Source organism: Salvia splendens, chromosome 2 (genome assembly GCF_004379255.2).
Source record: "Salvia splendens isolate huo1 chromosome 2, SspV2, whole genome shotgun sequence".
Taxonomy (NCBI): domain Eukaryota; kingdom Viridiplantae; phylum Streptophyta; class Magnoliopsida; order Lamiales; family Lamiaceae; genus Salvia; species Salvia splendens.
Window position 1 is genome coordinate 30,237,868 of NC_056033.1, and position 72,089 is coordinate 30,309,956.

At 42.1% G+C, this 72,089-nt stretch overlaps 3 protein-coding genes and 1 pseudogene across 4 annotated transcripts in view; 1 reads left to right on the forward strand and 3 right to left on the reverse strand.

Moving 5' to 3' along the window:
* Positions 1-12,567: 12,567 nt before the first annotated feature.
* Positions 12,568-25,495, forward strand: LOC121778102 (annotated as a pseudogene).
* Positions 25,496-26,389: 894 nt separating this feature from the next.
* On the reverse strand, positions 26,390-27,668 carry LOC121792155 (syntaxin-121-like). Its single transcript, XM_042189987.1, has one exon. The coding sequence runs from the start codon at positions 27,450-27,452 to the stop codon at positions 26,565-26,567; it is 888 nt and encodes a 295-aa protein (XP_042045921.1). The 5' UTR covers positions 27,453-27,668; the 3' UTR covers positions 26,390-26,564.
* A 4,049-nt stretch (positions 27,669-31,717) lies between these two features.
* Positions 31,718-33,555, reverse strand: LOC121764264 (33 kDa ribonucleoprotein, chloroplastic-like). The gene is made up of 4 exons (XM_042160316.1): positions 33,097-33,555; positions 32,843-32,944; positions 32,084-32,392; positions 31,718-31,992 (listed from the first exon to the last, which is right to left on the reverse strand). Exons 1-4 carry the CDS (start codon positions 33,496-33,498, stop codon positions 31,873-31,875), a joined length of 933 nt encoding a protein of 310 aa, XP_042016250.1. The 5' UTR covers positions 33,499-33,555; the 3' UTR covers positions 31,718-31,872.
* A 37,355-nt stretch (positions 33,556-70,910) lies between these two features.
* LOC121764270 (putative HVA22-like protein g) overlaps positions 70,911-72,089 on the reverse strand; it is a 1,925-nt gene continuing 746 nt past the window's right edge. For both annotated transcript variants that reach the window (XM_042160319.1, XM_042160323.1), the window contains 4 exons: positions 71,857-71,913; positions 71,693-71,756; positions 71,416-71,607; positions 70,911-71,337 (listed from right to left, as the gene is read on the reverse strand). In XM_042160319.1, the coding sequence (XP_042016253.1) occupies positions 71,125-71,337; positions 71,416-71,607; positions 71,693-71,756; positions 71,857-71,913 (526 nt within the window). In that variant the 3' untranslated portion in view covers positions 70,911-71,124. The remainder of the gene's footprint in view (positions 71,338-71,415; positions 71,608-71,692; positions 71,757-71,856; positions 71,914-72,089) is intronic.

Below are 72,089 nucleotides of genomic sequence, written 5' to 3' on the forward strand. Positions count from 1 at the left end.
ACATCCGGCTTTGTACACAATTCCGAGGATGGTTGAAGACGGCCTGCACATATCTGGGGAACCTGAGATGATGGACTACCGTCCTTCCCAGCGGTCTGAGCTGGACATTGACATTCCCGTGAGGCAAAAAGGTAAGCGGCGTGGTAAGAAGAAAGCGGGTGAAAAGTCGTCATCCGCAAGGATGGTAGTGGATTCCGATGACGATTTTATGCCTCCACCTCCACCAAGCTCCGTCGTTCGAGGACGGCATTCAGTTAGCCACACTGGTGGAACCGGTGAAGATATCGGTCTCAGTGATGTCCCCCAATCTCCACCTCGTTCTTCTGTGTGAGACGACTTCTTTGGGTTGATTTAGAGAACATGGTTGTGCAAGATACTTCTCCGTCTCGTCTCCCTACCTCCAGAATCGGGAAGGGAATCCGTGGTCTGTTTATGCGGAAAAGGCGAGACGATTGAACATTTAACAAGTATTTAGTTGAATTGATCATTATAGCGTTTTAACAATTTTTGTGTTCATTTCTCCAGTTGAACACTGTTATGTTTTATTAAAAACCCCACTCTCCCTGGCGTTTGAACTCTTTATATTAGTAATTTGATACATCATCTTATATTGGTGTTTTTTCATTGATTTGAACTCTTTATATTAGTAATTTGATACATCCTCTTTATAAAACATGTAACTTGTTTTGGATAAATGAAATTAGTACTCCATTGGCGTGTTTCATAACACGCCAACAATGTTGGCGTTTTTCTGAAAAACGCCACTCTCACTGGCGTCTCTAAGATGGAGAAATTTTGGCCAATTTTTTCCACGAAGGAATCAGACATTCTGTAAAAACTCGTCAGCCCCATTGGCGTGTTTCATAACACGCCAACAACGTTGGCGTTTTTCTGAAAAACGCCACTCTCATTGGCGTCTCTAAGATGGAGAAATTTTGGCCAATTTTTTCCGCGAAGGAATCGGACATTCGGTAAAAACTCGCCAGCCCCATTGGCTTGTTTTATCAAAAAAGCCAATCCAGTTGGCATTTTTAATGAAAAAACGACAATCAAGTTGTCGTTTCATAGAAAAAAACATCAGCCATAAATACAGAAGTCCAAATATTACACAATGCATAAGTCCAAACAAAAAAAATTGTTAAAACGTTACAATATTCAACTCAATAAATAACTAGGATTATAAACAAAACAATGTTCAATTCAACTAAATAGTTGTTAAACGTTCAATTGTCTCTCCTTTTCCACGTAAAAAAGCTACGGATACCCTTCCCGATTCTGGCGGTTGAGAGTCTAGACGGAGGAGTATCTTGCACAACGACATTCTCTAAATCAAAACTGAAAAAATCGTCTCGCACAGAAGACCGAGGTGGAGAATGTGGGACATCACTGAGACCGATGTCTTCGTCTGTACCACCAGTGTGGCTGACAGAATGACGACCTTGAACTGCAGATCTTGGTGGAGGTGGAGGCATAAAATCGTGATCGGCATCATCAGAGTGGCTGACAGAATGACGACCTCGAAATGCAGATCTTGCTGGAGGTGGAGGCATAAAATCGTCAGCGGCATCATCTACCAACTGAGTATCCATCCTTGAAAGAGCATTTGGGCAGTTGCGCCTGTCGTGACCTGGTTGACGGCAATGTTTACATCAGCGTCGGGCTCGTGGCTGGTCAGCTTCACGGACATCCATCTGATTAGGAATCCTAGTAGTACGGTATCGACCGCGACTTTTAGGCATTAACTGAGCTCGTGAACATTGCAAAGTCCATTCAGGCACGGCCCAATAATCATGGTGTCTGAGTGGATTAAACACCGTAGAATATTGGTGTACCCAAACACTTGTGCGGTATACGGGATCAACAAGCGACATCATGTTGTCGTTTCTAAACCGCACAACTGTCGCTGCATGTGAACATGAAAGTCTCCACATCTGCCACTTTTGACATTTGCACTTCGACTCCAAGTACTTTACCTTCCACTTGTTATCACCCTTTCCACCAAGTCGATGTTTTGTTCGAACCACATAAATCCCTGCAATTGCGTTTGATGCTCTGACATTATGTAACTGACCTTTTACATCATATTTGCACACTTTCTCATGCGCCCACGGGGTAAGTGGCGTGACACACTGTGTTGCTGCAATTGACCGCTCATTGAACCATTCTATAGTCCTCCAAAATATCATGTCAATGCAAGCTTTGATTGGGAGTTGTCTTGCACCTCTCAACACATTGTTGTAAGATTCCACAATATTAGTGGACATCTCACCCCATCTTTTGTGTTTGTCGTACGCCAAATTCCATTTTTCTAACTCCACGGCATCAAGGTGCTGCAAAGCCTCGTTGTCGATGTCTAGAAGTAAACGACGTCTTTTCTTAAACTTGCGCTTTTTGGTAGCTATACCAATTTTCCAAACAAGTCTTTTAACTATGATACCTTTGTGACTCTGCATAACATTCTTTCTAACATGTACCAAGCAAAACCTGTGATGACCTAAAGGTTCTTCTTTCCATATGGAAGAATTCATTGCATCTATGATTCCCACATGCCTATCAAATATGAAAAACATATTTCATGCTTTGCTACATTAAGTCTAATGCGTTCCATAAATCATTTCCAACTTTCTTTGGTTTCCTCATCAACAATGACATATGCAACAGACAAACATTTCTTATTAGCATCAAATCCAACGGCAATAAGAATTTTACCTCGACATCGTCCACGTAGATAAGTTCCATCAACCGTTAAAACTGGTTTGCATAGTTGAAAAGCCTCCACAGCTGGTCCAAAAGCCCAAAATACGTACTTGAATACCTTGTTCATACCATTGCTTAATATGTCATCGTGCAACCATTCCACAATTGTGCCAGGATTTTGTCTTTGCATTTCATTCAAATAAGCTGGTAAAACTTTGAACGACCACTCCCATCCACCGTATACAAGCTCAATCGATGTCCTCCGAGCATACCATGCTTTCTTGTAACTAACTTTGACATGAAATCTATTTTCAATATCCGCCACAATTGCTTTTACCTTGTAGCAAGGATCGTTTTCTATCTGATGTCGAACACTCAACGCTATCATACCCGACGAAAGATTAGCGTGCCCATTATAGTTACGATCCCCCATGCAATTATGAGCAGTGCTAAACACTCTAATTTTCCAGTGTTCATCATGCTTTCTCAGTGTTGCTTGGCACTCCCACAAACATTTCGGTAATGAGGTATCCTTCGGATTTCCTTGTGGCCACTTACAAACTGTATGCCATCTCTTTCCTTTACTGTCAGCAACTGTATATTGTCGGATTTTTTCCAAATGCCAATGAGTCACAGCTGCCTTCAATTCCAACTTCGTTCTAAATTTAGTATGCAAACCGACATTGCTAGGATCTTTTTCACTCCAATAATGCACATTGGGATCATCACGCTCAAAGTTTTTGGGATCAAAACTATCATATGGACCTGGTAAGGTGCGAAAATAGTTGATTCCACGCTGTGGGAACTGTGGAACTACTCTTCCTCCAACTGCCCTTCCACCAACTGATGTTTCTCCAACTGCTGTTTCTCCAAGTGAAATGAATGGTTTTGAAGCAACAAATTATTCATCATCCGACGGATCACCATCTGAGTCTGTACTAACCAGGTCGGAATCTTCAGAATAATAAGGTGATTGTGGATCAAGAAAGTCGGCTTTATCAGGACCTATTATGTCCTCAACCACATCACAATTGTCACTTTTCCCTAAATGCACGCCTCCAGCTTCAAAATCTTGTGTTGCAGCAAAAGATGGTTCTTGGGCTCTCGTAGACGTACCAACATCATAACTTATGACATGATGACTATGATGTTGAGTAATTGCCGAATACTCAACATATAATTCAATTAGACCTCCAATAACCATACTCTCACTAAACATTAGTTGCATGCATACTTCTTCTAGTAGAACACCTATAAACGTGACTCCGGATCCAAAGCACATAGTACATTTCCATATTATTTGAATTTTGTTTTCATATATGCTTATCCCCATCCTTTCACAAATTTTTTCCACAAGCTCATCGTACGAAATTGTTTCATCCAACATAATGAATCCTTTAGCAAAAGGAGGATCATATGAAATAACTGCTCCGGGAATTATCTTTCCACCCCAATATAAATTGACACACCACGTCATACTGTCTGCAATAATGTAAAACACAAATAAATATGTATTATTTTTACATTCATCATTATGTAGAGTGAGCCAAAAATTTGACAAAATATTTCTATTAAATACACTACAATATATATTATCATAACAATCCATTAAATATTGGTAACAAAATTAGATATACTATAACATATAATAGCATAACAATTGGTCAAAATATTTCTATTAAAATATATACTATCATAATAATCCATCAAAATATTAGTGTGCTCATAACAATTGGTCAAAATATTATATTAATTACACTACAATATATATTATCACAACAATCCATCAAATATTGGCAGACTAATGTTTGGAAGAATGAGTCTAAAATTTGATATACTAACCGATTAGAAGGACTAATGTTTGGAAGAATGAGCCAAAATCGAAATCTACACGTTCAAATCCACCACCGGGTCGACCCGAGCAAGGGTTTCCTTAAGGTTTTTCCGCCTTGGGAAGGGTTTTCGCGTTTTGGGGAGGGAAAGTGTTTAGGGTTCGCGATGTTGGGGGAGATCTGATTGGTATATGGTTCAACAGAAATACGCCGACCAGGGTGACGTGTTTATGTTAAAAACGCCGACCTCATTAGCGTTTTTTAATTGAACACGCCAACTACATTGGCGTTTTTAAAATTGAACACGCTAACACAGTTGGCGTTTTTTCTTGTAACACGCCAATTAAGTTGGCGTTTTTTAACGTAGCTGTATTTGGAGAAAATACAGCTAAAATACGACGAAATTATAAAACGCCAATGTTGTTGGTGTCATTACTTATAGAAACGCCAATGCGGTTGGCGTTTTCCCCATATATGGAAGAGATAATAAAATGGGTATATTTACGTTATTTTAAACGTAAAGTACCCTAGAAACCAGATTTTCCCCATGAAGCTCGGTAGGATGCTGTTGGACGAGATCAGCCCGGCTGTGATGGTGCTCCGTACGCCGCTCGTAGAAGAGTCCTGCCGAACAAATGATTTATCCCTCATTCAAATGTTGGCTCCCTTCAGCACTTTCAGTAACATCGACGGTGCAATCTGTATAGCCTGGGCCACAAATTGGTCGTGCTGGATTATTCATACTTTGGTTGTTCATAGGCGTTTTGGTTTATTCAATTCAATTTTCAGTGCCAGTCAGGACGGCTAGTGATCAACCCTACAGATTGAGGAAATTCAAATTGTGACTCTTTTATAATTCGGATATTCGGCAGCGGAGTACTGAGGTACGTGCAACATGAGTATTTCAGCTCTGAACTGAATCCTGCTTCGTGTCTGTGTTTATTTTACATGTATACTTGAATTTGCTCATAGCTATATATACAATTCTTAGTATAAATTAGAACGATTGATGCTAGAAGATATTTAGCAACTAGCAAGGCTTCAGATTTATCAGCAATTTTGAGATGGTGATGCTAAGTAGGGAATATGATTCTGATTTCACTACTACCTTTATTTCATAGTCTTACATTATAGCCGAGTTGTTGGGCTAATTTTAATGTTTCATATTGGAAACGTGTGACATTTGAAAGGTTTCAAACCTTTCACTTTCATTTCCTTTGGTGTTTCATGTTCTTGTGTTAATTTTGTGGTTTATGGTGGTTAATTCCATGACCTTCCATGTCCACATTTGATGCCTATAAAAGGCACGGAGTTGTAGAGAGACGAACACAAACAACAAACATCATCATCTTTTCTCTCTAAGGTCTCTACATCATAGTGTGCATCTTAGGAGCATTGTCTAGCTCGATTCTCGGAACTCCATCAAGTTCGCCGGTGCCTAGCGGGTTTGAGGTGCTTCTACACGCTAGGAGGAAGTCGTTTTATCTTTGGGGGCAATACGCCATTCCGTGAGCACTAGCCGGTGCGTAATTTGTCTTGCGGAAAGAGGGCTTTCCTCGACTCGACTTATAAATTTGGTTTGCTTTATTTTCGTTGTAATTTTTCATTCCTCTATTTGCTGCAAGTTTCCTTTCAATTGTAATAGTTAGAGTACCGCCTGTACACAGCTTGGGAATTTCTTCCCATTATTTCTAACATTCGCAAGACAAATTAGTGTACTCTTCTAAGACAGGATTATACCAATTGAAGTTGGAGGAAACATGAGCACCAAAGCTGGAATGAAGAAACGAACAGTACCAATGTTCATGAGCTACGAAATGGTTAATTCCTTGAGATCTATTCTCTTGAGAATTGTGTTTATCGTTTGTCAGTTGACAAGCAAGACCAATTTTGACTTGGTAGTAATAATTTGGATGCATGGGTTGTTGAATATACCAATGCACATATGGTTCAATATAATTGTGTACTTATTGTTGGAGACAATATTGTGCAAATTATTTGAACGTGTTGTTATAAACAACAAAGATCACGAGGTGATCGCAATGGTCTCCGATGTGAACCATGGTAACAATCCAAATGAATGGTTTGTTGATACAGGTGCCACATGTCATGTGTGCTCCGAAAGAAGCGTTTTTTCTACCTACAAATCTGTTGGAGGTAGAAAAGTACGTATGGGAAACCAAGCCTCTTCTAAGGTGGTTGGTGTGGGTAATGTGTTCCTAAAATTAGGATCTGGAAAAGTTCTTACCCTTAGGGATGTACTACATGTCCCAGACATCCGAAATAATTTGGTGTCAGGCTCACTTCTAGTAAATCATGGATTTTCACTAGAATTTGAGTGTGAAAAGGTTATATTGACCAAGTATGAAAAGTTCATAGGTGAAGGTCACCTAGTGAATGGGCTTTTTGAGCTGAATGTTACGGTCATTCACCGTGGAAAAGGAATAAGCAATAAGGAAAATGACACATCCTCTTATTTGCTTGAAAGCTATGACTTATGGCACAATAGATTGGGACATGTAAATCTAAATGCTATAAAAAGATTAGTAAATCTTAATTTACTAAAAGTAGATAAGTTTAACTCACAAGAAAGATGTGAAGTGTGTGTTGAAGCCAAAATGGCTAAACTGTCGTTCCATTCGGTAGAGCGAAGCACAAAACCTCTTGAATTGATCCATACAGACGTATGTGATTTGAAATTTGTGCAAACAAGAGGTGGTAAAAAGTACTTCATCACATTTATAGATGATTGCACAAGGTATTGTTACCTTTACTTATTAAGAAGTAAAGATGAGGCAATTGAAGCGTTTAAAGACTTCAAAAATGAAGCCGAAAATCAACTTAATTGTCGAATTAAGTGTGTTCGAAGTGATAGAGGTGGTGAGTATGTAGCTCCGTTTGCAGAATTATGTCATGCAAGTGGTATAATTCACCAAACCACAACTCCATATTCTCCTCAATCAAATGATGTTGCTGAACGCAAAAATCGAACACTAAAAGAGATGATGAATGCTTTGTTGATTAATTCAGGATTACCCCAGAACATGTGGGGGGAGGCTGTGTTAACAGCGAATCATATCCTGAACAAAATTCCACTAAAAAATAGGGATGTAACTCCTTATGAGTTGTGGAAAGGGAAGAAACCTTCGTATTCATACCTCAAAGTGTGTGGGTGTTTAGCGAAGGTAGAAGTGCCACCTCCGAAACAAGTTGCAATAGGCCCTAAAATAGTCGATTGCATCTTTATTGGCCATGCACTTAATAGTAGTGCCTATCGTTTCCTAGTCCATAGGTCAGCTGTGCCTGGCGTGGCTGAAGGAACAACGATTGAGTCAAGGAATGCTATATTCTTTGAGAATGTTTACCCTTGTAAGAGGCAAGAGGATCGTTCTAGTGAAAGAATGATGGATGAATCCACTAGTTCTAATCCTCCAAAAAGGACGAGGTCAAGTCCTGAGGATGTTGAACCAAGACGTGGTAAAAGAGTTAAAGTTGCTAAGACATTTGGTCCCGACTTCATAACTTTTATGTTGGATGACGAACCAAAGTCAGTGGCGGAAGCTTTGTCTGGCCCAGACGCAGCGTGGTGGCAAGAAGCTATCAACAGTGAGATTGAATCCATCATGAGAAATAACACCTGGGTGTTAGTAGACTTGCCTGAAGGCTGTAAGACTTTAGGGTGCAAGTGGATTCTGAAAAGGAAATATAAGCCCGATGGTACTATAGATAAGTACAAAGCTCGCCTAGTTGTCCAAGGCTTTAAGCAGAAAGAAGGGCATGACTTTTTTGATACCTATTCACCTGTTACGAGAATCACTTCCATTCGGGTGCTTCTTGCGATTGCTACTTTGCACAATCTTGAGATTCACCAAATCGATGTGAAAACTGCGTTTCTGAATGGTGATCTGGAAGAAGAAATATATATGGAACAACCCGAAGGGTTTGTTGTGCCTGGGCAAGAGCGTAAAGTATGCAAACTGGTAAAGTCATTATATGGGTTGAAGCAAGCACCATTACAATGGCATTTAAAATTTGACAACGTGATGTTGGCAAATGGTTTCACTATCAATGAGTGCGATAAGTGTGTTTACATTAAGAACACAGATAACGGTTTCGTTATTGTGTGTCTTTATGTAGATGATATGTTGATTACGGGCAGCAATAGTGCCATTATCAATGAAACCAAAAACATGTTGAAGAGAAATTTCGACATGAAAGATATGGGTTTAGCTGATGTGATTCTCGGAATCAAAATTAAAAGGAATCATGAGGGAATTGCTCTGACACAATCTCATTATATTGAGAAAGTGCTAAAGAAATTTCACTCATTCGATTGTGAGCCAGCTAAGACTCCATTGGAACCCAACGTGCATTTGAGTAAGCACACGGGTGAGCCTGTAGCTCAAGAAGAATATGCAAGGATCATAGGGAGTTTGATGTTTATCACAAACTGCACCCGACCAGATCTTGCGTGTACGGTGAATAAGCTGAGCCGATTTACGAGCAACCCAAGCAAGGAACATTGGAAAGCTCTGCGTAGGGTTTTGAGATACTTGAAGTATACTCTTAACTTTGAGCTGCTGTACACAAGATATCCCCAAGAACTTGAAGGGTATTGTGATGCAAATTGGATCTCTGATTCAAAAGACTCGTTCTCGACGAGTGGTTATGTGTTCATTGTTGGGGGTGGTGCTGTTTCGTGGAAATCAACGAAACAGACGTGTATTGCTCGTTCCACCATGGAATCTGAGTTTATTGCATTGGATAAAGCAGGGGAAGAAGCCGAGTGGCTCAGAAATTTCCTAGAATGTATTCCATGTTGGAAGAAGCCAGTGCTGACAGTAGTGATATACTGTGATAGCCAAGCAGCTATAGGGAGAGCACATAGTGGCTTATACAACGGTAAGTCTCGACATATTCGTCGGCGACATAATACCATCAGGCAATTGATCACAAGTGGTGTTATCACAGTTGACTATGTAAGGTCAGTTGATAACTTAGCGGATCCGTTAACAAAAGGTTTAAACCGTGATCAAATGCATAAATTGCTAAAAGGAATGAGACTGAAAACCACATCTTAAAAGATGATTATAGTGGTAACCCAACCATACGATTGGAGATCCCATGGGCTTGGTTCAATGGGAAAACGAAGCTATATGAATCTAGTTGTAACACTCGGAAGATTTTTTATCTTCGCCCATTCTTTAGAAAGCATTGAGTGTTGTAACCTGCTTGTGGTAAGAGGCTAAGTTTTGACTTTTAATGATTCTTAGAAACCTCGAGGAGGTGGGTATTGCAGGATACCTAGAAAAGAATCACCTATGTAAGTGAAGAAGTGTGGGCCGCTTCAACATGTGAATCACTTATGAATCCAAAGTGGTGTTCCATGGCCAGTAAAGGACACAAACGTGAGAACTGATGAGTTTGTAAATAATATTGTGTCAATATTATTGTCTCGGTATACACCAAGGAGGAATGGTTCAAGGCATCACGTCCACCAGGCCGCCGGTATGCCCGATAGTGTTGACTATGGAAAGTTCAAAGCCCCAAGCTACTATTCCAAATGCAATATTGTTTATCGAGAATTGAGCAAAGAGTCTGCATGCATGCATACACGTCTTGTGTTGGTTTGAGCTTGCAATGCTCTAACCAATGTGGGGGATTGTTGGAAACGTGTGACATTTGAAAGGTTTCAAACCTTTCACTTTCATGTCCTTTGGTGTTTCATGTTCTTGTGTTAATTTTGTGGTTTATGGTGGTTAATTCCATGACCTTCCATGTCCACATTTGATGCCTATAAAAGGCACGAAGTTGTAGAGAGACGAACACAAACAACAAACATCATCATCTTTTCTCTCTAAGGTCTCTACATCATAGTGTGCATCCTACTTTTTCCTCTAAATCTCACCTTTCTCAATCCAGGCTGCAAAGGAGAGGTTAAAACAAGTAATCACTTGTGCGGATGATAAAGAGATATCAGAATTGTGTTCATATCAAGAAGAAGTTGAGTCTGTGATTATGAGTAAGCTGTAGAATCCCCAAATTTTAATGCTGAAGTCCTCTCTGCTTATGTTGAAAAAAAAGAGACGAAATTGTCTCTAGGCATTGTGAATAACAAGGTTTATGCCATAACTATATCCATGGGTTCCATATAGTCACTTTGGTTGGTGTAGTTCCCTTTAGTTTTAGTCTATCTCTTGCTTTGATTGGTACTAGTGCTATGCACGGGACATAAAAGTTTTAAATTATAAATACAAAATAAATGAATATATAAAACCATAAAGTACGCACAAAAATATGGTCATTTTCATTTATGGAAAGTTATCCCAATTTATTACCCATATACACCAAGTTATTTATAACTTATATCACCATTAAAACATTACTTCAACTACTCCCCTCTCATACTTTACAAATTTTATCTTAATTTCCATAGCATATTATATGTCTGTATTTTTATTGAACGAAGAGAGTAATGTACATAAATATAATATTTTAAGAAGTATAAAAGAGAAATAGGAATCAAAGTTATAAAGAACAAAATCTTATCTCATAAAAGAAATCAAAATCAAATAAATTGTACTTTTTCATACTACCATTAGTGTCCACAATCTTATATCATGGCGCAAATTATTTTGTCACAATCTCATCCTATGAATATCATCACCCAAACACTATCATTTTACTTAATTAATATTTTAACATTTCTTGAATGTATGTACTATGCAAGTTTAGAGAATTTGTTTTTCTTTCATCCAAAATAAAATTATAATAAATTTTATATAGTTACACTATCTTAATAATAACTTAAAAAAAAATTAAATGTCTCAATAAAAAAAATACTTAAATCACAGCAAATATTATAATAGTAAGTACCAAATGGATCTTTACCACTATAGGTTTTTATGACTTAACATAACTTATGATGTATAGCCAAAGACTATATACATAGTAATTATTTATAATATATAAAATAAAACCAACTCAATTAGAATTATGTATACTAAATTTAACTGTAGAATTATGTATACTAAATTTTGTATTATTCGATAATCACATTTTAGTTGACTATTTATTTCTTCCGTTTAATTTCAGACCGTAGCATAACTTGATATATATGGCCAAAGACTAAATGAGTTGTTAATATTGGAAAGAATAAATTTCTTACTTCCCACCACATACACGTATAAAAAGTAAATTGCCACTTAAAATAACGATAATATTTTATGCATCTTATTTGTTTTGAATAATATGAAATTTACACTACTCTTATATTTAGAAGTTATACAAACTTTATAAGTTAGATTTAATTTTACATATATATATATATATATATAATTTCATCTTATTCCGTAATTTATACAACTCTTTAGTAGTATTATTTAATTAATTAGAGACTAATTAAAATATATGAACTGAAAACTTTAATTGAGTAATTATAGGATGAAAATTGTAAACATTACATATTTTTGTTGTCGTTTAGCTTGTAAATTAATTCAGAAAAAAATATTACAATAAAGGATTAAATTGCAATTTTAACCTAAATAAATGGAAGGCAAACTAAACTTTATAGCACAATTCCAATTGTAATCCAAATATAAGGCTAATTAACATATACTACTACTTTTATAACTAAATTGTAAAAAAATGAAAAATATATATGAAGTATATACTAAATCCAATAAATTAATAGTCCAAATTAAATCTAACTTTTAAGACACAATAATACCTAATTTAGGACTATATTCAATTAAAAAGAAAATCAATCAATGGAGTATAAAATTTTCCAAAAATCCAACTCAATAAAAACCTAAATAAACCCTACGATAAAAGTTGCGCCTCCCTATTCTCCATCTCTCTCCCAATCACGCCTCTCTCTTCCTCTCCTGCGCCTCCACACTCTCTCAATCGGCCTCGCCACCTCCCTCTCGTTGCCTTGCCTCGCCACCTCCCTCTCTCTGCCAATCGACGCCGCCACGCCCACCGCCGTGCTCGCCGGGTTTCCTTCCATCCTGCTTAATTGTCTGTTTGGTTGGCCATGGTGTCGCCGGATGGCTCTTGCAGAGTTGCAGTCCCTGCACCGCCGCCGCTGCCTCCGTCTCTTCCGCCGGGTGGTTCTCTTCCAGCCGCCGATGCTACCTACGTCCCTTCCGCCATCGCCGCTGCCTCCGTCCCTTCTGCCGCCACTGCCTTTACTTACCGGCCATGCATCTCTGGCGCTGGCCTCATCCCCGATGAAGTATCTTTTTCATGTTTCAGAATATAGAATTTAAAACTAATGTTAAATTATTCGAAGTTTTAGAAATGTATAAATTGAAAGATTCTACATAGATTTTTGCTAATTTGATATGTTTGTTCATCTGCCAAAGCCATTGCCGGAGTTCTCACCGGAGCCATCACCGGTTTCCAAGCAGAACCACCCCCTATTTTGCAATCAGAAAATTAGAAAATTAGTCCATGATACATAAATGTAGATTCAACTAATGACAGACTCTATTTAAAAGTGTTTCAAAACTTTCTCAAGAAGCTAGAATTTTATTGAACAATACTCAAAATAAAATAAAGAAATAAAAGCCACTTCATCTCTCCATTTTCCCTCCAAAAAGGGTAGCATTGTCTTTTCACCAAACTGGCACTTTAGATTAAGATAGATTCCTCGCCACTTTGTAGATTTTTCACTTTTTAGTTGATAAGATTGTGTTTTTTCTTATTTTACAGAAAATGACTTTACATTTTATATGGTAATATTAGCTAGGACTTTGAAGTAGTGACATTAGGTTATTTATGCAGCCTCTCCTCGGGAGTTGGTGCCATCATGGTTTCAGAAATTTAACAAAGAGCTGATAGATGCTGCTGCCTTCTCAGAACATGAAGCTTTTGATCACCCCGTGGCTTGTAAGTCTGCATTGTCTTGTACTTGGACTGAGTGTTTCTCAGTTGGCTATTATCTCATCTTTTTCTTCAATATGCTGTAACGAGAGTTATCTTGGAGGCATTAAGTGATGGTTATGCATTTCAAATTGATAAAAATAGGTCTTGTTGCTGTCTCTTCAAAGGATAAAGATCCTATAGGAAAATTTGTTGACTTGTTCAACACAAATCAGTTGCCTCATCTTCTCAACGATGGCGCCATGGATCCTAAGATTCTGAAGTAGTACTTGCTGGTACACGATAATCAAGAAAGCATGCTGGAAAAGTATGTGGCGATCTTCCTACTCTTAAGTTAGACTTCTTATATTTTACATTTATGGACTAAAATCCTGGTTCTAAATGTGATTTGTATATTGTATTATTAATCACGTGTTAGAACAAATGAAATTATAGCGATATTGAAAGGGGAAAATTCTACCGCTATAGTAAAATACTTTTCTCGCAATCTCTACTTATGGGACATTCACTCCAACTGCAATGGGATGTCCTTATCTTTGACGGGGAAGTGAAGATTTTTTAGATTCTTCCTTAATAACCTACTTCAAAAATCATATATTCTGCCTTAATCATCTACTGCGATGAACATGCACTGATTCTTGTGTGTAGAATACATGAATTAGTAGATAGAGATTATATCTCGCAAGAATTAACTGACATAAATTCTGTCTGGTAGAGATGGTGGGTCAAGCGAAAGCAACAAGGAATGGCATTGTTATGGTCTTCGATTTTTCTTTGCTTTTGACAGAATCTGGCAAGTTTCAAATGCGGATTTGAGATACTCTATGTTCATTCTCTTTGTGCAGAGCTTCCGGAATTCTGGCAGAAATGAGGAGTACATTTGGTGCAAATGATTGTCATCTCTTGTGTATAAACTCTTCCATCAATGGCAGAGAAGAACATAAACAGAATCCATGGGCATCTCATGTAAGGCAGAGTTTGATGACTGCGAGCTTACCTGTCCTTCAACTCATGTATTTACATCTCTATGTTTCAGAAAAGCAGTGCTTCAAATGAAAAGCAAATTGGTTGCTATCTTAACAAGGATGATATAGAAGAGGTATTTATTTGCTGCCATAATAGATCTCTCTACAGGAGGATGTTATCTTTAACATGACTGTGATCAATCTTCTTGTATCTCACAGTTGAGAAATACCATGCATGATTTCTCATCTAAACATATAATCCCTCTTATGGAGCTGAAAATCCGTGTTCTTAACCAGCAGGTATTTCTATCAGTTATCTGCTTCATATGTTGTTGTTAGTATGCCCTAGCTCTACTATTATCTAAAATGTTAAGTCAGGTTTCAGCGACAAGGAAGGGCTTTAGAAACCAGATAAAAACCTTGTGGTGGAGAAAAGGAAAAGACGATGTACCTGAGAATCCCAGTGTGCCTATGTATGTTAAAGAGTTGTATCAATATGTAATACTGCTGCTAATGGAATGTCACCTTTCTGCTTCACTTTACCATACTTTCTCTAACTTGGCTAGATTAAGCGTTTTTGCAGGTACACCTTTAACTCGACTGAATCTCAGATAAGAGTGTTGGGTGACTATGCTTTTATGTTGTGAGACTATGAACTTGCACTATCGAATTATCGACTTATTTCTACAGATTACAAACTTGATAAAGCTTGGAAGCATTATGCTGGTGTTCAGGTATTTCAGTTTTCCTTTTGAATAGCTACACCTTTTTCTTTTGGTTAGTTGCTGCTCTTTGCCTACAGTTAGATTTCGAAAGAATCTCGCTTGTATCATTTCTTAATTTACAAGTATGACCTTGCTACATTCTGTCTATGTGTGTGATTACAAGCACTCAGGTGAACTAAGATGTAGTCTTTTCTTTCAAACCAACAGGTGTTAAATAAGTATGTTTGATAATAAGTGAAGTCACAAGAGAGTTAAGACTGACTTACCAAAGGCAATTGTACTTGTTTTGCTGCCATAATTTTTGTTATCAGTATGCTCATTTATGGGCTGAATATATTGTTTTATCATGCCGCTATGAGGTGTATGCCTTCTAAAATTTTACAGCCCTAACCTATCTAAATTTCTGCATATTATACTTCAATATTCTCTATTTTTGTTACATTCCATGGAGTGTTTTGATTGGACAGGAGTTGATGGGGCTGGCTTATTTTATGTTGGATCCGACAAGCAAAGATGCTGAGTACTGCATGGAAAATGCATTTACGACATATGTGGTAATGATAAACTTGCCAAGTTTTTCTCCCACCCCCCTTTCCATCCCTTTTTATGGTTAGCATTGCGCACCTGAAACTTGTAATTATAAGGATTTTCTCAGTAAAGCATTGTATGGAGTCCATGAAAAATGACGATATATGATCACACCAGAATATGGGATTCCTAGAATCTGTAATAAAGATAATAATTAATAGGACACCAGCTGCTGAGAGGTTTATAGGTTTTGAGAAAATGGTTGTTATGTATGGAATTCCCTTTGGAAAATGGTGATGTTTTGACTTCTTCAACAATCTAATATCTGAATGAGTGAATGAATTTAGGTGCTCGATCTCTTAATGGAGTAAGTCCTTGATATATTTCTATTGGACATCACAATGCAATATAAAAGATCAGTGCTCCACAGGAATTTCTTTTTTCTGTTCAGCTTTAATTTCTTCATTTGATACGAACCATTAACTTCAGAAAATTGGTTTATCGTGTGAGCGGAATGTCACACGCTGTGGAATTTGGTGGTCTGAGATGTTAAAGGCTAGAGATCAGTACAAAGATGCTGCAGGTGTCTATTTCCGAATCTCTGGTGAGGTAATGCACGTAATTATGCACACTGAACTAATGGAGAATTTCCTATTACTCTCTATAACCTCTCACTCTTAGGAACCCTTGAGATCTGCGGTCATGCTTGAGCAAGCTGCATACTGCTTCTTGATGTCTACACCAGCCATGTTAAGGAAATATGGGTTTCACCTTGTTCTGTCTGGTGACCTTTACAAGGAATCGGATCAGGTAATGATTCTTCTCGGTTGACTATCCCTTCTAATGATACTATGATGTTAGGAAGTTTTTACCTTGCTTTTTCATCAGATAAAACATGCAGTAAGAACATACAGAGGTGCCCCTTCTGTCTTCAAAGGCACAGCTTGGAGCCACATCAGGGATCATGTCTATTTCCATATTGGAAAGTAAACTCCTGATAGCTCTAATCTATATATATATATGTGTATATATATATATATTTGTTTGTCCTTGGTCATGTGAATTGTTTGCCAATATATTGAGGATTGTTTCAGGTGCAATTCTTGGAATGTTTGATGAGGGCATCAAACATGTGCTAGAGGTCTTGGCATGTGGTCATCAAGCCAAGCTCACTCAAGAGTTGTTCCTGAGCGAATTTTTCCAAATTATTCAGGTCTGAGGCCAAGGGGCTTTTGTTATTCTCAAACCTTTGACTTCTTTAGTCTTGGTATTCATAGCTCCCCCCTTTTCATTCAAAATAAATAAATAAACGCAATTAAGCTACCAAATACAAAAATATGGAACAAGGCGTCCATCGAATTAAAAAACATTGAATAATGGGGTAGTTTACCATTGACTTCACTGTAAACATATGGAGCTCTTACAATTTGCCTTTCTAGTATTGGTATTTTCTGTATCTCTCACTCTAAAGGGAGGGGAAATTGCTACTCTATGAATTTTTCCTTTTTTATTTATTCTAATAAATTGATAGGTGGAGTTAAATTTAGCTTTAATGAAGTTTTTCGTTGTGTCACACTGTCATATGACAAGTAGGGTTTGTCAACCCTTTTGGTTCCTGCCAAATGTAACATCAATCTGTGTTGCTCTTAAGCTGTCGTATCTTTTCAATTGCTTTCACTAATATACAACTTAATTAGTTTGAATTCCTAACAGAGTGTAGTTGATACAGATCTAATAGGTTTTAATTCCTCTCAGAGTGTAGATGGAGACTTAATTAGCTCGGATTCCAATTAAAGTTCTTTTCACCCTTTCATTTAATTGTTATTTTTCCACGACTCTAGAGATTTTTCCTCACCTTGTTATTATCGTGTTATATTCATATGTACCTAAATGTCTCTAATATCTATGGTTTACTTGATTATGTAGGAAACAGGGAAAACATTTGAGGTGTTGAGGGGCCCCCGTTGCCTGTGATAAACTATTCTTCAATCAAAGGTGTGTTTGAAGATCATCGCACTTATGCATCTCCCGCAGCTGTAAGTTAGTTCATACTTAATACTTTCCCTTAACTCAAAGCCTTCGGTTGGCTCATTTTTCTTTTAGTAACCATTTGACCATCCAAGTGATGTTACTGGCCGGCACTTGAAGTTTATCTGAAGTAAAGCAAATTGTTTTGCTTTAAATCTTGTTTTTTCTATTCTCACAACAACTTAATGATAGTTTGCGATTTATGATAGTTTAATTCCACTTTTTTTATTAGTATTATTTTCTTCGTAAAAAGTTTTTGGATCCATATCTGGTGTTATTTTACCTGGATATCTGTATTAGCAACATATACCTCTGGAGTTGGTGTAGTAGATTTTTTTCACTCCTTAGTAGATAAAATTAGTACTAATATTCGAAGTTTAGGTTTGTTTTACATAGATCAGTTGTATTCTTTCTGTACATGCGTATGAACTGCCTTTAAATTTAAAATGTGCTTATTTTGTAAAGTTGGGGTTGACTAGTTGTTGGACTTTTTGTTCAGAAACTAGAGGTATGGTGTATATTCTCTGTTCAAAGTTTCCAGGCTTCCAGCTATGGATTTGGAGCACCAGAAGAATGCAGACTCTGATATTTATGTAGCTAACAGACATGGTATAGCTAGATTGTGTGTGTATGCACTATGGTCTTAGTTTGGTCTTTATTGGATCACTAATACCACATGCTTCAATGGTTTGGAGATCAGCGCTTTTATAATGGCGTCAATTAAGATTGTTTTCTTCCATTTGTTTTTTGATAATGCAGAACTTAGAGAATATTTTATCCCTTAATAATGTCTTGGATTGTGCAGAATTATCTAATTTTATTTTCTGTCCTTCCAATTTCCAAAAAGAGATGTCTGTTTGCACTTCCATTGATACTTGAAATATTTCAGGCCAATGTTGAGGAAAGCTTGTGGCAGGCGTTGGAGGACATGTCTCAATCAGTTGCAGGGGTGAAGACTAACTGGCTTGAGTTACAATCAAAGGTTTTACCAAAGAAGTACAAAGAATCAAATGTCTGCATTACTGGAGGTATGAAGGTGATATGTTAAAAAGTAGTCTGATAAATGTGTGGATATTTTTTGCGGGCCATTGCCCCTAAAGTACCAAGGCCTTGTGTTGAGAAATTCATATGGTTTACCTGATTTACAGATTATTTGTTCTTCTGGTTTCATAGATACATATTAGCAGAAAAACATGATAAATGAACAACTGAGGCTTAAACATTGACCAACACTTCCTCTTTGTAATTGGAGAAATGAAAGAGTTCCAGTATAGAAGCCTAGAAGCTTTAGTTCTTCTGGAAGGATTAAAATAAATATGTTTGGAACTTTGCGATAGGCTTGAATTTGCATGATATGTTCTTGCATGAACCGAACACCCGCTTTATCTCCTAAAATCCCAAGTTTGCAGAATGTGGACAGTTTCAAGATGATACTTTTTTAAGTGATGTTACCTGATTGTCTAAGCACTCAGGACTGTGTAGCTGGGTTGCTTTTTTTTCTTTTTTCTATCATGATATCATCTCATTCAATTTTTAGAGCATGTTAGTTAAGAGCTTCTGCTTGCCATATTTTAAAGGAGTTGGTCCCACTCCCCTCTGAAAGAAAGGGAAATTATTTCTTTATTGAGCTGTTATGTAAAGTGCAATTCATTCCTCTGTTCAGCCATCTTTACTGAGCATTCTCTTAGGTTCTTGAAGAGAGGTACTTCATTATTTTGTGTCAAAACTTTCCTCGTCTGCTCCACTGGAAATTATTACACAAAAAGGATTCTTCAGTGTCTACTATAGCAACATCATTTCACTAGAACATGACAAGCAGTTAATTTTTTCTTTGTTACTTCTCATAAGCTACCGATTTCAGCCTTTTGTGCTTGCTTACAAATGTTATGCTCTTCGTGATACTGCAGAGGCAATCAAGGTGGAAGTTAGTTTTAGGGACCCCCTTCAGATCCCTATATCAGTTTCAAATGTTTCCCTGATATGCAAGCATTCAGCAGAATGTGATCAAAGTGAATCAGGTATGTATCTGGCTGGTTTATGCTCATCATTCACTATAATGTGTCTTTGTTGCAGGAATATCCAGTTGTCCTTGTTGGATAACTTCTTAGAGGGTTATTTACTTTATTCATGCTTGAGATTTAGCTTATTTACATAAAGAGATGGCAAGATACATTAAACCCCAAAAATCTTTCTTCTTTTTCTTTGTAACTGGTATGGGGTAAAGGCAGTTGATCACAAGATATCGAGAACACGGTGAAAATGGAAAACAAGAACTGAAATTTAACGCGAAGAAGACAATCCTCCGAGGACGCCTAAGACAATCCTCCGAAGAGGCCTAATAGTCCTCTATCTAACCTCCAACTATCCTTTTAAAGGAGTTAGCATGAGAATAGCAATCCCACTAAATAAGCTAAGCAAATCAATTTAAATCCTATTGCATAATAAAGTGTTGAATAAAAATAATAAAGGAAAGATACTAATAAACCAAACAAATTCAAATCATATCATGAGATATTCTCCTCATCCCATAATAATCTCTTGATCTGATCTCCTCATTCCACTTGATCCTCTAGCTGACTTTGATGTTCGATATCAGTTACCAAAGGGACTGTTTGCAACTAAAAATCTCAAGTTGTTACATTTACACTAATCGTGCTTGATATATCACATAATACATGCATAAAAAGTGGCAAGTTACAGTAAACCGTGACATTTTTCTTTTGTTTTTCGTGTCAATAGAACCAATTGAGGGGCTATCTGCAAACTGCAACTACAAATCTCAAAGTGTTTATGATAATCATGCTTGAGATTTAACTTCTTACACAAAAAGTGCATAAAAGGTGGAAGTTACATTAAACCCCACAGGCCACAACTTTCCTTTCTTGTTTCATTGTTAATAAGCGCCAATTCAGGGGCTATTTGCGAATACAAATTTCGAGTTGTTATATTTGGAGGGTATTCGTAATATTGGGATGACTGTCATTTAGTACTCCATTTAACATTAAAAAAATAAAAATTCAACTTTATATTTTAATATCTTTGCTTGATAATTGATTTTATACTAATCCAGCATGAACTTCATTACAATGTACCTGCGGATTGCAGGTACGGATGGATCTTTAGATGAAGATAAGAATGACAAGGAATTGAGAACTGTCTCAATTACTGGGTATCTCCACGATTCTTTCTGGGTTTAGTTCGTCTTATATTTCCTTTCTGGCTTGATCAGTCTTGTAGTGATACCACTGCTATCTGAATGCAGGGAGACTAGCGCAGATGCATCATTATTTGATTTATCGGAAGTCAACATTTCAATGCAAGGTGGAGAAACTGTATTGGTGAGCTCTAAATCCTTGTATCTAATCAACTGGCAACCAGTGATAGTACCCTGGGGGCGGCACATCATATGATACATGGAGGGGTTGCTTGTCTAAGCTGACCTAGAGATTGATGCTGTATACCTCACCCCTCCTGTTACTTAATCTAAGATCTCTCATTGACCAATGGAAATTTGTTTCCCATGCTGAAGGCTGGAAGCAGATGCATGCATAATTTTGTAGGGAGTACTAAATTGGGAAGAAGGATAACACCCTTGGTGGTGTTGTTCAAAAAGCAATAAATTACATACTTCTAGATACCAGAAACTTCTCTTTTCTTCTTGCCATCCACTATGTCACATAAAATGTTACAAGTTTTTCTTTTTTATACTTTGTAAGATGTGATTTTGTCTTGGTCATGTTCTCAGTTTTTTTTTGCTCAGCATGCCCTGACTTTATTTAGATTATTTTATGTCTTGAAGCATGCTCATAAATTATCAATCTAGCAATTTTTTCCACGCCCCTACAGTGTCAGTTTGGGATTCTGTGATACAGATCGAAATTGCTTTTTACTCCATATCATTCTGTTAGGAGACGTTTGTTTGTTTCGTTCTTTGTCCAGCAGCTTGTCAGTATCTACTTCCACTGCCCCCAACACCTAAAACTATTTGATGATTACAACCACAAATGTTGTTCTAGGTACAGTATATACAGTGATGTGATATACGCCTTGCTAGCCTTACCATTTGCTGCCTCTCTTTCTTTTCTCTTACTGTTCAGGTTCAGCTAACAGTCACCCCAAAAGTAGAGGGCACTTTCAAATTAGTTGGCGTGAGGCGGAAACTCTCTGGTTCAGTAATTGGAATCTGTAACTTTCAGTCAGATATTGTCAGAAAGAAAGTTGCTAAAGGGAAAAGAAAGCCAAAAAAAAGTCAGTGAAAGATAACCTTGAGTTCTTGGTGATAAAGGTACCCCCCCTCCCCCCTCTCTTCTTGACTTCGAGTTTGTTGCCTTTGGAGGAACTTAGGTATGATGTACTTCACAAGGATTAGTATTCTGTTTATAAAGATGTAATGCTTCTGCTACAATGTACTAAATATTTCAGAGTCTGCCAAGGCTTGAGGGTACCATTCACAGCTTACCTCGGACAGTTTATGCTGGAGATCTTCGATGTCTTACCATGGAGTTGAGCAACCATCAAAAAATCCTGTGAAGGTAAAAGTATTATCTTAATGTTTTTTAAAGTTATTCTGGACCTTTTTATATTTTCCCCTTTTTATGGTATTATTGGCAATGTGCAGCATGTAAAATGTGACCATGCTACTTTCTCATGAAAGATGCATACGATGCTTCGTTGTATAATCCTAAAATTATGAATAGGAGAACCGGAGTCCATCAGTCATCAAATAACTTCTCCAAATGGTTGGAAAATTCCCAAGACATGGAACTTCTTTGGATATAAAATGGACATGAGGGTCTTAGTCATTAATCATTATACTTTTTGTGATATTTTCATTCAGTGGAATAGGAAGAATTTAATTATACCATTATAGTAGCATCACATATCCAAGATCATACAAGGTTACCTCTTCTGTATTTATCATTTGGCTGTCAGGAGACTTTTTTTTTTCTCTTGGTGGTTACATTTACAAATGATCATCTGACATCTGTTAGATTTGTCAATTCGCTCATTGTCTCTTGTCATTTCAGTGAATTGCCTGCTTCTTGGCCTATTGATACTTATTCGTTGCTTGTAGACATGATCTCTGCAATCATTTTGATTTTCTCATCATAACCAGTACCACAGCTTTTGTTGTGTAGCCTTATTTCTTCTAACATGGCTATGCCTCACTTCATCTATGCTGGCAGAACTTGAAGATGAAGATCAGTCATCCAAGATTTCTAGAAATCGCAGGTCAGGAAGTTATGAACCTGGAACTCCCTCCTTTTCTTAAAAAAAGGCGATTTCATCACGGAGCTGCACTACCTTGGATGTCTCCAAGACAGCAAAAACTGCATTTGTGTTCCCTGAGGTCAATGTGCTCCACCTATGTGTAGTACTATATTTTACCAGCAGTTTTAGTTGTTTGGTGCATAGTGCAATTAACTAATTCCATTTTTTTCCTATTTGCAGAACATAGCAAGCTCTTGGGAAACACCCATTAAGTGGCCCCTTTGGTTTAGAGCTGCTGATCCTGGAAGCATTTCACTGTATATAACAATATATTACGAAACAGAAGATGTGTCATCAATCATAAAATATCGAACTTTACACATGCATTACAACGTGGAGGTAAATAGATGATGGAGCAAATTAATTTTTTTTACTACTTTGACCAATTAAATGAAACAGAAGCTAAATAAGATTTATCCATGCAACCTTGAATTTATGATTTGATCATTTAGTTTGATATTTATTTTCATTTAAAATGATGAAATGCATAATAAATATGTCAGCATTTTGTCACAATCTTTTATTCCCTAAAACTAGGTGCTGCCAACAGGACCAGTTCAGAGAACTTCCAGCTTCAGCGGCTATCATGTGTTGGGGACCAGTGGGAACTTGCACCGCTGCAACCAATAGGATCTGACTTATCTTTCGGATTTTTAATGGCTGGTCAGTCTCTGTCATGCTTTTTCAGGCTAAAGGTTAGTAGAAAAGTCAAGAGTCTTGCTCATCTTATTTGTGAGTGCCTCTTCAGAATTTTTCCAGAGATAGTTCTCATGTGCTTATTGTTCTCAAAAAGACGTATCACCATCATCCATGAGACAGACACCTGTTTCTTCCTTCTAGTTAATTTTTGTGTCTGTCTTTCTGAAAAGACACTGTACTATCATCCATAAACAGTTACTTTCTTCTTCTCCTTTGTCTCCCACATTAGTGGTAAGGTTATATTGGCAGTTCAGTTTGAGGGTTTTTGCTGTTGTCTTGGTATGACTTTTGAGTATTTAAGGAACTACTATGTTATGAATAAGTCTGGAGAGTGTTTATCTTATTTCTTTACTTGCCTTCATTATTCCTGTTTTCTTAAGTTGTTTCCTTGTTTATATTCTTAAGTTACTTTGTGTTTCAGAATTGCACAACTCGAGGAAGTACTGAAGATAACATATCTTCCCTTGCCAAGGGAATAGCCAATGTGAGACTTGATGATAGTGATTCCAGTGGATTGTTTGATACGTCTGTTTCACCTTTTGATCTTTTTCATCATCATGAAAGATTGCATCAAGAAAGGCATGGCCAGGTACAGGGTTGCTTCGTTTTTCCTTGTTTTCAATCTCAAACTAAACAATCTGGTGGACATGTATGGTAATCTTACTGCTATTCTTGATGGTTGTTGTTGCTGTAAATAGAGGTTTTATTAAGTTGCTTGGATACGAATAGGTTTTTATCCCACGTGTTTTGTATGATCTTCTGTTACTGCTGCTGAAAGGTTTAATAAAATGACTGTATTGCTGTTTCCCTGGTTAATGTGTCTATGGTCACCTTAAACTACCAACAATATCGATCATTTAGTTCTGTTTTGGTCTCCATCATGATCCCATTTTTGTAGTTAATTGTTTTCTCTTGGAATGTAACAGGGTAATGGAAGTACTGTCGACTTCATCTTGATAGCCGAGTCAGAGGATGGTACCAATTCCGGGCCACCAAGAACCACAGAATTTCTTTCTCACTACACGTGCCATTGCAGGTAAAAATACCTTTTCTTGTTATGTCTTCTGCTGAAGCTATCAAGTTTCTGCATACTAGATATTTCACTGATTATTCTCTGTGATTACAGAATTCATATTTTGGTCTTCATTTCGTTTATTTTTTCTGTTTTAACATAGAGTCGGAAGCAGTAGCCCAGTATGGTGGTCAATGGATGGTCCTCGGTCGGTGAGGCAAGACTTTTCATCTGGTTTATGTGAGATAAATCTAAGTATGTCTGTGTACAACTCCTTAGAAGACGCTGTATCAGTTCGCATAAACACCCTTGATTCTTTAGCTCGGTCGAGCTCAGTCACCTCTACTGCTTCAGTCTCTGGGAACGAAGTTGGCTGGCACGATATAACTTATTTAACCGATGCTAAAGTTAAATCTGATGCTATTGGGGCTCGAGTTGGGAAGGCTCTAGCTCCTGAAAGTGTTTCACCATTCATCTGGTCCGGATCATGTTCAACTCGAGTCAATATTGAGCCGTTGTCTTCTGCTAAAGTCCCTCTCCAGATTTCTGTGTTTTGCCAAGGTACGTTCGACTTGTTGAACTACTCATTGCAGTGGAATTTGCTGACAGGTGACACAGGAGACCACGAAAATGAATCAAGAGTGCGATCGGGTTCATGTCATGGCCATCCTTATCATGTTACGGTGCTGCAAAAAGAACGAAGTTGAACTGTGAATTATTTTCCTCGTATCTGGTAATGGGAAATTGTTTGTAGTAATATTATAATACGATCTGTAAATAATAGTGATTGAATGTATTACTGTTGCATGAGTGTTCTTCAATTTAACATTTAAACATCAATTTCTTAAATCTCTTGAAAAAAGTCCTAGGGACATATATGAACACATTTGATTTTATTAAAGTTACACTTATGCTTTCCTTCCGCAATAATATGCACTTTTTAATTTTGGAAACTTTTTTTTCTTTATTGGGGTGGACTCATTCTCCATTAATAATACTTTAATTATTTTTCTCTCTACTTTTATCTTATTTTACTAATTTTATACTCCCTCCGTCCTAACTAAGTTAGAGTCAAAACTTTTGGCCACAGAGATTAAGAAATCGTGTAGAAAAGTAAGAGAATAATAAAGTAGGAAAGATAAAGAGTGGATAAAGTAGGTGATGAAACAAAGTAAGAGAGATTAAATGTTTTATTTTTTGTTAAAAAGGGAAATGACTCAATTTAGTTGGGACATCCCAAAAAGAAATACGATTCAACTTAGTCGGGACGGAGGAATATTAAAGCCCGTGCCAACCCAAGGTGCACATTCTTTTGGGACGGAAGGATTATCTATGTATACGAAGACAACAGATGGAGCACATTTGGATTATTATAGTTGGGATATCTCAAAAAGAAATATGATTCAACTTAGTTGGGGCAGAAGAATATTAAAACTGTGCCAATCCAAAGTGTATATTTTTTTGGGACGGAGGGATTAGATATGTATACGAGGACAACAGATGGAGCATATTTGGATTATTATATTATCTGTGTAATACCAACTTGACATGATAATAACATATCCTCACATTTATTTGAATGCATCGAGTCTTTATTGACCCACCAAACTAAATATTAATGTGAAAAAGACCCAAAAACTATCAACCTAATGACTAAAGAACTAAAATGAGATAAATAATGCGTTTCCATACATATGATATGCATTACCATCATATTCCTACACAAATTTTTCCATGAGTAAGTTGAGTTTGGTAAATACAGTTGGATCCCTAACAATTCAACAATGAATAATGATCGAGAGATAGCAAAGAAATATGTCGGATAAAATGCAATGCAATGCAATGAAGAAACAAAAATGAAGAAATCATATTGCACAAAGCACACCCAACAAAATAAAAAGAATGATCACGATCACGATCACTTCTGCCATGGGCGTAAGGAGAGAACGATGATCAAAATAACAATAAGCAGCAAAATAATCCCAAAACACGCCCATTTCCTAGTATTCTTCTGATGCTTCCTCGCAACCTGAAGCTGCTCCGTCCCGCCCCTCACGAACGAGCTTGCCCGATTGACCTGGCTCTCGATGTCATCGAGCTGCTCCCCCTGGCTCTGCACCAGCACCGCCATATCCATAAACACCTGATGCAGCTCCCTCAGATTCCTCTCCATCTCCTTCACCGCGTCGTGCCGCTCCTGGATCTCCATGATCGCCTCCATCACCTGCCCCCTCCCCTGCTGCTGGATCGCCTTCTGTAAAAACGTCTCACTCTCCCCTGTCTCGATCAGCCGATCCAGCACCTTCTCCTCCGGATTCTCCCCTGTTACGGTGTAGTACCGCCGTTGCACTGTCTCGCGGTACTCTCCGCCCATCCGCTGCCGGAGATCGCTGAATCGGTTCATCGCCTCGCTGAGCTTCTTCCGGAGCCCGTTCACGACGGACGTGCGCGTCCGATCGGAGGAGCTGCCCGGCCCGCAGCCGGGGAGGCTACGGTTGGCGGCGTTGGAGCGGTCGAGCGCCTCGAGGCGGACCTTGACGAGCTTGGCCTTCTTCAGCGCGGCGGAGACGTCGGCGTCCATGCGTGATCGGAGGTCCTTGATCGCCTTGGCGTTGTGTAGGGTTTTGCTCTGGTCATGGGAGGTCTGGAGCTGGCTGTGGAGCGATTCTAGGTCGCGGAGCTCGTCCTTCACCGCCTCCACGTCCTCGAAGAAGCGGTCCAGATTCACGCCGGAGAGCTCGATGTTGTGAGTCAGCGGCGGGGACTGATCGCCGCCGCGGAAGGATCCGGAGAATAGATCGTTCATTGTATTGCTGAAATGAAATTGTGATTGGAATTGGGATTGGAATTGGGGATTTACAGGTGTGGAGATATATGGAGAATTGGTGGGTTGAATGAGTAAGAGAAGAGACTAGTCAAATTAGTCTCCCGTCGTGCCCCTGCTGCTTCCTCTTACTGTAGACACAGAATAGTCAACTGATGATGGTGATATGTGACGAAGACGAGTAATGCCACCTCGTTTTCTTCTGATTTTTTTGAAATCGGGTAACTCAAGAAACGCGCTTTCTGTGGATGCCAAATTTCTAGACGAAGAAGATGGTGTGATTAATATCTATGGACAATTATAGTTTATAGGGATAATATTTATTTAAATAATGAAGTTGTCAAATTTTAGTCTGTGAAATTGGAATATTAAATAATGAAGTTTCACCAATTCATGTACAAAATATCATCTTTTTGGGATATTCAAAAGATGCATTTTATTAAAATATGCATTCCCCCTTTTATGTTATTGAAATATTGTCGTTTTTAACAGCATAAAAAGATGTCGATTTGTGTATGAATGTGATGACTGAGAAAAATTCAAACTTCGTAATTTAATATTCCAATTTAAAAGTCATTGTGACCTGCTAGAATTTGATCAAACATCATGATTTAAATGGCTATTATAACTGTTTATAATACGGAGCTAAGTGTTTCTTTTTGGTTAATTCTTCCTCCTGGTTGGATGTTTATAATATTCAATATATTATTTCCTACTTGCATTTAGAATCTTTTATTTTCTCTATACACGAATGTTGTTGGCCAAGAATTTGATGCGTCTCAAACTTGTGCGTAACTATAAATAATGCGATTTACAACTATAAATATGTGAAAACAGATTGCTTGAAACAAGTGGACAGGTTAAGAAATAGTAAACGAAAAGTCTACATAAAATAAAACGAGTTTTACCTTGAGTAGTCCTAAAGATTATGTATATTTTCCCAAGTACAAAGCCAGCCATAGTTGAAGTCCTTTTGCATTAAACATGCAAGTTTATGGTATAATAATTAATAAGCAACCATAATGTAAGTAATGATATCCTTAGCTCCTCGCGGTAAAATTGGGGACTGACTACACTACGGGGAGCCCGCGGCTATAGCCGCGGGTTGGGGCGGAGGGCGGGCGGGCTATAGTGGAGGGCGTGGGCGGACAGCGAAATGGGGGCGGTAGGGGGGCGGACGAGCTTCAGCCGACTCCGGGGCGAGGACGCGGTGAAATGGGCGAGGACGCGGCTATAGCCGTGGCGCCTATAGTGGCGGCACCGACCGCCGCGGCTATAGCCGAAATAATTTTTTTTTTATTTTTTTTTACATTTCAATTCACCTATAAATACACCCCACTCCATTCATTATTTTCACACCATTCCAACTTTGCATCTATAAAAATTTCTCTCACTACAATTTGGGGTCGGAAATGAACAATTTGTGGAGAGACAGCTGGAATGCTCTGATTCAACAAGTGCAACACCAGGCCGCCCACTAGGCTTTGCGGAAGAGCGATGGGCACCGGAAGAAGGCGCAAGTACAAGTCACAGTGTTGCCTCCGCGCCGATCCAGATGGGCGTACCACGGAGCAATGAATATTTGATCCAACGCTTCGCTGATATGCGCAGGACCACATCACATAACACACTGCAGGCCGATTTGATTGAAGAAGTGTGGACACGTAGGGGAGGTGGTGGCGCAGTGTAAACATGTTAGTGATTTGTACTAGATTAAATGTAGTGTGTAATTTTAATTTTAATTTTAATTTTAATTTTAATTTTAATTTTAATTTTAATTTTATATTTAATTTTAATTTTAATTTTAATTTTAATTTTAATTTTAATTTTAATTTTAATTTTAATTTTAATTTTAATTTTAATTTTAATTTTAATTTTAATTTCAATTTTAATTTTAATTTTAATTTCAATTTTAATTTTAATTTTAATTCTACTTCGTATAGTCGTGTTCTTCTAATTACGTATAGCCCGATAAATTTGTTCATAATTACTTGAAACATTATAAAATGAAAGTTGATTATAAAATTTGGGGGCTATTGGAGGTGTCCACTATAGTGGCAGAAATAGAATTTTGGGGCTATGGACAACAAAACTGGGGCTATGGACAAAAACTGAGGCGGGGCTATTGGGCGTGTCCGCCTTATAGTGGACACTCTAAGACTAACATGTCCTTTTAGACCAGTCACAGAGGTGTGCTGAGATTAGGCCTACTTAACTGGCCGGTTCCGATTCTATCCGGTCCGATTTGACCGGGTATCCGGTTATCAATTTTCATGAATTCCGGAACCGGAACCGGATCCAACCGGTTCTTATCCGGCCGATTCCGGTTACGAACCGGATCCGATTTGTAGTTTTAATTTTTTTTAATGATTCAACCTCTAGAAATATAACAATTTATATCGAAAAATTTAAAGAAACACACAAAACTACAAATAAACAAGAGAACAATATTCATCATCCAATATTCCAATACCTAAAAACAATAATTTAATAAATACCTAAAAAGTATAACACCTAAAAATCAAAATCAACACACAACTAAATAATAAGTATACACTTAAACACATTCAGTACCATACAAACACAACATCTTAAACAGACACACACACACACACACACAACACCATACACAGACACACACACAACACCTTAAACACACACACACACACACACACACACACACCCTCAACACAGACACTCACACACACACCCTCAACACAGACACTCACACGACATATACACACACAGCCTCTATTAGATAATTGAATCTAATTAATATCTTATAAAATCTAAAATCTAAAATTGATTTATTATTCGGTTTCGGGTAAGAATCAGTCGGTTCCGGGTAGAACCGGAACCGGAAATTTTGAAAACATTAGAACCGGAACTGGAAAACCGGTTCCCGGTTCCTCAATTACCCTATCGGTTCCGGTTCCGGTTCCGGTTCCGGTTCCGATTCTGGGTACCCAAGAACCGGAGAACCGATTAAGCAGGCCTAGCTGAGATCGTGCCCTCACCATTTTTTAACAAACACCGGTAATTTCGTGATTTTATATTTATTAATAAAATATAATTATATATTGTAGTGTTTTTATCCAGGAAAATAGTTATTTTGTTTTGCTCTGTCCAACTAAATTAACCTCTATATGTTTTATAAGTTTTTCTCCTAAATAAGACGACTCTAATGATCTCTTAACAATACTTTTAAGGCCCTATTTGGTAGTTGAATTGAGGTTTATCATTAGTTAATAAATTAGATTAATTATTTAGTTTTGTCTGAATAAATTAATATTAGTTGATGTTTGGTAGTATCTTAGATAAATAAAATAAGGATAGTGATAAATGTACATAATTGTACATACATAATCGAACTTTTTTAACATTTTATATTGGAAATTGATTTACAAATATTAATTGATTTAAAATAAATTTCATGGAGTACTAAGTATTTAGCAACAAGTTTTAAAAAAATTAAAATTTTAATTTAAATATTTGCATATTTAAGAAAAAATGATTTTTTATACACTAAATATTGTATAATTAATTTGAATCAAGCTTGAAATCATGTTATAGTTTGAAATAAAGTTTCTATATCATTTCTTTCTTATTGCTACATAATAATATAACAAATAACAAAACCTAACTTTAATAAAATTCAATTAAATCTAAAAATTAAGAATATTATGCACATGTAGTATAATTTATGTATATTTATCTTTATTCATAAAATAAATATTTAAACTCTATTTTGGACATTCTATATCTAACATTGACATTTTTATTATACTTTTTTTAATTCTCTTTCTTGTTACACAAAACATAGCATCACAATTCTTCACTTTTTCATACAGTGTATACTGTATAGTCACACTGTTCTACGCCATAACTTTCTTCCTTTTTCTACGACCTAATGGATCTATTTTCATTTGTATCCTTTATTGATTTTCGTTGAGAGAATTGTTTCCAATTTTTGTATTCATTCTCCATATATAATATGCTTAAATTTTGAAGATTGATTTTAATTATATTTTTATTATTTATAGGTAAATGAATTGTTTTTAAGGAACTTTCTTGTAGTGTCTTTGCTTTATCATACACAGTTAACAAATTCACACTTCTTCATCTTCAATAAACAATGTAATAATAGGGTCAAGTTTCTTCTGCGTTTCATGATTTTAACTTTTTAAGTCACCGTTGAAGCTTCAAAAGGAAGCAAATTATAAATTACAGGTAATGGTCTCAAGAGCTTCATTAATAAAGGTGCATTTATGCCTCATCTATTGTATCCAAAACTTACACTGTAGATCCCAATATATATCTACTTACATCTGCTGCCATTATTATATCACTTGAACAATTCCACAGCAAGAATGTCTCAAGGAATTATGCTTCGAATTCCCAGTCAAGGACTGGCACTTGAAACCAACTCACTATTTTCCGATGTGTTCTCAACCTCCGGGGGAGATGCAGCAGCAGCTCTCTGCTCTGCCAGATTTAACCTAAATGGCCGGCCTTCCAGTTCCTGCTCACGTCAAATTGAGAGGCAACGACGAGTCAAGCAAGGATGATCGGAAAAAAGGTTTCCAAACAGATAAAGTGATCGAGTTTCTTACCACTCCATTCATGGCAGTCAATGCAGATTCCACTTCTTCTGCAGAGGAGAAAGTAATGAATCCAAAGCCACGTGACCTTCCAGAGTCCCTATCGTAGATGATCTTGGCGCTCAGGTATCCTGGCTGATCAGAAAATGCGTCTCGTAGGGCTTGAGACGTGAGGCTCCAGCTCAGATTGCCTGCATATATTTTGAAAGGGCTGTCCACATACCCTTGATAGCTGCTTCGTATCTTTGGGCTAATTGCTTCCCTTTCACCGCCTCTTGGCACCTCAGGAAAGTTCACCTTCGAAGTACGACCTCCAATTTGCTGAAAATCACCGAAAGCAGGAAACTTGGCAGTGAGCTTAGTCACCCTAGTACAATACCAACTCATGTAGGCAAACAATAAGAATGAGGTGAACGCACCACTTCAGCTTTCTACAATCTTTTGTCTAGTTTTCCCAAAATTTAAAATGTTTGTACTCCCTTATAAATTCTGCAAGTCATGTTTAATGGCAGTTTGTGATATAAATTGCCAGCAGATTTAGCATGTACTGGACCTTGCATATGCTTATTTGCCAAGTTACAGAAAGTGCCAAAAAGTATGCAGAATTAGAACTGTAGCCTAAATCTCACATTCACTTAGCAATTCACTTGGTAGTTCAGTTATACACACAATTTAATTCAGTAAGAGCAGATTTCCCTCTATTTTAATAGTAGAACTTTACAAGAGAAATTGGATTGAACAAAAGCAGAAATTGAGTGAGCATATACTTACAGCTCCATCAAACAATCTGATTGCCTCCTTGGCTTCTTCAACACTCCCCATAGTAACAAATGCAAATCCCCTGCTCCTGTCTGTAACTCTATCATACACAATCTACAAAACCAAATTCAGTATATTAACAATAATTAAGCTAAACCAATCATGTGGCAACAATATCACATTCCTAAATTGACAAATGAAAAAAAAATCACAATTCAATTCCACCAATTCTTCAAAATTCAGATCAATCAATCAGCAATTCACACCTCGGCGGAAACAACACTGCCAGCTTCAGCGAAAATCTCAGTCAATTGCGCAGACGTCATCGAAAAGGGCAAATTCCCAACATAGAGCCTCCCAGCGTCTGCAATTTGTAGGGCGCCATTATAGTCCTCGGCTTCGGATACGGATCCCAGAGCACCTTTCAATGGCTCATCTTCATCTTGATTGAACTCTACGCCGTCGAACGCAGTGGAAGCGCAGTGTATAGAAGAAGAAGAAGAAGATGATGATGAAAGATTAGAGATGGAGAGGGGCTTGAGCTTTGTGGACGTTCTGATGGAGTTGAGGTTACAGGGGAAGCAATTAACAGAGAAATTATTTGAAGAGAAAGAATGCGAACAAGTGGGAAGGGCGGCAACTGCCACCGAGAGAGAAGACACACCCATTTCTGCTTGCTGTGAACTACTGGGAGAGATAAGATCAATCAAACCATGAAAATCATTTTTTATTTATCTACTCTGTTTGGTTACCTATTTTTCCCATTTTACAAAAATAATACACTGATAAATAATTAATGCTAAGAGCATAGTCCGGAAGTCCCCAATAACCCCGCCCCTTTTTTTTCCACAGCTCTAATTTTTTTATCCATAGTCTAAAATTTTTATTTCCGCCATTATAGGCAGACACTTCCAATAACCCAGAAATTTTATAACCAATTTTCATTTTAATTTTTTCGTTTAGTTTTAAAATCAGCTGAATTGAAATAATTATAAAACGAGGTAATTGAGACTGAATATTCATTGTATTGACAAATGTAAAATTATACAACGAATATTTAAAACAAAATACAAATAAAAACGCCGCCACTGTCTAATCGGTGGCGGAGTCCGATTCCTCGTCGTCTTCTCCGTCTCCCTCGTTGCCGCCGGCCGCCGCTGCCCCAGGATCCTCATCAGCCAATCTTAGACGGCGCTGGATCCGACGTATGAGGTCGGAGTAAATATCCTTGATGAACGAGTCGGTTGCGGCCTCGTATTTGCTGCAGACTTCATGCATTTATTGCATCAACTGCACATATACGTTATCCCTCAAGACCTCGCTGGCAATAGGGACCCTTGGCGGCGGTATAGGCGCAGGCTGCGGGGTGCGTGATCCAGACGCGGCCGACGATCGGCGGGAGGAAATTCCAGCTTCTCTAGCTCGTCGGATACAGGCATGTTGTCCCGGAGGGCGGGCGCGCCTAGAGTGTGTAGCGGAGGACTCTTCGGCTTGCTCGTCGTTCAGGTCGAACGATTGCGAGCCGCTGCTGTAGTCCCCAGCAATGTTGTGTCTTGTCCGCTTCGGCGCCAGAGCCTGCTCTTGCACACAGATGGCCTTGAATTTCGGGCAGTCCTCAAGAACTAGATATTCCTCCCACATTGTGAACTTCGACCAACCCTCCATGTTGTATTTGTTAGGTTTAGTATACTGAAAAACATGTTTCGAGCGAGTTCGCACGAATAGAATCGAGTTCGCACGAATAGAATCTTGTTTGTGTACGGAAAAACTCTACAATCCACTTTTGACCCGATTCAGTATCATTCGAGCAGTTTGCACGAATATAATCAATATATTATTACATTGTGTTTGCTTGTGCGTTTATAAGATGTTTTATAAACATTTAAATGCATAAGAAGTAAACAAAGCCTAAGTCTTTTGCTTAGTAGACTGGTCGTGGGCTGCGCTCACTTTAAGGTACTACAGTCGGTTCTAATCAATGCTTTGCAAAAGAAAAGAAGAATTTCACAACCTAGATAGGCTTTGACTACCTATCGTGAAAGGTTTAAATGTCAGTCCGATTATTTCTAAGCCTTATTGAAATAAGATAACGCTGGTGTGATATAGCACTGAATGGATCTAACAGCAAGACGAGTCTTTATGCTATCTACTGAAAGACGAGGTCTTGATAATTAATTTCTTAATCTACATACGTTAGCATTGAGCATACGGCATTGAGTATCTACTACTTTGACTTACCAAAGGTGCGGGTTTTTCGTCACCCAACGATCCAGGTATATTGGGTAGTGGTGATCATTATCTAGCGGTGCTAGGATTGCTATTATGTTGAATCGTGCACGAGGTGAGTCTCGTTTCATAATGTCCTCAAGAGGAGCTTGAACAAGGTTTTATTATTCGGAAACTGGCCAGTTGGAATTTAATTATTCCATGAATAATAAATAAGTGTTTCTTGCTAAGTCCACTCTTTGAATTAATAAGATGTTAATTAATTAAGTCCATAGCAGACTTTAATTAATTAATGGACATTTATATCTTAAGCGCGAGAAATAAATAATAAACAAAGCGGAAACCCGAATTACTTGTAATTTCAGGTTTGGATGAGGAGGTCAATATTACTTCTGTAGTGGCTGCTCGTATTATTCCAATATAAGCTTGTATTAAATTGTGGGTTCAATTTAATTAGTAAAAAGCTAATTGGGGGAGGCCATATCCAAAACCTTCCATAGATCCCTGACTAGGCCCAATATGAACTATTATAAATAGGAGAATAAATGAGACAGAAAATTAATTGATTTCATAATGAAATTTTTCGTCCCTCTCTAATTAGTAGAGGAGATCGAAATTTTCAGCTCTCCTCCGTGAGAAAGTTCTGTCTTCTTTATTCGAGTCCTAGTGTTTCGATAAGATCAGCCCACCCTGATGTTAAGATACAGTTCGGGACACCAGCCAGAAGATCCGTGGTCTAGTATTGAAGATCATCGTGGAGAAGGCGCGAGCAATCGACGATTCTTTGAAGAATCAAATCGGTAACTCTAAACCGTAGTATTCATGTTTAGGATTTATATTCTATGAGCATGAATTATTTGCGTTCTAGTATGCAATTCTATGTTAACATGTGAATAGATTAATCTCATAATCGGTCAAATAGATCCTACGTCTGATTTATTTGTTTACAAGTCTTCCGCTGTGCAAGGGGCTCCAAAACCCCAACAGTATTTGCCCATCGACAGTGCCTTCACGTCAACTTCGCTTCGGCCACTCTCAGCATGGAGCATGTTGTTCTGGTATATGCCCGCGAACCGCCTGGTGGCCGGCAGAATCCTAGACCACTTCTTGCAGAGCTGTTCCGCGTCACGTGGTCTGGTGCCTCGAGGTTTGAACTCGTTGTAGGCCAACAGGACACGCTTCCAAAAGCTCACCTCGGTCTGATCGGTGTCCACTATGGGGTCGGATGTGGCGGCATCCCATGCCCTCGCCACAGCAATGGACTCCGCTTTGGTGTAGTGGACACCCCGTCTGTTTCCGGCTTCCACAGAGCTGCTGCCCGAACCGCCACCACCAGAGCCGACGTCGCTGCCCGAGCCGCCACAGCCACTGAGACGGCCGCCGCCATCGGACCCCCTGAGTCTTGTCGCAACGGCCGTATCCGGTACGCCGGAACTGAGCAGACCCATAATGGTCTCCAGTGCGTCTTGATCCGCGTCATTGAAAGGAGAGCTGCTGGTCTGTAATCTCCAAACGCCAAGCGGCTCAGATTCCTCGGCAAAGGTTTGGGCATGGGAGAAGACCTCCACGGCTGAGATGGTGGAGGAGTTGGACTCGATGCCCACAGCGGGGGAGATTGACTCCAACACCATGGCTGGGACGGAGAGCCGCCATATCCCGACGGCTGAGAAGGATAGCCGCCATATCCCGACGGCTGAGAAGAATAGCCGCCATATCCCGACGGCTGGGAAGCATTGCCGTCATATCTCGATTCATGCGAGCTGGGTGATTCGTCGTCTCCACCGTGCATTTTTAGAGAGTGAAAGTGTAGAGTGTGAATGAAGGGAGAGTGTGTGAAAATGGTGTAATTGGATGGTGGAGAAGTGATATTTATAGGGTTAATTTTCGAAAAAAAAAATCGAACGGGGCTATAGGCGCGCCGACCGCCGCCCCACTATAGACCGTCGCGCCTATAGGCGCGGCTATACGCGACCGCCTCGTCCTCGCCCCGAAAATGCCGGTAGTCCGTCCGCCCCGGGGCGGACGTCCCTCCCACTATAAGGCGCCTGTCGCCCCCTCCGGGGCTATAGGCGCGCCTATGCTATAGTGGATGCTCTAAGGCCACCCGCAACGCGTCACGCGGGTGGCCCGGATCCCGTCACTCAGGGACGGGACGGTGGCGTGACGCGTTGCCACGTCCCAGCCCGTCACCCGTCCCGTTCCGCCGTGACGAAACGCGAAACGGCTCGCCACCCGCCGAGGCGACGTGGCGCGCTCCCAGGCCATGCGTGACGCCCACTCGCCGTCCCGCGAGTAGGCACCGTCACACTGATGCAATAATTCATTTAAAAAAAAATCAAATTAAATAAAAAATAAATAAATAAATAATGTGAAACGGTAATATTACCGTTAATAGCCGTTTTTCCTTTATTTATTTATTTTTTATTTTTTTACTCTATAAATACTCCTAATTCATCTTCATTTCACACAAAACTACACATCTATTATTCCCAAATCATCTTCATTTTCTCTCCAATTTTCATCTAACATCTCATCACAAAATGTCCGGCGATGGAAACTCCGACGGTGGCGGTTCCGGCGGGTGGGATCTCAACGCGTTCGGCGACTAGGGGAGCATGTACAACACATTGGGTGGTTCCGGTTAGTCGACGCCGGGTATCCAGGGTTTGTCGACTCTGGGGGGTACCAACCACCCAATTTTGATGTTGATGCATACGCCCGTCCCTCCGCCCCGCGGTGTTCGCAGGGATTATCCCAGATTCGGGAGGATTATCCGGTTCAACCCACTCCGGAAGAAGGCCGAGGCGGGGGAGGAGGCCGAAGCGGGGGAAGCTCCAGGGCGGAGGCCGAGGCGGACGAGGAGGAGGAGGAGGAGGATCTAGGCCGACATCCGTACGGCCCCAAAGAAACGCTGGTGGTGTACAACGCCTGAATCAGCGTCTCGTACGATCCCATCGTTGAGAATCAACAACCCCAGAAGTGCTTCTGGGAAAAGGTCAACGAGGCCTACCACGAGATTAAGCCGAAAAAGACCCGCCGCCGCACATTGATAAGGCTAATTCATGCATCGGTCTAGGGGTTCATTTCATGAAATTACTGGGTCTAACGCATTGAATTAAGTCAGGTATGTGAAGTTTTTCGCCAGATCCAGGAAAAGAAGAGGACGCTTGCATGGTCCTAGGAAACTGGCGAAAGGGTGAACAATTGGAAGAAAATTGCTAGACGGAGGAAGCCTCGGAGTTGAAGGGTAGAATAGGGATTTCTACGAAAACTCTAGAAGGCTATGTCCGCATCTATAAAAGGGAGAAGCATGCAGGCTGGAGGGACCTTCTCGGGTGGAGGCCTCACTAACAGCCCCTTGCTCGATTCACCTTTCCACACACTTGACTCCAAATTCGCGAGAGATTCCAGTTAGCACTTGGCTGGGGTTCACGTTTTAGCTTTCCGAGAGTGGTTCGAGGGTTGTAACACCGTCCTAGTTCAAGGGCGAAGAAACAATTTACATTTTCGTTGCTATTTACACTGATTCCGCCGAGCTTCGCTGTTCAAAGCTCGGTTTTCTTTTGTTAACCAATATTTCCTGTTTTATTCCAGATTTTACTTTCGCTTATGTCTATTGTGTTCATTTCTGGTTTGCTGGTTGAGTTCGCTTGATTTCGAGTTGGATTGTCGGAGTTGTTTATTTTTTTTTGCAGTTGGTTTCTGATTATTTGCTGATATTTTTCGTTTGGATCTGAAGAATGGTTCTGTTTTTGGATGAATCGGAGGTTGGGTTTTGCTGGAGTTTGTGATTTGTTTGCAGATTGTTCTTGATTGATTGAATTTGGCGGTGATCGGAGCAGATCTGTTAGAATCGGAGTTATGGAGTTGATTTAGTTGATTGTTGAGTTTGGATTGCTTGGATCCGGAGTGGATTAAGCGTCCGACGTGATTATGAGCAGGAGTGTTTAAATTTCATGCCTAGCTTACGTGTTTTCATTTCATTCCGCCTAGTTTACGTAGATCTGGTTTATTTCCGATTCGTAGCAAGTTTCCGGCATCTCAATTTCTATATTCTGTTCGAATCTGGGAGTATGCTCTGTTTTCTGCATTTGCGTTTCTGAATCTGTTAGGAACTTTGCATGCGAAGCTAGCTGGAGCTGATCTGTTATCTGCAGCTTTTTACCGTACTTGCTATAATTGGAATCATGTTCCCCGCTGTTTTATTCTTTCTGCCTAGTCTCAATCAGTTAGTTATTTACTCAGTCAAGGAAGTGATTGTGTCTTTCGGATTTGATGTCTGATTCCAGTAAGTTTTCTGTGTCCTAGGTCTAGCGTTTACATTTCTTGCCTAGATCTAGTGGTAGTTAAAATCTCAACCCCTTTGCGTGGCAGCAGCCGTTTGTTTCCATAGTCTCTTAGCACTACCCTGCGAATCCATCTCTGTGGGATCGACCCCATTTCCCTATACTAATTCATAGTATTCGGGTTGAGGGATTTATTTTTTGAAGGGGAGTCGAGTGTGTCCAACGACAAAAACACTGTAGTTCTCTTGAGTTCCCGGACCCAGTGATCCAGTGGATTTAAGGAGCGTTGTGTCTGGACCGAGCCTTGCATTAATTCTCATATGTGCACTCTTGCTTACTCCTGAGTCTAGTCATTCGACATTAGAGTCGAGAGGCAGGCCCAAACTCACTTCAAATGGCGCCGTTGCCGGGGATGGATGACGTGCTTAGTGTTAGTGTTCAGAGTCTGTGGTGTAAATAGTTTTGATTTGTTTTCTTTCTCTTTTGTTTGCAGTTTATGAGCAGAGGCTCAAGGTCTACCTACTGGAGCAACTCATCTGGGTGGAAACACGGCCTGTTTGATTGGCGAGTTAAGGATACAGTCTCTACTGTGACCACCAGATCAGGGTTCACCACGGGAGGCCCGTTTCCGAGTGAATTTACTAGCGACGAATCTTGGACGTCATCAGGACGCGAAGATCCAGAATCACCACCCGAATCAGAAACAGAGTCAGAAACAGGGGAAGAAGAGGAAGTAGTCATGGCGCAGGTGGTAGACCCAGATCCAGAAATCGGCTCTCTCACTGCCCATTTAGATGGAGAACCAGCTCAAGCTATAGTGATGAATCCACGCCAGAGGACTATCGAGATCAAGACAAACGTACTCGGCATCTTGCCGACGTTCTCTGTGCGTAGAAATGAGTGTCCGTATGAGTTCTTAAATGAATTCAGTAAGTTATGTGGTATTCAGAAGAGGCCGAATGATGCAACAGAGGAGGATTATCGCCTACGAGCGATTCCGTTTACCTTGAAGGGGGAAGCTAATACGTGGCTATTGAGGTTGCCTCCGGATTCTATCCGCACGTGGAGGGACTTCAAGTTAGAATTCTTAGATTATTTCTTCCCATCCAACAAGACGAATGCACTTAAGAAAGAAATACTAGAGTGTAAGCAAGATTACGATGAATCGTTGAGTCAGTATTGGTCGAGATTTAAGGGGTTGTTGGATGCATGCCCGAATCACCGAATGATAGAGGCAGAGACCTACTCTCTGTTTTACGAAGGAGCAACTCCCGAGTCAAAGGACTTAATGAACTCCTCGAGTGGGGGAAATTTCACAAGAAAAAGGGGAAGTGAGGCAAGAGAGATCCTAGGGAAGTTGATTGACGCTAAGAAGGCGTACGATAACCCTAGGAATGCAGTGAAAAGAGGATCGGTGCATGCTGTGAGAGAACAAGAAGATGAAAAAGTCGAAGCAAGGATTGATAGGCTCGAGAAGGCTCTTTTGAACGCGATTGAAAAGACGATTCCACTGGCTTCACAAGGGAAGGAGAAATCTCCTGGTCCAGGAGATAATCAAATGCAACAATATTACGGGACCCAGGAAGGAGATTATCAGGCCCAGGTCAATGCAATGGGAAGTTGGAATCCCGATGGGAGCTGGAATCCAGGGAGACAGAGAGATGCGCCTTGGAGAAACCATCCAAATTTCAGATGGACTGACAATGAACAGAATCAGCTGGCACCACAACAAAGTCAGCAGTTTGCACCTCAGCCCGAAAGACAAGGTAACTGGTCAAAAAGGAATCAAGAAGGGCAGGACAACTGGATCAATCGTAACCAAGGAGACCACCCAAACTGGGGAAACAGAAATCAGAGCAATCAGGGGAACTCTTATGTACCACCACACCAAAGGAATTTTCAGAACAATTACCAGGGCCAAGGAAATCAATACAATAACTCTTCAGGCGGTCAAGGAAACGCTCGTCAGAATCAAGTGAGTGGACCAACTCTGAGTATAGGGCCAGGGCCCAGTCAGCCCCCGAAACCACCAAAAAGTATCGATGATATAGTGCACGACCTCGTCAGTTCTCAGCAACATATGCAAAACAACCTGCAATCGAACAATGACGTAGTGCACAAGCTTCAAGACGCTCAGCAAGAATAGAAGGCAGCCATGGATATGCTGGCTAAGCAATTGTCCCAAATAGCCACTTCTTTGAGTGACATGCGGGGAAACGAAGGAAAAATTCCGGCCTCAGTAAGGCCACCTGATAGAGCTAATATAAGTCAGATTACCTTGAGGTCCGGGAAAGGATACGAGGGACCGGTGGTGAGAACAAAGGAGGGGACAGATCCTAAGGAAGGCAAGAAGAAAGAGGATACAACTCCCAGACCCAGACACTTGGAGGGAGGAAGTCCCTTGGTCAAGGATGATCTTGAGGAAAAAGATTTGGAGAAACAATTGCCTAGACCGACCGAACCATTCTTCCTCGACCCAGAGCCGGACTTGGAAGATGAGGCAGTGGGAAAAGAAACTGGAGAGTTATCAGCTGAAAGTTCTACCGGAGCAGGGAAGCGACTGAAACCTTTTCCAAGTCGGGGGGAAGCCAAGAAACAGAAGGAAGAACAGGTAGACTTCATGGACATTTTTGGGAAGATGGAAATCAATCTGCCATTTTTACAGGCCCTGAAGATGCCAGTCTTTAGCAAGTTCATCAAGGAATTTATAGCTGGGAAGGCTAGGCCCAGTGGGAAAATTCTGATAGGCGAGAATGTCTCCGCAGTAATTCAGAAGAGGAAGATGCCTTCAAAATGCAATGACCCAGGTATGTTCACCTTACCCATCTCTATTGGTGACGTGAAAATCGAGCATGCTATGTGTGATTTAGGTGCGTCGATAAACGTGTTACCACTTTCCATATACAAGAAGTTAGTTGGGGTAGGCATGGTAGATACGAAAGTTGTGATTCAATTGGCGGATAGGTCATGCATCTGTCCTGAAGGGGTGCTTGAGAATGTGATAGTCAGGGTACATGACTTCTTGTACCCTGCTGATTTCCATGTGATTAAGATGAGTGATAATGAGTCTGCTGAGTCGGGCGGAGTACTTTTAGGGAGACCTTTCCTACGTACCGCTAAAACTATCATTGATGTTTTTGATGGAACAATTTGCCTTGATTATAATGGGGAGAAATATACATTCAGTATAGATGAGGCAATGAAGAAACCTCTTGACGTTGAAAAACTGCATGCTATAGATGTTATTAACCCTTTGGTCCAGGAATACCTTGAGACGGAATTAATGCAGGAACAGATTGAGAACTCCGAGATGAGTCATGCCATTGATAGAGAGGTAGCCAGTTGGTGTCAAGCAATGAACACAAGTGAGTTATCTGATGAGGAGTTAGCTGAAGCAATTCTGGAATTCTGTGCAAATCCGGAACTAGTTAGGTCAAGAAAGACACCGTATGTGGCGAGTGTGGAAGGTTCTGCTGGGTCGAGGAAGGGAATGACTACGGAAGAAACAGAGAAAAATCCCTTGCCCCAGGAAAAAGATGTTCCCAAGAAAGAGCTGAAAACACTTCCCCCTGGCCTAAAGTATGCTTATATAGAGAAGAACGATACTTTCCCTGTTATTATCAACAGCAGCTTGACCGAAGGACAAGAAGAGGAACTGCTGAAGGTAATCCGAAGAAACAAGAAGGCTATTGGGTGGACACTCTCTGACCTGATAGGAATTAGTCCAGATTTGTGCATGCATCACATCCGTTTAGAGGAAGGAGCAAAAGCCTGCAGAGATCCTCAACGCAAATTGAATCCTAACATGAGGGAGGAAGTGCTGAAGGAAGTATTGAAACTACTCTCCCTAGGAATCATTTATTCCATACCAGACAGTGAATGGGTGAGTCCAGTCCATATGGTACCCAAGAAGTCAGGAATACAGGTGGTCAAGAACGACAAGAATGAATTGGTGCCCACCAGACTAGTCACTGGGTGGAGGATGTGCATCGATTATAGGAAGTTAAATGAAGCGACCAAGAAAGACCATTTCCCTCTACCTTTCATTGACCAGATGCTGGAAAGGCTGGCGGGCAAACAATATTTCTGTTTCCTAGACGGGTATAGTGGGTATTTTCAAATCTATGTGGATCCCGAGGACCAGGAGAAGACAACTTTCACGTGTCCTTTCGGCACGTATGCTTACAGGAGGATGTCGTTTGGCCTGTGCAATGCGCCAGGCACTTTTCAGCGGTGTATGATGAGTATCTTCTCGGATCTTTTGGAGGACTGCATCGAGATTTTTATGGACGACTTCACTGTGTACGGGAATTCATTTGACTCATGTTTGGCTAGTTTGGATAGAGTATTGAGAAGGTGCCAGGAAAAACATTTGGTTTTGAACTTCGAGAAATGCCACTTTATGGTCCCTGAGGGAATTGTCCTAGGGCACGTAGTCTCGGAAAAAGGTATACAGGTAGACCAGGCAAAGATTGAGGTGATATCAAAACTGCCTTACCCGACGAACCAGAAGGAGGTAAGAGGATTCCTAGGGCACGCAGGATTTTATAGAAGATTCATAAAGGATTTTGCGAAGATTGCTCAGCCACTCACTCATTTGCTGCACAATGATGTTGAGTTTGTTTTCAATGAGGAGTGCATAAAGGCTTTTCAACTACTGAAAGATAGACTAGTATCGGCTCCCATTATCCGAGCACCCGATTGGAGTTTGCCATTTGAAATAATGTGCGACGCGAGTGACTATGCAGTAGGGGCGGTGCTAGGTCAAAGAGTTGACGGAAAAAGTTACGTAATTTTCTATGCATCAAAAACGCTCAACCAGGCCCAGAAAAACTATGACACCACGGAGAAAGAAATGTTGGCAGTCGTGTACTCTTTTGAAAAATTCCGACCATATTTGCTTGGGTCGAGGGTGATAGTCTTCACTGATCACGCTGCAATAAAGTACTTGCTGGCGAAGAAAGAATCCAAGCCGAGATTAATCCGTTGGGTGTTGCTTTTGCAAGAATTCGATTGGGAAGTTAGAGATAAAAAGGGAACTGAAAATAAAGTAGCCGATCATCTGAGCAGGATATTTCAAGGAGAGACCGAGGAAGCAATACCGGACACATTCCCTGAGGAACATTTGTACTACGTGAAAAACATTCCTCGACCTATCAGCTGGGAGGAGGTTATGGAGTTAACAGGTCCAGGGGATGCCGAAAAAGGGAAATGCCATCAAAACGCTGAGCCATGGTTCGCAGACCTGGCGAATTACTTAGTCACTGGAGAAGTGCCCAGTTCGCAAGTAATCTCCCGGGCCCAGAAGATGAAATTGAAGAGCGAGGCCAAGTACTATTTCTGGGATGACCCGTATTTGTGGCGAATGGGAGCCGACCAAGTAATCCGGAGGTGTATCCCGGAGTGGGAACAGAGGGATGTGCTGAATCATTGTCATGCCCTAGCTTGTGGAGGTCACTTTGGACCTAGGAAGACCGCAAGGAAGGTGTTAGACAGTGGTTTTTACTGGCCTACATTGCATAGGGATGCGTTCGAATTTTGTCAGAATTGTGAGAGGTGTCAACAGACCGGGGGAATATCCAGGAGGGATGAGATGCCGCAAGTTCCAGTGATTGTGTGTGAGATCTTCGATGTTTGGGGGATGGACTTCATGGGTCCATTTCCATCTTCATACAGGAACACTTACATACTTGTGGCAGTGGATTATGTGTCAAAGTGGATAGAGGCAAAAGCAACCACCTCGTGTGAAGCTAAGGAGGTAGCAAAGTTTCTTAGAGCTAACATTTTCAACAGGTACGGAGTGCCCAGAGCTATAATATCTGACAATGGGACGCACTTCCGCAACCGGACTATTGAAGCTCTGATGAGAAAATATGGTGTCCACCACAGACTGTCTACACCTTATCATCATCAATCCAACGGCCAGGCGGAAATATCCAACAGAGAAATAAAGGCGATACTGGAAAAGACGGTTAATCCGTCCAGGAAAGACTGGAGTAAGAGGCTTGGAGACGCACTATGGGCTTACCGGACGACATACAAGACGCCTATTGGGATGTCACCATATAGGCTTGTGTTCGGCAAAATGTGTCACTTGCCCGTGGGAGTAGAACACCGAGCATATTGGGCGGTCAAGGAGATAAACATGAGACCCGAATCCTGCGAGGAAGAGAGGAAATTGCAGCTGCAGGAGTTGGAGGAGCTAAGGCTGGAGTCATATGAATCGGCGATGTGGTACAAAGAGAAAACGAGACTCTGGCATGACAAGAACCTCCGGGTCAAGGAATTGCAAGTCGGGCAGAAGGTTCTTCTATTCCAATCCCGGCTCAAGCTAATGCCTGGTAAGTTAAAGTCCAAATGGATTGGGCCATACACTGTTGTGAGTCTGCGTGCAAATGGAGCTGTAGAAATCCAGGGAAGTTCTTCAAACTCTACTCCTTTTCTTGTTAACGGTCATAGGGTAAAGGTATTTAGGGATAGCTCGGAGATGTGTGTAGTGGACGAAATGCCACTACGCGCACTCCATGATATCGCCTAATAGATCTGGGAAGTGAGTGTTCTTAGAAATTTCCTAGGTCCAGCATCCAAGAAGTTTTAGCATGACCTGACCTAGGGAATCTTGAGAACACTTGAACATAAATTGTAAATATTCAATCGCCTTCTTTAAATCAAGAAAAACCCAAACAAATCAGAAAAAAATAATCTTCCAAAAATATTTTCGAAATACCAAACTCCTTAAGGAATGTTTTTGATACTGTCATACCCTAGACCCGGGGAGTCTGGCGTTTCAATTTTTAGTTTAATGTTTTTCTCTAAGTGTGATTTTGCAGAAGGAATTCACAAGGGTAAGGAGTTGTGGAGTAAAAATTTTGGAGGGAGTTGGCACCGGTTCGGATTTCAAAAGGCACTTTATGGGGAGGCGTACGGTCGCAAGCGTCATCACCTGCAACCGCCTGCCAAAACGTCCTCTCTCATTCCTACACTATAATCGTTTTGCCTTTTTATTTCTCGTTACTTATTCTCTCTCCAATATTCACAAACACAAAAATCCCCAATTTCCTCTCCCCTTTTACTCTCTCTAACCCTAATTTGCTAATTCTGCCCCAAATTCTTTACAAAAATTCCCCAAAACAACATCCATGGAAAACAAACAAGGAACCGGAAGCACCTCAGGGTCCGCCAACTCTGGGGCGGCGGCGTTTATGGCCGAGCTATTCCAGAAATTTGGGGGTGCGGAGAAGGCGATGGAGGCATTCGCCATGTTTGCAACCGCAATGGGTAAATCCGTACAAGCTGCTCCGTCTTCTAGTGTACCACAACCGGAGACCGTCTCAGAACCCGTCGCCGAACCTGAAACCGTTCAAGAAGCCATCGCCATTCCGGAACCCACTGCCGTACCAGAGGAGACAGTTGCTCCGGAGACCACCACACAACCGGAGGACATTCAAGAATCCACGACCCCTAGCCCGGAACCAACCACCGCAGGGAATCGTGAAGACGACTCAGATTTGGTCACAGGGTTGGAATTGTTGGCTATGTGCGAACCAAGATTAAACTCTGCAACTGAGGGGGTGAAGCCCGTACTTGCTAGTGAGGAATATGTTGAGAAAGTTGTTCTGAACCCGTCTGAGGAAGTAAGAGTTTATGTTGCTGATGTTAGTGTTTCTGAGGGGGAAACCCCTGTTTTGGAAGAATCTGTTGTAATATCCGAAAAAAAAAATATTTTGAATATTGTTTTTATTAAGGGATGTTTCTTTTTGTGAATATCTTGTTGTGGATATGATTTTATTTACCTAAGCAACATGTAATTGAAATAATTAATTAAGCTATGAATTAAAATCCTAATTAACAAATTAAACCTCTCTCTCCCTATTTTCGAAACCCCTCCCCCTCACCCCACTTTTTTCTCAACCTCCCCACTCCCACATAACCGATACATTATCTCCTTTCCAATCACTCATCGGTTTCTCTCATCTCCCTCTCGCTTTTGTTCTCAACACCGGTAAGGTCTCTCTCTCTCTTCCTCCCTCTCGGTTCTCACCTTTCCCCCACTCACTCCCTCTCATTGATTTCTTGAATTCATCAAGGTATCACACTCTCGCGTACCGATTTGGAGTCGGAGTAGGGAAGGCTTTCGAACTACATTTGAACTCTTCGAGAAGGTAGTCCAAAACCCTATTTCCATACCCGAACCACATGCATTTAGGACGTTTTGAATGTTTTAAATGCTGAATAGGTTTTGTGATCATGTGTTTATGTTGAGTATGTTTTCGGTGGTGACTGACAGTGGGTTCCGACCCCTTTTTGACTGATCAAACGATCTCCTTTTGGTACGAAATTTTAACTGTGTAAACTTGGGTGTGTCTTCTATGTGGTGTGTAAATTTCAGCTTCATTGGAAGTCGGATGATTTTATAATGATTTTTGTAAGTAAACTGCGCAGTTCTGCGAGATGTACGTTTCTGGGTGATGTGTTTTTGTGCAATGGGTGTGAATCTAGGTGTTTTGATATTATGATGTATGTGGGTGTGTTTGGCCAAGGGATGGCTCGGAGGAATCAGCGTTTGGTTCGAGTGTTTTGTGTGTGTTGGCCGAGAGTTTTAGGGTTTGGCCTAGGGTGGTGTTGTGGAGAGTTTTGGAGGGTTGATCTCATGTTTTCGGGTGTGTTTTGGGATGTAGAATGTGTGTTGTGAATGTCGTATAAGGTTTGAGAATCGTTGGTTGGGGGAAAACTGGTGTGCACTTGATCGGGCCAGCGGCCGAGACGCCGAGCCAGATGCCGAGCCAGATGCCGAGACAGGTGCCGAGCCAGTGCCGAGAGAGGTGCCGAGACGGGTGCCGAGCCAGGGCCGAGCCAGACGCCGAGACATGTGCCGAGCCAGGCGGCCGAGACGGTCGGCCGAGGTGCCGAGCCAGGCGGCCGAGACGGTCGGCCGAGGTGCCGAGCCAGGCAGCCGAGACGGTCGGCCGAGGTGCCGAGACAGGCCGAGACACCGAGCCTTTTCCTAACCTTTTCCGAGCCAAGTGAGCCGTTTGCACAAGGAGGGTATACCGGGAGTACGAGTGTTTCGGGTGTGTGTCGTGTGCGCGTCGTGGGTGCGTGGTATGCGTGTCGGGTGCGTGCGTGGTGTGTTTCGGACGTGTGTTTTTGTGTGATTGACTTATAAGATGTTGTTAAGTGTGTGTACGTGTAACGTGCTAGATGTTGAAGTCATCCACGTAGGAATCATGCATTGTCGTTTAAACCTCGTCTTTCCTGACTCTAATTATGATATTTATTTATCTTTCAAAAGGGTGATCTTTTACGAGGAAATTGTGGTTGAAGAAGGGAACTATTTAAAAGCTAAGCAATTGAGGTGGGCTTTTCTACCCTACTATTTTGTGGGTTATCTTTAATACGGACGCTGTTCCGGAAATGTTTATGGAGATGAACTGTTTGTCTTGCCAACTGTTTTGTTTTGAAACCTATCTGAAGTGGTTTACCACATATGTTTAATCGAATTCGGGTCTGTTGGGCTGCGAACCCTCAGGCTAGTGTACACGAGATCGGGAGCCATCTGAGAGCAAGTTGGCCGGTCTAGTTGACCTGGGGTGTGGCCACGCCCCTTGTCACCCGTTGGATCAGATAGTGTATGATGGTGGGAATAAGGGTGGCAATATCTGAAAATGACTGCGCAGTCGAATTTATGAAATATGTTTTAGTGTACTTGGGTTATTTTCTTTACACTTAAAACCCCAAGGTTACACTGTTATGGCATGACAAACTATGATTTTGGCGTGTGTCCACTGAGTGCAATAAGTACTCAGCCCTGCATGTTGTTTTCTTAATGTGCAGGTTGAGCGACGATGGGGATGACGGATGTTGAGCAATTAAAGTCAAAATTGTGTTTTTACTTTGCCTTTTGGATGGTGTCGTGTCGTCATACCCGGCATTATCTATCTCTTGGTCTGTTCCGCTGCTTTGTAATCCGATACAATGTTTTCATTTAAACTCTGTTTACTTTAACTTTAGAAATGTCGCTACAGTACATTGTTTTGAAGTGAACTTCCTCTAATTAAACGTTTTCGGGTCAAGTATTCTTGTTCTCCCCTTTCTTCCCCGCTTCTTTATTCCTCCCCTAGTCGCGGTCCAGCGTACTTCCTATCCTTAGGAAATGCGGGCGTGACAGAGTGGTATCAAAGCCTAGGTTTTCTTTCTGCTCTGGATCCAAGAGTCTTTTTCTGTTTTGAGTAAGTTTTCAAAAGTGTCATTGGCTCAACATCCGACTCATCGCACTCAACCTGAAATGAGGTAATGAAAATTTTGAATTTTTGGAAAGTATATGGAAGTGGAGGAAATTGTGATTTTGGGTTTTGAAAATGATTTTTGGAAAGTTTAAGTAAATATTGATGCATGTGGAAGGGTACAAAGTGATGTGAAAAGTTGGAAATTATGAGAGTTATGAACTGTTATTGTGTGTTGAATTTATATGAAAGCATGTGGCTGATGTGTGATGCTGTGATGACGTGAATGTTGATGTGAGCTTTTACGTGTGAATGTGTTGGCCTTTTGAATGATTGAACTTAGACGTGAGAGGTTTCACTAGTGCTTCTTGGACCTATAGTAGATTAGGACTTATGGCCTTTGAACACCAGCGGGCTTGGAATTAGAACAGTGATACGTCTGCATACACATATCTCTCTCTTCTTCGGTTATGCACCCTGTTTTTATATGCGAGGCGATTGTTTCTGTTTTTCTATAGATGGCGCGTATGTTCCGAACCCCGCGACGGAGTGATCGTGATAGACTTAGGGCACAGAGGGTGCTCAGAGAGTATAGAGTGTATCGAAAGAAGGATCACATACCGTTGATTGAGTTCGTAGCGCACTTCGACACCCTCTGGAGGGCAGCTCAGGAGTTCGGAGTGACAGAGCTTGACGGCATTGAGAAGCTAATAGAATTGCTCCCTGACAGCTGGAAGGAGTGGGCTGAAAGAACGGCGAGGAGGTACACGTGGCATGAGCCCGTTACCGATGACATGGTGGGCGACATGGCTGGCTTTCGGAAGGCCGTGTACTGTGCACTGGTAGACTCTCGAGAGGAGCAGCCCCCACAGGATGTGCAAGAGAGGATCGTGTATCAGGACAAGTACGTGAGTATGTACGAGGGTGAGCAAGGGTTTGAAGATAACTATGAGGAGGAAACCGAAGAGGATCCCGAGGAGGAACCCGAGGTGGCTCCGCAAGGGAATTCCGAGGAGGAGGATGACGAAGATCCGGAGGAAGGGCCTATGGATGAAGATGATCGAGTCGTAGTCTAGAAATAAAATAGTTCGATGTCTTTTTAGTTTTTGCTTTTAGTGTGAACTGCTCTTGTGAAACAACGTTTAACCTTCTTTCTTTTAATGAGGATTTGGATTTGATTTATATCCTATGTGTTGTATCTTGAACCACACGAAGTTTTTCTTTTGAGAAATTTTTGAGAAGGTGGTAATTGTGGATGATATTTGTAGTAACACTTTATGGATATTGAATCAGAATGCCGCCAAGACGTGGACGCCACCCACGACAAGGACCCAACGCTGAGGCACCACCTCCACCACCACCTCCACCCCCGCCTCAGCAAGAAAGATTCATAGTTACGTTCTCCAGGCAGAATCCCCCTAAATTCGATGGACAGGGAGATCCCTCAAAAGCCGAAGAGTGGATACGCGGCCTCGAGCGTATTTTCAGGGTCATGGAGTGCACAGATAGGGAGCGCATTGCTTGCGCCACCTTTCAACTATCAGGTGATGCCGATTACTGGTGGGAGACTCGGCAAAGAACTATGAATCCTGCACGCTTGGAAGCGTTAACATGGGAGGAGTTTAAAATGGAGATTGATAACAAGTATGTCCCAAAGACGTACAGACGGGCCAAGGTGGTAGAATTCCACACGCTGAGCCAAGGCCGAATGACTGTAACTGAGTACGACCGAGCCCTCGCACAGATGGCACGATATGCGCCCGAGTTGATGGACACCGACGAGAAATGGGCGGTGAAGTTCCGGGCCGGGCTCAAGGATGAGATAAAGGCCGCATTGGCTTGTCGAGGAGAACTCTCCTACTCGGAGATCTTGACTTGTGCACTGGACGTGGAAGATGCACTCCCTAAACCAAAAGTGGTGGCGACAACAAACGCGACACCCCTACAAGCTCAGTCAGGTCATCAAGAGAAGAGGAGGTGGGATGGTGATCACACTCAGTATGGTGGCAAGAGGCCACAACACATGAAGAACCCACCCTACAATGGCGGGAGACAGAATACCTATCACCCGAGGGCAAGCTTTCCGCCGAGGAACCCTCAATGTGGAAGATGCTTCAAGTACCACACCGGAGAGTGTCGAGACCCTAGATGCTTCAGCTGTGGTGGAAGTGGCCATTACTTCCGAAGTTGCCCAAATAAGAACATGGGAACGGGGACGAGACAGAACCAGTTAGGCTTCCGTCCACCATCCCAGGCACTACCTGCACCTCAACCGCCACAACGCCGCCAAGGACTGCCGTCGCAAGCAAGAGCCTACGCCTTGAAGGGGAAGCAGCCGGCAAACGGGAAAGAAACCTTTGGGCAAGGAAACTTGGCAGGTATGGGCACCCTTCTCAACATGCCTATAGTTGTCTTGTTTGATACGGGTGCATCGCATTCCTTTATATCAACTTCTTGTGTGGATACATTAGGATTACCTACTGTTAAGACCGAACCCACTATGAGTGTGACCTCACCGGTAGGCGGGACTATAGATATATCCCGATCTTGTGCGTGTGTGAACTTTGGAATAGGTGAACTCAGTTTGTTGGCTCATAATTTACAAGTAATGACGATGGGTAGCGTAGACATAATCTTGGGTATGGATTGGTTAGCGGAGAACCACGTTACCCTTCATTGTAGAGAAAGGGAAATTTTGTTTGAAACCCCAGGAAAAGAGCCGACGAGGTTTTACGGAATCTCAATGAACCGACGCAAGTCCATTGTCTCCGCGCTGCAAGCCACTACAATGATGAGGAAGGGATGTCCAGCGTACCTTGTTTATTTGAATGGGGAGGAGAAGAAAGACAGGAAGATAGAAGATGTGGCGATAGTGAGTGAATATCCCGATGTCTTCCCCGATGCATTGCCGGGACCCCCACCCGACAGGCAAGTAGAATTCACGATCGATCTGGAGCCCGGATCGGCACCAATATCCAAGGCACCTTATAGGATGGCGCCAAAAGTGTTGGAGGAGCTTAAGGTGCAACTACAAGAGCTACTGGAATTGGGATTCATTAGACCTAGCGTGTCGCCATGGGGAGCACCAGTGTTGTTTGTGAAGAAGAAGGATGGAACGATGAGGATGTGCATCGACTATCGAGAGCTAAACAAACTGACGCTGAAGAACAAGTATCCACTACCAAGGATAGACGACTTGTTTGACCAACTTCGAGGGGCAGGAGTCTTCTCTAAGATGGACTTGAGGTCTGGGTACCATCAGCTGAGGGTTCGGCGAGAAGATGTACCCAAGACGGCTTTTCGAACAAGATATGGTCACTATGAGTTCGTTGTGATGCCTTTTGGACTGAAGAACGCCCCGGCAGTGTTCATGGACCTTATGAACCGCGTGTTCCAACCGTATTTGGATCGGTTTGTCCTAGTTTTCATCGATGATGTGCTCGTTTACTCAAAGAACGTGGAGGAGCACAAAGCGCACTTGAGAACCGTCCTAGCAACCCTAAGGGACGAGAAACTATATGCCAAGTTCAGTAAATGCGAGTTTTGGCTCAAGGAAGTGAATTTTCTTGGACATGTAGTAACTTCAGATGGAATTCGTGTAGATCCGGCCAAGGTGGAAGCGGTGCAGGAATGGAAGTCGCCTTCTACACAAAATGAAATTCGAAGCTTCTTAGGACTGGCGGGCTATTATCGAAGATTCATTGAGGGATTCTCGAAGATAGCCAGGCCAATGACACAGCAACTGAAAAAGGGAGTCAAGATGATTTGGACACCAGAATGTGAGGCGAGCTTTCAGTTGTTGAAGGAGAAATTGACCACCGCACCAATTCTAGCTGTACCGGAGTCAGGGACTGACTATGAGGTGTACACGGATGCGTCGAAGGTGGGACTTGGATGTGTACTTATGCAGAAGGGGAAAGTGAATGCATATGCATCGAGGCAATTGAAGCCCCACGAGCTGAATTATCCGACACATGACTTAGAACTGGCAGCCGTGGTACATGCACTGAAGATCTGGAGACATCATCTCTATGGAGTCCGTTGTGAGATATATACGGACCATAAGAGTCTAAAGTACTTCTTTGAGCAAAAGGAGTTGAACATGCGCCAACGTAGGTGGCTCGAGTTGGTGAAGGACTACGATTGTGGTATAAATTACCATCCGGGAAAAGCAAACGTAGTGGCCGATGCTCTTAGTAGGAAGTCGCAATCTCAGCTGGCCACCTTTCTTACTATCGAGGAGAGTTTAATCCAAGAGTTCAGTAAGATGCGGTTGGAAGTAGTGAGAATGCCCGAGACTGTGGAAGGAATAATAGCCACGTTGGTGATGGAACCCGACTTAAGAGCCAGAATTGTGGAAGCTCAACGGCGGGATACGTTACTAGAAAAGATTCGCTCAGAAGTGAGGGCGGGTGAACTCGGAAACTTTCACGAGGCAGCGGATAATGGTCTCACATACAAGGGAAGGTTGTGTGTGCCTAAGGATGAAGGCCTGAGGATCGAAATCATGAGAGAAGCACATGAAACCCCATACGCTGCACACCCAGGAAGCACCAAGATGTATCAAGACTTGAAGAGGCAATTTTGGTGGAACGGTATGAAAAAGCATGTTGCAGCTTTTGTGGAGAGATGCCTAGCATGTCAACAAGTAAAGGCGCTACACCAACGGCCCTATGGGAGATTGCAACCCCTTGAGATTCCAGAATGGAAGTGGGAACATATTGCAATGGACTTTGTGACAGGACTGCCAAAATCCCAGCGAGGAAACACTGTGATTTGGGTGATTATAGATCGCCTCACCAAATCTGCTCATTTTGTACCGGTTCGTGCTACCTATGGATCCAACCAGTTGGCTAAGATATATGTGCGGGAGATTATACGCTTGCATGGAGTACCAGCGACAATTACATCCGATCGCGATGCTAAATTTACTTCTAGATTTTGGACGAGCCTGCAGCGCGAGTTGGGGACTAAGTTGAATTTTAGTACTGCCTTCCACCCACAAACCGATGAGCAGTCAGAGAGAACGATTCAAGCCTTAGAGGATATGCTGCGAGCCGTGGTGCTAGATTGAGGTTGGGGTTGGGAAGAAGTGTTGCCATTGGTTGAGTTCGCGTACAATAATAGTTACCAAGCGACTATCAAGATGGCTCCATATGAGGCATTGTATGGAAAGAAGTGTAGATCGCCACTTTATTGGGATGAAGTGGGTGAGAGAAGAATTCTCGGACCAGACTCTGTAGAAGAGATGATAGAGATTGTTCGACAAATCCGTGGGAGGATCAAGGAGGCGCAGGATCGACAGAAATCATACACCGATGCTCGGAGGACCGATCTACAATTCGAATCTGGAGAGAAAGTTTTTCTGAAAGTTGCCCCTTCTAAAGGAATAACTCGATTTGGAGTGAAAGGAAAGCTGAGACCCCGATTTATCGGACCGTATGAGATTTTGGATAGAGTCGGTGCGGTAGCATACAGATTGGCCCTACCACCAAGCTTTGGGAAGGTGCACAATGTCTTCCATGTGTCACAATTGAGGAAGTATGTGTTTGACCCCGCACACATAGTTCACCAAGAAGAGATGATGGTCCTAAATCCCGATCTAAGTTATGAGGAGAAGCCCGAGGCCATTTTGGATCGAAGGGTGCAAGAATTGAGGAATAAGTCAATTGTTTCGGTGAAAGTACGATGGAGGAATCATGGAGTCGAAGAAGCAACATGGGAATTAGAAGATAAGATGAGAGAGAAGTTTCCAGAGCTGTTTGAGTGATCTAGGCAAATTTCGGGACGAAATTTTTTTTTAAGGTGGGAGGAATGTAATATCCGAAAAAAAAAATATTTTGAATATTGTTTTTATTAAGGGATGTTTCTTTTTGTGAATATCTTGTTGTGGATATGATTTTATTTACCTAAGCAACATGTAATTGAAATAATTAATTAAGCTATGAATTAAAATCCTAATTAACAAATTAAACCTCTCTCTCCCTATTTTCGAAACCCCTCCCCCTCACCCCACTTTTTTCTCAACCTCCCCACTCCCACATAACCGATACATTATCTCCTTTCCAATCACTCATCGGTTTCTCTCATCTCCCTCTCGCTTTTGTTCTCAACACCGGTAAGGTCTCTCTCTCTCTTCTTCCCTCTCGGTTCTCACCTTTCCCCCACTCACTCCCTCTCATTGATTTCTTGAATTCATCAAGGTATCACACTCTCGCGTACCGATTTGGAGTCGGAGTAGGGAAGGCTTTCGAACTACATTTGAACTCTTCGAGAAGGTAGTCCAAAACCCTATTTCCATACCCGAACCACATGCATTTAGGACGTTTTGAATGTTTTAAATGCTGAATAGGTTTTGTGATCATGTGTTTATGTTGAGTATGTTTTCGGTGGTGACTGACAGTGGGTTCCGACCCCTTTTTGACTGATCAAACGATCTCCTTTTGGTACGAAATTTTAACTGTGTAAACTTGGGTGTGTCTTCTGTGTGGTGTGTAAATTTCAGCTTCATTGGACGTCGGATGATTTTATAATGATTTTTGTAAGTAAACTGCGCAGTTCTGCGAGATGTACGTTTCTGGGTGATGTGTTTTTGTGCAATGGGTGTGAATCTGGGTGTTTTGATATTATGATGTATGTGGGTGTGTTTGGCCAAGGGATGGCTCGGAGGAATCAGCGTTTGGTTCGAGTGTTTTGTGTGTGTTGGCCGAGAGTTTTAGGGTTTGGCCTAGGGTGGTGTTGTGGAGAGTTTTGGAGGGTTGATCTCATGTTTTCGGGTGTGTTTTGGGATGTAGAATGTGTGTTGTGAATGTCGTATAAGGTTTGAGAATCGTTGGTTGGGGGAAAACTGGTGTGCACTTGATCGGGCCAGCGGCCGAGACGCCGAGCCAGATGCCGAGCCAGATGCCGAGCCAGATGCCGAGACAGGTGCCGAGCCAGTGCCGAGACAGGTGCCGAGACGGGCGCCGAGCCAGATGCCGAGCCAGATGCCGAGACAGGTGCCGAGCCAGTGCCGAGAGAGGTGCCGAGACGGGTGCCGAGCCAGACGCCGAGACATGTGCCGAGCCAGGCGGCCGAGACGGTCGGCCGAGGTGCCGAGCCAGGCGGCCGAGACGGTCGGCCGAGGTGCCGAGCCAGGCGGCCGAGACGGTCGGCCGAGGTGCCGAGCCAGGCCGAGACACCGAGCCTTTTCCGAACCTTTTCCGAGCCAAGTGAGCCGTTTGCACAAGGAGGGTATACCGGGAGTACGAGTGTTTCGGGTGTGTGTCGTGTGCGCGTCGTGGGTGCGTGCGTGGTGTGTTTCGGACGTGTGTTTTTGTGTGATTGACTTATAAGATGTTGTTAAGTGTGTGTACGTGTAACGTGCTAGATGTTGAAGTCATCCACGTAGGAATCATGCATTGTCGTTTAAACCTCGTCTTTCCTGACTCTAATTATGATATTTATTTATCTTTCAAAAGGGTGATCTTTTACGAGGAAATTGTGGTTGAAGAAGGGAACTATTTAAAAGCTAAGCAATTGAGGTGGGCTTTTCTACCCTACTATTTTGTGGGTTATCTTTAATACGGACGCTGTTCCGGAAATGTTTATGGAGATGAACTGTTTGTCTTGCCAACTGTTTTGTTTTGAAACCTATCTGAAGTGGTTTACCACATATGTTTAATCGAATTCGGGTCTGTTGGGCTGCGAACCCTCAGGCTAGTGTACGCGAGATCGGGAGCCATCTGAGAGCAAGTTGGCCGGTCTAGTTGACCTGGGGTGTGGCCACGCCCCTTGTCACCCGTTGGATCAGATAGTGTATGATGGTGGGAATAAGGGTGGCAATATCTGAAAATGACTGCGCAGTCGAATTTATGAAATATGTTTTAGTGTACTTGGGTTATTTTCTTTACACTTAAAACCCCAAGGTTACACTGTTATGGCATGACAAACTATGATTTTGGCGTGTGTCCACTGAGTGCAATAAGTACTCAACCCTGCATGTTGTTTTCTTAATGTGCAGGTTGAGCGACGATGGGGATGACGGATGTTGAGCAATTAAAGTCAAAATTGTGTTTTTACTTTGCCTTTTGGATGGTGTCGTGTCGTCATACCCGGCATTATCTATCTCTTGGTCTGTTCCGCTGCTTTGTAATCCGATACAATGTTTTCATTTAAACTCTGTTTACTTTAACTTTAGAAATGTCGCTACAGTACATTGTTTTGAAGTGAACTTCCTCTAATTAAACGTTTTCGGGTCAAGTATTCTTGTTCTCCCCTTTCTTCCCCGCTTCTTTATTCCTCCCCTAGTCGCGGTCCACCGTACTTCCTATCCTTAGGAAATGCGGGCGTGACATCTGTGGGGGGGGGGAAGCCCCTATAGTTGGTGAAGGTGGGGGCGACGAGGCCCTAAATTCTGAACAAAATGTGGAGGGGGATACCCCTGAGAAACCGGTGGGTACTGAGGCCCACGTCGGAGAAGGATTTGAGGGGGTAGAGACCCATGTTTACATCTCGGGGGCAACCCCATTGTTGTCCAAGGAGGGAGAAGCCCTCGATTCTGAAATTAGCCAGGAACCCGCTGATGCCGGGGTGAAGTTGATTGTGGATCTGACCGAGATCCCAGAGGAGACCGACTCACCGGTCAACCCCAGAGATGCTAGGAGGCGGGCTCGCCGGAGCCTCATTGATGAGATTGATGAAACTGTGGAGCCGACGGAGGAAGAATTGCTGGGTCCAGAGACCGCAGCATCTGAACAGGTGAACTCTCCCAGACCTGGCAGGGGGGAGAGTGATGAGGAGAAACGTCGCCAAGCGGCTGAGAAGAAAAGGAAGGGGAAACAAATTGCTCCTTCCTCGACCAAGAAGGAGAGAGGGAACTCTACTGAATCCACGCTTCCGCCGGCAGCTAAGGTGCCATATGCCGCAGAAACCGAGAGCCCTTCTGAGTCCAGCGACTCGGAAGAGGAACAAGAAGAGGAATTCAACTTTGAGCCAACCGAAGTGTGGATAACAAACAGCTTGATAGATGAAATGAGGACGTTTGACGACCCAAAGCGCACGGCCATTTATAAGGAGAAGAGTACTGAGGGGAAGGTCGCTAAGTCCGGAAAGATGTATAGCTCATCGGAGCTCAAAACGATTGCTTGCAATGATGAATTCCGGACTTATATCGACGCAATAGGCTTCGATTGGTTGCTCAAGCACAGTACTACCGAGGTTCCGATTGACCTGGCCCGAGAATTCTTTTCCACCTTCCGATTTAAGTCCACTACCTATTTGGATGCCGACTCCATTAATTTCAGACTTTTCGGTGAGGAACATACGATGAGCATCCGGGAATGGACCTTTCGGATGGGTTTGCAAACGCGAACGGAGGACGATGAAGGCCTGTGGAGCGAGAGGATGATTGGTCCCCCGAAAATGACGCCGGGATTCAAAGCGCAAAGCGCATGGGGGTTCCTGACTCACCCGAGGGTGGGTCAGTTTAAAACAAGCTTTTCGAAGGCACACCACATCGAAAATAGGGTCCTGAGGTTTGCCCAGACTTTTATTAGTTACAATTTAATGGGCACAGCCAACAACGCTCTGACTACCGCCGATCTGTACTTCACATGGTGCATGGCTACGGGGGTAAGAGTTTACTTGGGCTACTGGATAGCCCAAGCCTGCCATCAAGTGACTGCAAATCCTTCCCGGCACCTATACACGTGCCACTTGCTCGGAGCTTATCTGCAGAGGAATGTGATCATGAAGATCCATAAGGCATGCCGAGAGGTAAAGACATGTTCGCCCCCTGAGGTTTTTAACATGGATTATTTTTTCAATAAAGGGTTGCTGATCGCACGCGGAAGGGAAGTATGCTTTTACGTGGTTGGGCAGTCAGAGACTCAAGTGAAACAGGAATCCGATGTGGTGGAAGTGAAGAATACTACTGGTTTGGAAGCAGGAGCCAGGATAGAAGTAGAGGAAGTGCGAAAGGAGGTTGGTTGGATGAGGTCAGAAATGAAGATGGTTCGGAATGAAATTGTGTCCCAGCGGGGTAAAGGGAAGGATAGTAGTGAGGCTGAGAAAGTGAGGAAGGAAGTCACCGGAGTACGAACGGAGATGGAAGAAATAAGAGTAGAAGTTCGGAAGGTTAGGGAGGAAATGGTGGCCCTCAAGGGGCGCATGTCTGATCTTGTGGCGACATCGACCAGATGTACTGAAAAGATGACGGAAGGTGTTGAGTTGATGATGGCAATGACAAAGTGGCTTAGAGCAAGGTTCCCAGAGACACCGAAGGAACTTCCGAAGCCTAGCGGCGATTCTACAACGCCAGGTCAAGGAAGTCTGACTGCGCAGAAGCCACCGCATGCCCCGAGGCCCCAGACTACTCCATCTCCCTCTCGGCACGTGATATTGAAGACAACCGTACCCCGCCCGACAGAAGAACGACAAGAGAAGCCGGAGTTGCCAGCCAGAAAGAAAGCTAAGGTGACCCACTAGACAGCGCCACCAAAGTCTGGCCCTCGCGGGGGCCAGACCCCGAATTGAACCCCCCACGGAGCCAAGTAACCCTTATTTTTTTTTCTTTTATTTTCCGTTTTGTTTGTGTTCTTATATGCCAGCATGCTCTGTAATTGTACATATGTGTTGCCTTTCTTACACTTAGCCCAACTTTTGGTCTAAGTGTGAGAAAATGGGTGTTTTGTTTTTTTTTGCATGCCTTAGTTTGTTTGTTGCGCCTTCTCCCACTTAGCCCGATGCTCGGTCTAAGTGTGAGAAGTTTTGCTCTGTATTTGTGTTTGTTGTTGTTTGCTTTATCAGTCTGCTGTTAGTACTTCACTTTTCCCCCCTTCACTACGATGGCTTGGGGACAAGCTTGAGTGAAGCGGGAGGGGGGGGAGTAAGTATCGTTTTTGTGTCTTAGAATGTGTGCTTCGCATGAGCTAGCTAGATAATAAGGCAAGATCCCCTTAGTAAGAGTGATTGAAGAGAGAAAGCATATCAACTTTGACACTTTCTTCCTTAATAAGCCGAATGCGATCTGAATGAAGTTAGGACGATGAAAAACGCCTTAGATAACCTAGCTGTACAGCCCTACTATAAAGAGAGTTATAAGCCTAAACACTTTTAGAGCTAACATGAAACAATGGGCAGACCCCGAATTGAACCCCCCACGGAGCCAAGTAACCCTTATTTTTTTTTCTTTTATTTTCCGTTTTGTTTGTGTTCTTATATGCCAGCATGCTCTGTAATTGTACATATGTGTTGCCTTTCTTACACTTAGCCCAACTTTTGGTCTAAGTGTGAGAAGGGGGTGTTTTGTTTTTTTTTGCATGCCTTAGTTTGTTTGTTGCGCCTTCTCCCACTTAGCCCGATGCTCGGTCTAAGTGTGAGAAGTTTTGCTCTGTATTTGTGTTTGTTGTTGTTTGCTTTATCAGTCTGCTGTTAGTACTTCACTTTTCCCCCCTTCACTACGATGGCTTGGGGACAAGCTTGAGTGAAGCGGGAGGGGGGGGAGTAAGTATCGTTTTTGTGTCTTAGAATGTGTGCTTCGCATGAGCTAGCTAGATAATAAGGCAAGATCCCCTTAGTAAGAGTGATTGAAGAGAGAAAGCAGATCAACTTTGACACTTTCTTCCTTAATAAGCCGAATGCGATCTGAATGAAGTTAGGACGATGGAAAACGCCTTAGATAACCTAGCTGTACAGCCCTACTATAAAGAGAGTTATAAGCCTAAACACTTTTAGAGCTAACATGAAACAATGGGCAGACCCCGAATTGAACCCCCCACGGAGCCAAGTAACCCTTATTTTTTTTTCTTTTATTTTCCGTTTTGTTTGTGTTCTTATATGCCAGCATGCTCTGTAATTGTACATATGTGTTGCCTTTCTTACACTTAGCCCAACTTTTGGTCTAAGTGTGAGAAGGGGGTGTTTTGTTTTTTTTTGCATGCCTTAGTTTGTTTGTTGCGCCTTCTCCCACTTAGCCCGATGCTCGGTCTAAGTGTGAGAAGTTTTGCTCTGTATTTGTGTTTGTTGTTGTTTGCTTTATCAGTCTGCTGTTAGTACTTCACTTTTCCCCCCTTCACTACGATGGCTTGGGGACAAGCTTGAGTGAAGCGGGAGGGGGGGAGTAAGTATCGTTTTTGTGTCTTAGAATGTGTGCTTCGCATGAGCTAGCTAGATAATAAGGCAAGATCCCCTTAGTAAGAGTGATTGAAGAGAGAAAGCAGATCAACTTTGACACTTTCTTCCTTAATAAGCCGAATGCGATCTGAATGAAGTTAGGACGATGGAAAACGCCTTAGATAACCTAGCTGTACAGCCCTACTATAAAGAGAGTTATAAGCCTAAACACTTTTTGAGCTAACATGAAACAATGGGCTATCACTTGATGCTTAGGGAGTAGAGTATGAAGGAGAAAAAAAATGGGTTAAGGAGGAATAAGCTGGACGAAGTCCAGGGGGAAAAAAAAAATAGGAGGAATAAGCTGGACGAAGTCCAGGGGAAAGGGGTTGTAATACAGAAAAATGAGGAAGAAAAAAAAAATCGTAGCCTGGCCCAGGGAAATTCATAGGAAAGAAGGAAGAATAGGGAGAAAACTCTCATAACCCGACGCATCAGTGGTATAACTCTAACTTTGGAGCGTTTTTTATCCTAACATCCCTGGTGAGGAATGAGTGATCGAGCGAACCTAACAGATGGGAAATCAATAGGCTATCTTGACTAACTGACAGACCGTTTAGGCAGACGAAGGAAGGGGGAAGATTTGAAGACTGTAATCGATCAGATTGAACTTAAACTTGTGGGGATAGTAGCTTAAAAATTCGAAACTAGTTCATGCTTGTTTGTTTTGTTGTGTGTCTGTTCTTTGTGTTATTTTCTTTTCTAAGTCCGTAGTTGCTTAGGTCTAGGAGTTTGTTTTGTTTTTATTTTTTTTAAAGTTTTACTTGGTAACCATGCATTGAAATTCGCCTTATTCCTATTTTCTTGTCTTTCATACTTGAAGACAAGCATGGTTTAAGTGTGAGCAGTTTGATAAGGCTAATTTCATGCATCGGTCTAGGGGTTCATTTCATGAAATTACTGGGTCTAACGCATTGAATTAAGTCAGGTATGTGAAGTTTTTCGCCAGATCCAGGAAAAGAAGAGGACGCTTGCATGGTCCTAGGAAACTGGCGAAAGGGTGAACAATTGGAAGAAAATTGCTAGAGGGAGGAAGCCTCGGAGTTGAAGGGTAGAATAGGGATTTCTACGAAAACTCTAGAAGGCTATGTCCGCATCTATAAAAGGGAGAAGCATGCAGGCTGGAGGGACCTTCTCGGGTGGAGGCCTCACTAACAGCCCCTTGCTCGATTCACCTTTCCACACACTTGACTCCAAATTCGCGAGAGATTCCAGTTAGCACTTGGCTGGGGTTCACGTTTTAGCTTTCCGAGAGTGGTTCGAGGGTTGTAACACCGTCCTAGTTCAAGGGCGAAGAAACAATTTACATTTCCGTTGCTATTTACACTGATTCCGCCGAGCTTCGCTGTTCGAAGCTCGGTTTTCTTTTGTTAACCAATATTTCCTGTTTTATTCCAGATTTTACTTTCGCTTATGTCTATTGTGTTCATTTCTGGTTTGCTGGTTGAGTTCACTTGATTTCGAGTTGGATTGTCGGAGTTGTTTATTTTTTTTGCAGTTGGTTTCTGATTATTTGCTGATATTTTTCGTTTGGATCTGAAGAATGGTTCTGTTTTTGGATGAATCGGAGGTTGGGTTTTGCTGGAGTTTGTGATTTGTTTGCAGATTGTTCTTGATTGATTGAATTTGGCGGTGATCGGAGCAGATCTGTTAGAATCGGAGTTATGGAGTTGATTTAGTTGATTGTTGAGTTTGGATTGCTTGGATCCGGAGTGGATTAAGCGTCCGACGTGATTCTGAGCAGGAGTGTTTAAATTTCATGTCTAGCTTACGTGTTTTCATTTCATTCCGCCTAGTTTACGTAGATCTGGTTTATTTCCGATTCGTAGCAAGTTTCCGGCATCTCAATTTCTATATTCTGTTCGAATCTGGGAGTATGCTCTGTTTTCTGCATTTGCGTTACTGAATCTGTTAGGAACTTTGCATGTGAAGCTAGCTGGAGCTGATCTGTTATCTACAGCTTTTTACCGTACTTGCTATAATTGGAATCATGTTCCCCGCTGTTTTATTCTTTCTGTCTAGTCTCAATTAGTTAGTTATTTACTCAGTCAAGGAAGTGATTGTGTCTTTCGGATTTGATGTCTGATTCCAGTAAGTTTTCTGTGTCCTAGGTCTAGCGTTTACATTTCTTGCCTAGATCTAGTGGTAGTTAAAATCTCAACCCCTTTGCGTGGCAGCAGCCGTTTGTTTCCATAGTCTCTTAGCACTACCCTGCGAATCCATCTCTGTGGGATCGACCCCACTTCCCTATACTAATTCATAGTATTTGGGTTGAGGGATTTATTTTTTGAAGGGGAGTCGAGTGTGTCCAACGACAAAAACACTGTAGTTCTCTTGAGTTCCTGGACCCAGTGATCCAGTGGATTTAAGGAGCGTTGTGTCTGGACCGAGCCTTGCATTAATTCTCATATGTGCACACTTGCTTACTCCTGAGTCTAGTCATTCGACATTAGAGTCGAGAGGCAGGCCCAAACTCACTTCACACATATAAGATGCTTCGCGCTCAATTTGACCGAGTCGACAGAGAGGTCAAACGATTCTGCGCCATCCACAAGAATGAAGCGGCTCATTACCAAAGCGGAGCCACGGGAGCCGACATTCTGAGGTCGGCTTTGCGGGTCTACTTCGACGACACCGACAAACAATTCAAATATGTCGATGTTTGGGAGGTCGTCAAGGGCGAGGAAAGGTGGGCCGATGGTGTGCGGTCCAACACGGGCTCGACGTCGAAGCGCACGAAGCATACGGCGAGTGGCCAATACTTGTCTGGTGAGGGCGGTTCGGGCCACAAGAGTTTGCCTCGCAGGAGGTTGAGACCCAGGCAGACGATGCCGGGGGATCCTCCCGTGGGCGCCATCGGCCGCAAGGGAGAAATGCGGCCAAGGCGGCTAGAGGGAGGAGGGGCAGAGCCGAATCAAGCCAGACGGGCTCGGGCTCGGGGGGACCCCCCCAACTCCCTTATGGCCATGTACATGACCGCCACAATGACGGACACTTCCCCTCTTTACGCCCGCGCAATACCAAGCCTGGCTTAACGGAGTTGCGTTTATGGCAGCACAACTTTGCATTCCGCCTCCTCACGGCTTCAGTGCACCTCCACCGCCTCCGCGGGATGATTCGCCGGTGGAGTTGTTTTTTTATTTTCTGTAAAATTGTATTTTAAATTATGTCATTTTTATTTTTTTAGGATTTTAATTCAGTCTTTTTTTATTTTTTTAAATTTTAAGTTGTATTTTTTTTATGTTGTAATTTTATTTTATTTTTAATGAAGTGTGTTTTTTTAATTGAATTTGGTTGGAAATAAAAATAAAAAATGAAATTGAATGAATAGTAATTTAAGGGACGGTTAAGGGACGGAGGGTTGCAGGTTCCGTCCCTTAGTTAAGGGATGGAGTAAAAAAGTACAGTGAGACATGCAAATAGTAATTTAAGGGACGGTTTAGTGACAGCGTTGTGGATGGCCTAAATGGAACATTATTCTTGCTAAAAGTATCTTCAATAAGAAAATGTGAATAAAAGTATATCATCTATTTACTTTCTCTAAAAAATAACTGTAACCTTCCAAAAAATTATAAAAAAGTAAATTATTTTGTAAAAAATAAAATAATAGTACAAAATGCATGGAAAAACACAAAATGTAATTAATATCTTTTTTCCTGAAGAATGATTTTTTATATAAAAAAGAGAGAAAAATACGGTAGTTATATGACTTTTCCTTTCTGTTGACTTCTTTTCTTGGAGATGCTCTAATCGATTATATCTATACTAGTATTATTGAAGCTGAAAATTGAGGTAATGTTATTAATATGCTACTATTTATAGTTGTTAAAAGTTACTTCCTCCGTCCGTGAATAGGAGTACCATTTTTGCATTTTGGTACATCCGCGTATAGGAATCCCGGTTTATAATTAATATAAATGGTAAAAAGCTTCACATTCCACTCATAGATCATTTAAAACTAATATGCACAAGTAAGATCAATATTCCATTAACTTTCTTCAACCTATTTTCTTAATATTTCTTCAAACGCATATCGCAAAGAGACGTGATTCCTATTCGCGGATTGACGGTGTATTTTACGGTAGCAAGCTTAGTGAAATAGGAGTATAAAATAGAGCGTGTTGGTCGTTGTGTTACATAAGAAAAAGTTATCCGGATAGATATGTACTCTCACAGTCTCATTATAGTTTGCAAGTTTATCTTATCTTATTGTTCGCAGCTTCCAGAATCTTCTATTTTCTCCCGTTGGTGTGTACTTTTATAAAATTATTATAGATTAGCTTCAGTTTAGCCATTCAATTAAAAATAAAAGCTCGATTATTAGAGAAATCAGACAAGCTCTGGATATTCGATGGGATCATTTATTAGAATGCCAAAGTTGATCGGTTTGACTATTTTTATTTACACATAAAAAATAACATGGAATCGTACGGTCGAAGATTCATCTAAACAAAATTAGTGATTATTGTATTGAAATTGAATTGATATAATGATTTATAACAAACCTCCAGAAAAAAGAAAGAAAGAAAAATAGAAATACTTTCCCACACCACCGTCGCCACACATTAAACACGCACACACAACAGAATGAATCCAGCAGCGATAGGAACGACAACGCCGCCGTTAAATTCAGCAAACCGCCGTCATCTGCAGCGGTGGAATACGATGTCAACCTCGGCCTTCAATCACCGCGGCTTTTGTTCCGTGCCATCCGACGATCTGGAGCTGCTGCCGTTGAAAGCAGGCGGGCCCCACACCTACAGCTCTCTGAGAGATCTGCTGCCGCCGCTGGGGGCAGTGAATTCCCCCCGGGTCAAAACAGCCCCGCCCGGATCCGATATCCGCATCCGAAACCGCCTCGTTAAGCAGGCCGCGCGGGCCTACCTCAGCCCCATGTCCGACTATCCCTCCTCCGCCGGGGGTAACTTCTTCCACCGTCTTTGGACTCGCGTCGCCGCCTTCATTGACTTTTTCTGTACCAAGCTTGTCAGGGCTCTCAGAGCCGTACGGATCCAGAATGTGCTTCCTCATACTTTAAACTCCTCTTAATCGGTTTGCGATTAATCATTTTCTGTTTGGGATTTGTATTCAATAATGTGCTTCTTCGTTCTAAATCGATTGCAAATTGTATATAGAACACTTTGTTAATGTCTTTTTTATTTTTTACTTGACATAGTTTACTTTTATTAGGCCCCTAGTCTTTTATCCCTTCCTTACCCGTCTCTTAAATTACTATTCTTGGATCCCACTGTACTTTTTACTCCATCTCTTAACTAAGTTACAAAACCTGCAACCCTCCATTTCTTATCTGTCTCTTAACCATCTCTTAAATTACTATTTATTTATTTTCTTTTTTTATTTTTATTTCCAACAAATTTAATTAATAAAAAACACAATTCATTAAATAAAATAAAATAAAATTATAACATAAAATAAAAATACAACTTAAAAATAAAAAAACACATAATTAAAAGTCTAAAAAAATAAAAATTACATAATTTAAAATATAATTTTATAGAAAATAAAAAAGTGACTCCGCCGGCGAATCATCCCCCGAAGGCAGTGGAGGTGCACTGAAGCCACCTGGAGGCGGAATACCAAGTTGTCTTGCCATAAACTCAATTCCGACAAGATAGGCTTGGTATTGAGGAGACGTTATGCGGGAAGTGTCCGCCATTGTGGCGGTCATGTACATGGACATTAGGGAGTTCGAGGGTGCCCTCGAGCCCGCCTGGCTTGATTCGGCTCGGCCCCTCCTCCCTCTAGCCGCCTTCGCCGCATTTCTCCCTTGCGGCCGACGGCGCCCACAAGAGGACCCCCCGGCATCGTCTGCCGTGCCCTCAACCTCCTGCGAGGCAAACTCTTGTGCGGCGCTGCCCGAACCGCCCTCACTAGACGAGTATTGGCCACCCGCCGTGTGCTTCGTGCGCTTCGAGGTCGAGCTCGAGCTGGACCGGACACCGCCGGCCCACCTTTCCTCGTCTTTGACGACCTCCCAAACATCGACATGTTTGAATTGTTTGGCAGTGTTGTCGAAGTAAACTCATAAAGCCGACCTCAGAATGTCGGCTCCCGTGGCTCCGCTTTGGTAATGAGCCGCTTCACTCTTGTAGATGGCGCAAAATTTTTTGACCTCTCTGTCGACTCGGTCAAAGTGAGCGCGGAGCATCTTAAATGTGCGGCGGCGGGACCCCTTCGGCTTAATCTCGTGGTAGGCCTCGGTGACCTATTCCCACAAGCACTTCCGGGATTGTTGATTCCCGACAATGGAATCGTACGAGACGCTGATCTAGGCATTGTACACAGCCAGCATTTCCTTGGGGCTGTACGGATGCCGGCCTAGATCCTCCTCCTCCTCCTCGTCCGCCTCCGCCTCCGCCCTGGAGCTTCCACCGCCTCAGCCTCCTTCCGGAGTGGGTTCAACCGAATAATCCTCCCGAATCTGGGATAATCCCTGCGAATACCTCGGGGCGGAGGGACAGGCGTATGCATCCACATCAAAATGGGGTGGTTGGAACCCCCTGGCGTCGACGAACCCTGGCTGCCCGGCGTCGACGAACCGGAACCACCACCCAGGACATTGTACATGCCCCCCAGTAGCCGAACGCGTTGATGTCAAACCCGCCAGAGCCGCCACTGCCAGAGTTTCCGTCGCCGGACATTTTGTGATGAGAGGTTAGATGAAAATTGGAGAGGAAATGAAGATGATTTGGGAAAAATAGATGTGTATTTGTGTGTGAAATGATGATGAATTAGGAGTATTTCAAGAGTAAAAAAAAGAAAAAAAAGGAAAAAAAAAGAAAAAAAAGAAAACCGGTCGAAAAACAGTAATATTACCGTTTTTTGATTTTTTATATTTTACATTTTTTTAAATTCAAATTTAAAAAATAATTTATTACGTCAGCGTGACGATGCCCACTCGCGGGCAGGCGAGTGGGCGTCACCCATGGCGCCGAAGAGCGCCATGTCGCGCGGGCGCGTGGCGAGACGGCTCGCCATCCGTCTCGGCGGGCTGGGGACGAGACGGGACGCTGCAACGCGTCTCGCCGCCGTCTCGTCCCGGCGTGACGCGTTGCGGTTAGCCTTAAGCACTAAAGTTCCATCCATTTGAGTAAACACAGCAAGCATGAAAGGGATTGTATTAGAGCATCCACAATAACCGGCGTCACCACCGCCACGCCGATTTTTCGCCCACGCCGGTTTGACGCCGAACCGTTGGAACCGGCGTGGGCGAAATCGGCGTCGCCATGCCGATTCCCGCGCTGACGCCTGTTCCGACGCCGATCCTCACGGGCGCCATTGTGCGTCCCGGATCGGCGCCAAACCGGCGTCGGATTTAAATTTTTTTTTTTTGTTTTTCGAACACACTATATATACGCGCGTTGAACCTCATTTTCATTCGCACCACTTGTTTTAACGAGTACTCTCTCTCTACCTTACTTTCTGTACAAGATCAATAACGAGCAATGGAGAACAACTACGAAGGTACTCCAGTTAATCCCGGGGGATGGTCTCAGACTCTCCCGCCTCCCGGTGTAGGGTCTCAGACGCCCCCGACTCCCGGGGCAGGGTCCCATGCTTCCCCGGCTCCTGGGGGAGGTGGTTGGCCTCCGATGAGCGGGTACTACAACATGTACCCGTGGCAGCATATGATTCCGGGGTGGGCACCCGACATGCAGCACCCTATGCAGATGATGCCGGGGTGGGCACCCGGCATGCAGCCACCGGCGCAGCAGATGATGCCACCGGCGCAACAGATTATTCCCCCGGAGCAGGGGACGCACGGGGGGGACAACGCCTATCGGCCGACTTTTGATTTTTCCACCGGTTCTTCACACACATCGACCCCAACGGATGCACAGTATACGGAGACCTTCTCCTTAGCGGACTTGGGTTTTGATATTAACGAGGTTTCGGAAACTCTCATTCAAAGCCAGGGAGTAGGGCGGGGTAAGAAGAAGGGCAAGGCGAAGAAGGTCGGCGAGTCGTCGCAGCCCCAAGCCGAAATCCGGGGCCGGAGGAAGTGGACAGACGCGGAGAACGTTGCGGTTGCCAAGGCGTGGGTGAGTGTCTGCGACGATCCTCTGGTTTCGAACAACCAGAGGATCGTCAACTTGTGGGCCAAGATAGCCGCAGCCTACAGGGCATTTTGCCCTGAAGGGCGACCGTGCACCGGGGAGGAGGTCCGGAAGTGCTGGGACCGAATCAGGGCTGGCGTCTCTCGATTTTCAGGTTTGTACGCCAACGCCCTCCGCATGCAGACCAGTGGCCAAACAGAGGAAGACTGCAGGAGGATTGCGGAGAGAGCCTACCCCGATCCGGATAAGAAGTACTATGAGTTCACCTACTGGAACTGCTACGTTGTGCTCAACGAGTCGGAGAAATTCCGGGCAGGCGTCGACGCTGGCTGGCCGAAGAGGCAGAGACTGAACTATACCGGAGATTATAGCGGCAGCAGCGGTGGTTCGTCAGACCACTCTGAGACGGCCCAGGAGGTCCCGACTCCTCGGTCGTTCGGTCGCCGACCTCGCCCGGTTGGGCAAAGGCGGGCGCAGCAGGTTGCGAGGGGGGGCACCCCGAGTTCCCAGGACGTCCATTCGGCATCCCCCCTCGGCAGGTCTACCGAGGAGCTCAAATTCTTCGCGCGCCAACAAACGCGCGCTCAAATGGTGAAGACCTTAGCCGACTTCCAAGCGGCGGTGGACCCCGAGGTGAAGGATTTTCTTCGTGTATTGCTCCAGAGCCAGCGTGAAGAATTGGAGGCGATGAGGAGGGACACCGGCGGCGGCGGCGACGACGGTGAAGAAGCGCTGGGCGACGACGGAGACGAGGATGGCGGCGATGAGTGATTTTGTTTTACTTTTTTAAATTAATGTACTTTTTAATTTTTGTACTTTTTTTATATTATTGTACTTTTTTTTATAATTAATGTACTTTTTAAATTTTAATATTATTATTCGAATTTTCCGTATTTGTCTCATAAATTAAATTCCGTATGTTGATACAAGTGTAAATTAAATTATATAATTGTTATTAGTGATGTGGAAAGGTAGTGTGAAGGCTATGTGAAGGTTATTTGATGTCCAGTTGATGTGGCAGAAGAATTGTAGTGCTGATGATGTGGCAGTGTGAAGGCTATTTGATGGCTATTTGACGTCCAGTGCTATTGGAGATACTCTTAACACCCAACTCTCATCAAACAATCACAATAAATAGATTAAATTAGTACCAACATTCACTCAATTAGGTACATTGAAAATTGAGTACTTGATTCCTAACTAGGGCAATCGGTGCATTAAAAATTGGGTACTAGTTCGCACCACTGAATGGAAATGCAAATCTCGAATTATTTATTTACAACCTCTAAATCTTAAAAGAATGAATAAATTTTCAAAACATGACTTGACTAGTTGCCATCTATGAAACGCCTAAGTCTGTGCTTAGCCGTCGAAACATCATTCTCCAAACCCAATTTCTCTTTGAAGTTAAATCCATCAGAATCAATCACATCCTCAGGCCTAATCAAATGTGTCTCATTCTCCGACCTTGGCGCATGGCTAAAATGCGGTGGCGCGCTGGGCTCGGGAGTAGTGTTAACCCGTTGTTGGTTCCCTGGATTCTGCAATTAAGTTGACAAATGTTAAGTATGTAAATGCATTTGATCCAATAAAATTGCACATTTTTTGTATGTCCATACCTGAGTACTCCGTGAAGACACAAATTGCAGAAATTGGAGGATCTTAGTGGAGCCAAGTTCTGTGCAGTTATGCCAATAGTATATTGCTAAGTTCCATGCCCTCTCTCTAAATTCGATCAAACTTCTATCGATATCTGTTTCGTGCCTTGACACATATGGTTGCAGCAATCTATCATATATGTATCCTGATCCCTGCGATAACATCAACAACCATTCAATTTCACACCAATAATGCAACAATCAAATTAAGACATAAAAGTTATGGGTGGGTTTTTACCTTAGTTTTGGGATACCATAGGTATATGAAGAGTGCCAATTTCATCTCTCCATACATTGGAAACCTATGAAGAAAAGAAGAAAACAATTTTGTAACTTGATTTTGTGTCATCTTCTACTAACCTACTAATCAAGTAAAAAGAGTTGATGTTGTCGAGCTCATACCATGAAATAAATACATCCCCAATCCTCTCAAGAATTGTGATAATCGCAACAAGTATCCTGAAAACATAAATTATTGGACATTAAGCAGGCAATTACTAAATATTTTTGTTTGGTTGAAAATTTGGAGTCAATTCTTGCTCCAACAATTCAAAATTGGGGGATGAAGAGCAAGTCAGTATCTTGAAAGGAAAATGGTGATTAATGTGCTTAAACTAATTAGACCAAAGCTTGTT

What these genes read in the sequence shown, in the direction of transcription:
- LOC121792155 (XM_042189987.1), bottom strand. Translation starts at nt 27,452, where the DNA reads ATGAACGATCTATTCTCCGGATCCTTCCGCGGCGGCGATCAGTCCCCG.
- LOC121764264 (XM_042160316.1), bottom strand. Translation starts at nt 33,498, where the DNA reads ATGGGTGTGTCTTCTCTCTCGGTGGCAGTTGCCGCCCTTCCCACTTGT. An exon ending in TCAGATTGTTTGATGGAGCT is followed by an intron (nt 32,393 to 32,842) that starts GTAAGTATATGC and finishes GGTGATTTTCAG; the next exon opens with CAAATTGGAGGTCGTACTTC. An exon ending in TGACTGCCATGAATGGAGTG is followed by an intron (nt 31,993 to 32,083) that starts GTAAGAAACTCG and finishes TGACGTGAGCAG; the next exon opens with GAACTGGAAGGCCGGCCATT.